The following is a 69908-nucleotide window of genomic DNA, read 5'->3' as shown; positions in this document are numbered from 1 at the left end:
CGCGATGACGGCGACGGGCGCGCACTAGCTATAGCTGCTACCTGCTCCTGCACCTAGTAGTCGCGCGCGTAGTTTCACCTCATCTTCGTTCTGGCGTTGACACTCCACACACACTAGCTGACACCTTATCATCATCGTCCGGTCATGACGAATCGCCCCGAGAGAGCCGTCCGTTTCCTGAAACCGGCCGGCCCCGGAGACACACACACACCTGACTGACTGACCCTTGACTTGCGCGCGCGCAGCAGGGCGCACACGGCACACGGTCACGTACTAGGCACGCACGGCGCGGCCGCGACCCGGGAGCGTAGCGCCACCGGCGTGACGCCGGAGGGGTCGCTGCCACATGCATCGGAGGCTTGGAGCCTAGCTAGAGCGAGCATCTGCCGTGCCTTTGCTCGGAAGGGAAGAATCGCAGGAGAGGACGGAGCCCCGAAAGCGAGAGGTCGTCGCGTCGCCGGCGACGGCGAAGCCGGCCGCTCGTGACGGCAACACTCGCGGATGACGACGTACGAGATGGGACGAAGGTGTGTGGGCGCGGCGCGCGCGCGTGCATGAGAATATGAGATATGAGAGGCCGACCGCGCCGGGCGGCCGACCGGCCGGCGACTGATCGGCGCGGCGGCGTCGCGGCGTGGACGCGCGACGATTCCATCGATGGGGTCCGGTCAAAACCGTGTGGATGCCTGGATGGGGATGGGCTCCGTCCATGGAGGACGACGGATCGCTACTACTTGCGCGTTGGCTAGTGGTCTCCACGGCGCCACCCACCTCCACTACTCACGCTTCCATCGACCGTATATGCGTTGCGCTACACGTAGTACCCGCTAGCTAGCTGCCACTGGGTGGGTAGTATTAGCAAGCGAGAGAGAGAGAGAGAGAGAGAGAGAGGATTAGATAGAGAGGGACCTGCAGGAGCGAGGGAGAGAGAGATTCTCTCTCTTGTCGGGTCTCGTAAACCCGTGCTCGTGAAGGAAAGGATCATCAGGAGAGGTGCACAGTATTTCAGTTTCCTTCTCCCCTCTTGACAAGTAAACAATCCAGATGCGGGGAGAGAGAGAGAGAGAGAGAGAGAATCAAATAAGGCAAAGGACTAGTGTATTTATATTCGGGCGACTACCGGCTGGCCGCCGGGCCACACGGAAAGCAACACGCAATGTTCCAAGCCGGACAGTGCGACGACAACGATCTCAGTCCCCAACTCGTCGCCGCGGTATTCTATGCACAAATCCAACGCATTTCCTATGGCCACTACACATTCCATCGACCCCCTTCCATCCCTTTCCATTCCATGCATATTCCACTGCCACGCCCCTCTCCACACGAACCGAGACAACAACCAAGCCGGTTAATTACATACTCTAATCAATATAATCAACTTGCCCTTATTTTAACAAGGAGCAGCTGGTGCAGTCAGTCACATGACACACAGGCCATGCATGCATGCACAAAGGCATTCCTGATGAGATCGGCTCTGGATCACTGATGACTGGGCGCGGCGTGCGTGGCGGCGCATCCGTCCGGCGAACGCATTTCCGCGTGACGCCGCCGGCATGTCGTCGTCACGCGACATGGCCATGTCCGGCCGGGGCTCTCCTCTGGACGTGCACTGTTCTAGCTAGCTAGGTGTAAGCTAGTTTTACCGCTACCTAGCTATAGCTAGCAGCGTTGGGGTGTATATGTGTGTGTATAGTATGCTTGTACAGGTAGCATCGGTCGGCAAGTACGCCATGTACATCTGGCCGTCGTCGATCGCGCGCCCGGCCGCCGCAACAGTCTCAGCATATAGTGACAGGGACCAGTGCACCCACCCCCCTCCAGCTCTAGCTATGTTTTGGTGGCACTCGCTAGAGGTGTACATGTGTATACGTGGCGCGGCACGGCCACGGACTGTGCGCACAGTAGTGTCCGTAGTGCTTCGTACTCCTGTACGTACTCTCCGCCCTTTACACTATTTTGTTTTACTTGAATGTACGTTTGGTAACTTCTATTAATAAATGTTTTACAGAAGGTACGATGTAAAAACGACATGAAAAATAAAAATACTACTCTCTCCGTCTCAAATTATTAATCGTTCTTTGCATTTATAAGTTCATACCTTTTGATATAGAATTATATATATATATATGTGTCATAGGAAAAAAGTTATGAATTTAGAAATACCAAAATAATTTACAATTTAGAACTAGAACGGAAGGAGCAGCTAATACTAGCTCGAGCTACATGACAGCACCACCGTGATGTCGTAGTATTTGGCCGTAGCCTGTAGGACACCGGAGAAGAGAGGACGAGGAGGGTGAAAAAGACCATTTTGCCCTCAGCTTCACACCTCTTCTTTAAACTGCAAACAAAAGGGAAATAGCTTAATTACGAAGCTGAAGAAAAAGTTTGAAATCAAGACGGGAAAAAGTTTTCAAGCAAGTGGAAGAAAAGGGATCAAGTACGAAAATTTTGTAAGTCAAAGAATGATTTAAGTTCATAAATAAATAAAAGAAATTAAGGTCATAATGGTCCTCTCTACTCCGTTGGCCAACCAATACCACGGTCTTGCAGTGTCTTGGACCTAATTTTTTTAAAGCAAAGACCTGGACCTAATATTGCAAATAATTAAGATTTCCACAACTTAAGAAGTATTTTGAATATATAGTATCCGAAAACTAATGTTCCTTTTCTAGTTTTATTGTTTACCAACTGTTTTTTCCAGCCTGGTCCTATATTACATTATTTGTTTGATTACATGCATGGTTGTAATGATAAAAAATAAAAACGATGTTTTCAAACACTTGGAAAATAGCCACACCCATTGCATGCGTCAAGCCTACAGCAAATTGACCAACAAAATTATTGAGCGGTAACAATTGACGGACAACAGAGAACTGGCTAGATTCCAGGGCGAAACACAATACGCCAACAGCCAAAAGGCAGTGGAAGCTTGTTTCTTTTGAGTTCATCAACATGCTTCTCGATGTTTTTATTTTGACCTGACCATATGATGCATGCATGTTACCAATTCACGACTATATCTAGCTGCCCCCAAACAAATTTCTGTGCTGCTAAGAAAGGGGTCATTCCAGCAGGAAAATATTTTCTATTCCTGGCATATATAGCACAGCACAGTAGGCTAGGTTAGCTAGCTACCTAGCTGATTGCTTGATTATTATTAATTGATTAGGTTGAGGTGTCAAGGCTGTATGTCAGTGCTAATCATGCTCGCCCCAACAGTCCAATCCATGGACTAATCGTCCCAGCTGAGCACTACTGCCATGCCATATCATGATGCCCTGCATAAGGGGCTGCATGTGGATTAGTTCCTCTCCACAAAGCCATCATGGTCAAGGCCCTAATAATTCTCATTAGCCATGATGACGCATCTCCCTCCCTCCCTCTCCTCTCTCTTCTCTTTCCTGTCAACAAGCAAAGATAGTAGCGTCTAGAGAGTGGATTTTTTTTTGACAGGGCAGGGCATGCAGTGGACCATGGCTCCTCGCTCCTCCTGCCGCTGGCCCACTAGTCCATCCACATCCATGGCGAGGCCGGCCGGCATGGAGAGCCATGGACCATGGCCAGCACCCAACAGACAGTCAGTGGCGGTACAGTACCGTGTGGGTAGGGGATCAGCTGCATGTGTCTAGTGATTTCAACACTGGTGCCCCAGTGGACGGAGATCACCCCCACCTCCCAAAGTGCTGCGGCCAGAATGGACCAGTGCATGGGACGGACCACACATGCATGCCCTAGCCTTCTCTCTTCTATTCTCTCTCATCCACCCCTCCTGCTCTCACTCTCACATCGCAGAGGAACCTGTGCCCTGGCCCGCACCCCTGCCATGCTTGTTTCCTTGGAATCTTGGAGTTGGGGCACATGCTGATTGGTCCAGTCAGTGCAACTCAAGCAGAAATGCATTGCTTGTGGAGAGAACCTAGCTACCTGCTATGTCGTTGTTCTAAACACACATATGGATGGAAGATAATGGAATGGAGCGGACATAAGTACCAGTATATAAGACACTGGATTGTGATACTTCATGGAGTTTAGTTTTGGTGATTGTTTCTATTTGCAAATTTCCCACAAACACTTGCCACAGTGGTCCACTCTTAATTTGTACTCCCTCCGTTTCAAATTGTAGGTCATTTTAATTTTTCTAGATTCATAGATATTATTATACATCTAGATATAATATATAATAATATCTATAAACCTAAAAAAACTAAAACAACCTATAATTTAAAACGGAGGGAGTACTATGTAGTATGCAGGCACACCCTACATGTTGTACGACATTGCTGCTATGCACTGCAAATCATTGACTAACCATTGCGGATGTTTGTGTGTATTAGACGCGTTTTCGTGTCACTTAATAATTACTCCGATTCGTACATTCTGAGAAGGCATTTTTTGTGTTCTAGCTGATCAATAATGATCATATATTATCCGTATTCGATATATCGATGAATCTACTTAAATTTGTAACTTACCTGTTGAGCTCTATTTTACATTTCTGCAGCTAAAATGCCATGCAAAAGTCTTTGGGGCTGATCTGAGCTAACTTTGTCTGAAAGCTTCAAAACTAAAAATCATGTTGACAAGAATTAAATGTGTAAATATTTGCATCATATATACTTCCTCTAGTCGCAAATACATACCACTTTTGGGCATTAACATTTTAGAAACATATTATGTTATATATATTTACAATTCAAATGTTAAAGAGAATACTACTACTAGTCAGGGTGTTCAAAAGTTAACTAGCAGTACGTCCAAAACGGCTATTATTTGTGAATGGAGCTAGCATTCTTAATAGGTTAAAACGGCTAGCAGGTGCTTGTTTGTGCATAATGAATAATGAGTTACATGGTAATACACGAATTTCAACAATCGGAATAAAATTTCTTTGTTCCAAACAGTTCAGCCTTGCGAGGCTCGGAAGGTTTCCTCATGGTGTTCTAGTGTCCGCACCTAGCAAGGGTCAATTCCTTGTGACACTTTTTACCCACGCAATCACTTTCAGTGAAAAACAATGTGCCCGAGTGTTTATTTCCAGGTGTGTTTGAGTGTATTTGCATCTTGTTTGTAGTAAGAAAATGACAGAGTTCACCATGCCTGTGTATTTTTCTTATCCTACAAGTGAAGCAACCTCATGTCGATTTGGTAGGCGTGTCCTTTGAATCACATGATGATCGAGGTAAATTCTGAAGTTGAGGTAGGTAAAACGAAATATTAACAGCAGCCAAACTTAATGCCAAAACAACGTCACATGTCACGTGAAACTCATTGCGCGGTTAATTCTGGAGGGTTTAGGTAAATAAAACGAAAGATTAACAGCAGCCCTAACAAGTGTCAAAACAATGTCATGTCTCTTGTGAATTAATGCGCATTTGTGAAGTGAAATGTCGCTTCTTGCAATGTAAAATTTCGTCCCTGGAACCGGAAGCGTTACCCTCTCGTCCCATAGACAAGGCCCGCGTAACGCCAGAACTTCTAGAATAACCAATGGAAGTAATTGGTGCTGGTAGCTTAAGAGGAGGAAGGGGTGAATTAGGCAAACTTCAAATCTTAACTTATGGCTTCCACTACTTTTGCATAAAACATAAACTAGATCATGCTATCAAGATGTGCAACTAAGATTGATCTAGTATGAAACACTCATCCCAAAACAAGTTTTGCAATCTAGAGCTAATCCTAGCAAGATACTACACTAAGAAAGTAAAGGCACACAAATTGCAGGTATGAAATACGGAAACGTAAAGGAGGGGATGGGGGAAGCAAACTCTTGACACGATGATTTATCCTGTGGTTTCGGTTGGCACTAAGCTACCACTAGTCCACGTTGTTGAAGCACTCATACAAAAGTATTGCTTCCCGGTCATCAAGTCTCTCCCGAGACACACCTTAACTTGCCACAAAGGCTCACACCAAGTTCCCCAGTCACCTTGATGCCGTCTCCACTAAGGAGCTTCTCCACTAAGCAAGGGGTTCTCCACATTCCCCGCACACGGTCATCGACGCCGCTCCACACCAAGCTGGAGGGTCGAAGACTTGCCAACGAGCCACTAAGACTCCAAGGCGTCGGCACACCTTGTACAACGGTGGTTCACTCTAGAACCTGATCACAAGGTAGGCACACCTTGCACTCTCTCTTCTCTAAGCCTATCCTAGCACTAATCACTCTCCTAAGCTTGTGTTAAGCCTTTGGTTAATCATTTATGCACTTTTGGTGGTTGTGTTCTTGATGAGTTTTGATCTCCAATGGATTTCTGCACACTCAGCAACTTCAAATGGGCGAGTGAAGGGGTATAAATAGCCCAAGGTATCAAAGAGCCATTGCTCTAATGGCTAGTTAAAGTGTACCATCGGATGTTCCGATGGTCTATTTTGGCATGCATCGGAACATCCGGTGCAACCAGCCGTTGGCCTCCCCGCGCCCAAGTTCTTCACCGACACATCAAAATTTGTTTGATGCTTCATCCGACGCTTCATCCGATGCACCGTCGAAACATCCGGTGCTGAAGAGCTTCTGGCTAGAACCTCTCTGGAACTTCGCAAAATAAATATGTCTCGTCCGACGCTCCCTTTGGCACACCATCGGATCATCTGGTGCTATAGAATTTTTTTGTGTCTTCAATTCTTTCACCCCAGAATTCATCCGATGCTACTAGAAATCCTACCATCGAAACATCCGATGGTCTTGACTCTTTTTTCCTAATTTCCCGTTGTACCAATTGCTCTGATGGACCGTTGGAGCATCCGATGGTACTGAATTCTCTTGTCATTTGGATGCTTGAATACCATAAAATAATTCTAGATACCAAGGCTTGGTCACTTGAATACCATAGCTTGAATACTTGAATACTATGATTTGGACACCAAGAATACCATAGCTTGGATACTTAAATACCATGATTTGCACCTTGCCATGGTTTAATTTGCATACTTGGGATCTAGAAACCTACAAGGCACATGCTTGATAAACCATTAATCCCAATAATTATATTGTCATTCAATCACTAAAATCACAAACTGTGAGCTAATTGGGTCATGTTCGCTACATGCCGTCACTCAGCTGCCCTGCAAAAATCAGGCTTTTGTTTGATGAATTTGTCGTCATTAGATCTCGGCAGATAACAATGCTGTTCAGGAAGCACAAGAGTGGGCACACCATAACGATCTTCGGTGAAATTTTCTGTTTGGTAGTAATAGCTAGCAAAGACACACTTCTTTACTGAAACTTTTCGAAACGATTCTTTACTGAAAATTGAATCACAAATTGCGTACTCGATGCACCACGCCGAGGACCAGCTGCCACCGACGCATGGCCGGCCATTGGCCACGAGTAGAGAGAGATCGGGGAGAGCGCTGTCACTGTGGGACCCAAGGAATGTCAGTGCAGCCTGCCTAACGCAGCGCATAGGCTAGGATTATACAATAGGACCGCCCTTCTTCTCTCTCCACGGCGGCCATGGTGAGGAGGCTGGCCGGGGTAGCATGCGGAGAGACTAAACTAACAATGGCGTGTGGGAGAAGAACAGGTGGATCTTCCTCGCAACCACCCTGCACAAGAATCCTACAAAACATTCTCCCATCAAACTATTACCCTTTATTTATCATTCAGTCTCTCTCTACACTCTACTCTCCCTCTCTATCTCTCTCCTAACGTTCCAATCCAACTCTGACATGAAAAAAAATTCTCTCTCTCCTGGCAGGGAGAGAGATTAGATCAGAGCTTGGGCAGTGTGCATTCGCTGTGAGAAGCAATATACAAAGCCTCGAGCGAGTACCAGTCGACAGCCACAATACTGTACTGCAGCTAAGATTAGGTACGCGTACACATGCTGATGAGAGGAGGCGAGGAGCAGGGTGGGGGGGCTCCTCCATACGCGTGCCATTTGTTTACGGCCGGGATGCGCTGTGCGGATGAGATTGTTTAGCCCGCGCCTGCGTGCAAATTGCCTGCACGGACACCGTTTCTTTAAAGCCCGCCTACGACGGAGGACCGGCGCGGATTCCCAGGGGAATGTCGGTCACTTGTGCTTTGTTTTCTTGCTGTTCCATTCCATCCGCTACGATGGTCACGGCGGGCGAGGGTGAGAGGAATGTTTGTTTGCTCCCCTTTGTTGTCTTTCGGTGGAATTGTGTTTAATTTGTTGGGAACCGATCGCAATCAGCTAGCTCTGTCTGGGGCCATGCCATCACCTGATCGAGATTGGGTGTGATTTTCAAAGGGTTTAACATATGCTGGATGGTTGCCCTTTGGACCAATGCTGGGCCGGGTCACATTGATTTTAAATATCTCTACTCTCTGTGCATCTTCTTTCCTGGATTGATTATAGTTTGTACACATAATGATGTCGTGTTTGTTTGTGAAAAATTGTAGAGTAGCGGGTTTATTTTGAGCATAATGAGCAATGCTATTGGTTTTCTTTTAATTTCTCTAACAGTTTAACTATTAATAGATTTGTTAACACACACACACACACACACACTACCTCCTAGAAACTAGGTACAAAATCCATTGCTTGTTCAATCCCATCCTATAAGTTCTTATTAGATATACATGTATGATTCATCGAAATAAGGTTATAATTCATGTGAATGGGACTAGTAGTCAAGGTTTGAATGGGTCTAACTGTAGAAATATATGCATCAAATTAGCACGTACGGGCAGCTTTACATGTCATGCTAACAATATTCTAACAATTTTCACTCATCAAAGGGCCGTCTTTTGAATAGTGTGGAAAATGGGTCACCCAAAACATTCTTAATGATTTTTTAGTTGAAGCAGTACACTTGTTACAGGACAGCCAAATCTACTACTTGACACAATGCGAGATCGGCTTCATTCTAAAGGGGATGGGAGTACGCGCGTGATGCGTCATCCTCATATTGCAAGGGGGGCAATGTTAAGAATTGGTGGCCCCAGCAAAGGGATTGGTTCTTGCTGCCAAGAATCTCACACGCATCCCTACGCTGCTGCTCATGCAAGCCACACACATTACATATATATAACTGGATGCTCGCATCACATGGAATGCCAACTCCATGGCCTAATGATGGAACAAAGATGCCCTAGAAATGTCAGGGCAGAAATAAAAACAATAAAAAAATAACTAGGGCCACTATACTCAGTGGGCACCAGATCTATATGAGCGGGATGCATGGGCAAATATAATTCATTCGGTTAGGAATTAAAATTGGGGAGGGGGAGGGTGAGAAGCATATGCATGTGTCTAGCTTGTTCTTCTCAGCTGTAGAGAGTGGTTGTTTACTGTTAAGCATAGTGCAAGATTACCTAGATGGCTAGCAAGGTGTGCAGTGTTCTAGGAGTAGTGCTCCAGGCTCCAGACAGAGGGAGAACGAGAGGGCCCTAGCCCCCTCTGGGATTTTGATCTTGACTGCTGTCTGTGGCTTTGCTTCCTGGAGAAGGATGCCCTGTCTGCCAATTATGGGTAGTAGGGTTGCTCTTGCAGCGTCGAGCTGTGTGTGTTTGGTTAAGCATTCCGTTCTTGTCTCCTTGCACTTTCTATCATTGATACATGCGTCATGTGTATAGCTGGACTTTATTCATGGAGAAGGAACTGTGTGGACATGTAAGCTTTAGCTTGCCAAAGCACTATATCCCAAGGAATATAATCACGTGCACTATGCCAGAGGTTCAAAAACTTCAGTACAAAGATTTACTGTTGTATTATCTTCCATGGATCTCTGCATCACTAGAACATGCACATGCTAGTGAGTAGTGACACACTACAATGGCCAGGTTGTATTGTGTGATATCAACTATTAATTCCACAACCCATCATGGCTAAACTAAATCTGATGGAACACAAGCAAGAATAGGAAAGAGGGAAAAAGTGCCTTTAGTAATTAGGTTTGGTGAGTGGCCTCTCAGATTAAGAAAGCCTGACCTTGTCCTCTAGCTGTCGTTCCCAGGTCATACATATAGACAAGTTGCTTGACTCGATATGACCACCAGTTGGTCGCGGTAGATGTGCCATCATCCTAATTCGCATTTCACGCACAATATTTAGGGACGACGCAAATCAAGCCCAGTTCTTTACTTCATTGCAGAGACAAACAAGGTGCATGCTTCATTGGACGAGAGTATACAACCAATGCAAGTGAGATCTGGAAGGGCCTCTTTATCTGTGCATCTCCAGTACAACACTGCTAATGCCTGTATTTAAATCCCTTCTGCTTTGCTTCGAGATTGGAGATCAGAAATAATAGTACAATCCATTCTAGCTACGAGTTTCGATAACAGAGATCGACAGTGGAGGATTAGCCTAACAGCAGCATGCCGATCATGGCCTTAAAAGAAGATAACAATGTTACTTATCCGGCAGCACTGCACTGCTTGCATGCAGTTCTGCAAGTAGCTAGTAGAAGATCGATCAGTGTGTGATCTAATCTTATTCGTGGCGTGTGGAGAGGGGAATCGATCGGGGAGAGAGAGAGGGGGTGAAAAGACGAGAAGGCATCCGATTCCATCGATCCGATCCGATCCGTTGGTTGGGGACTCGAGAAAGGAATGTCGGCCGGCCGCGGCCGGTCGGCGCTACGCCGCGCGCCGAGCCATCGACCTGTCCCCGTCGCGCATCGCTCCGTGTCAGCCTCTCCCCCACACCAGACGTACAGCCGGCGCGCGGCATCCCATGCCATATTGCCATGGCACCGAAGAGCCCCGGCCCATTCACAAAGGAATCTCTTTTTGCGTGCAGGACTAGTGGCTAGGAGCGGCTCATAGCAACTCGGAACCAGAGATTTGTGCCGCTTCTTTTGAAGCACCACGCACTATTTTTTTTTCTTCTTCTTCTTCACAGAAGAGTAGGAGGATCAGGTTTCATACCACCCATGACCCATGTTTCAAGTGATCGTTGAATACTTCTGGTACAAGCAAGAGCAAAGGATCAGTAGTCTCCAGCAGCAATATCGCCGTGACGCCGATAGCCATGGATGTCCTCGCACCAGGACGCGAAATCAAAGCGCTGGTGATAGCACGAGAAGACGACGCAACGTTGATGCTTTAACAAACGGCGATCGATATACGCCTGCGGCAGCCGACACGAACACGCCAAACGCTGACAGGCGACGGCTCTCCAACCGCCGCGGCGCGCGGCGAGGGATCCCATCGCCGCCGTCCGCCGCGCGCCATCGTGCTAGCTACATGCTCTACACCACCGATCCACCCGATCGCTCGGTTAACCGTTGCGATCCATCGTTGACGCCGATCGAAACCACCGCCACGCAGTACCGGTCGATCGATCTCACCGGCGGGTCGACGTCACGAGCCGGTAGCCTGTCCGGGCCCCCGGGGTTTGCTCCACGGGAGACCGAGTCGCTGTCGTCCTCGTCCTGCGTATAGCCGATGATGATAGCTTTGGTTCATCGCATTCGTACCCTGATCGAGTCCCAGACTATGTCCGCGACGACAGCAGCCGGCGCCGCCACGTACTGAACGTTAACTGCCTAGCCTATCACAGCTAGTTGCAGCATGAACACGTCATTAGCAAACCAATTAAGAGACTGGTCATCGATCACTAGGGCTCGTTATTTCGCAATCACTTTGAGTATGAAGAGTCAGCCCAGAGTCACGTATGCAACGTTCTGCCTTGTGGGCAGTGGCGATCTTGCAGTGATCCGACGTACGAAGCGGTGGCGGTGTACAATCTGAGCTGAGCCACCATGGCCCAGAAAAGGTGGACGGCAAGCTAGCTCCGGCCACGGTCAGGCGAGATGGCGCGGCCGCTGGATGTTGCAGCTCCGCTGCGATGTCTATGCGCAGTGGGCAACTGGGCACCATATCATTGCAGCTGCCTCGCCTGTAGGAGGATGGAGTGGATGGTTAAGACTGGTGGCCCGTCGACGTTTGGTGGTGCACGCCGGTGTGGGAGACGACGGGCCAACGACAGACAGAGGATGAAGGTCAACAATTTTCATCCGCAATTCTGCATCAGACGGCTGACTGTTCTTATATGGCGTCAAGTTTGTTGGCCACTTAGGGAAAACTCATATGTGATGATGTCTGAACACCGTAGTGGGTTCATGATGCGGACCATCTGTTTTCTAATGGTTGGTGGGTATATAGTTCTAAGGAATTGAGTGTGATAAGTTACCGTATCGCACAGGTCTTCTGAAAGAAGCCTTGTGTGACGATGTTGTTCAGATGTTCATTCAAGTAAATGTGGTTAGAACCGATGTTCTAGACGAGTTTCTTCCCTAAAGATGAAAGGGTTAAGATGAGCCACACACGGATGACGTTTCTTGCTTAGTATTTCACCCGCTTGAAGCTAGAGCTAACTGGGTTTTTAGTTGTTTCTTCCTTCTTTCCATTCCATGGCATTGCCCCTCCGCATCTACATGATCCTCTCCTCCCTAGCCATCCCCACCACAACTGGTTTTCAGGCTACCTGGGTGTCCATCGCCGCCGCCGATGTTCTCCTCTAATGAGAAGGATGACTGGCCCATGTCTCTATGGAGAAGGAAGACGACACGGACGAGGAAAAGGAAACTATATATGACGACCATGAGGAGGAGCTAGGACAGCGACGATGGCAACTAGTAGAACGAGGAGGAGGTGGCTGGCAATGATGAGGCGGTGGGGTATAGGAGCTGAGAAGGAAGAGGATGTCAATTTCATTTTGCATGGATTTTGATTGTAAACACAAGTATTTCCTAGATGTAATGTATGAAAGGAATTAGAATTTTAGTGAGTAACATAAAAATAAAGAACTTATTATTGTAGATGGTCTGATTAACACCATCCATGATTAAGTATATCATACACCCCCACCCCCACCCCCACCCCTCTCTTCATCTTAGCAATCGACCCGCTGCAAAAATTGCTACACCTGGTGACTGAAAAGAGGGCCCTATCGAAACTAAGAGGAAAAAGTGCTCGGCTACCTCTATCATTATACGCGGATGACACAATAATTTTCATCAATCCGACAGCCGCGGATGTTCGGAACATCAAAGAGCTGCTAGACAAATTTGGCCACATCACCGGACTAAGCACTAACATTCAGAAAAGCTTGGTAGCACCCATACGTTGCAACGGAGTCGACCTAGATTCAACCCTAGCTCCCTTCCTGGCAACTAGAGCAACCTTCCCGGTTAAATACCTGGGACTACCTCTCTCTCTAGGTAGACTTCAAAATGTTCACTGTCAGACACTATCTGACAAAGCGAATGCAAGGTTAGCCAACTGGGCTGGCAAGCTGCTCACCCTAGCGGGAAGAAGAACGCTAGTCAGGACGGTCCTCTCCTCATAGCTAGTTTACTACCTCTCTGCCCTGAACGCCCCAGCGATGGTACTGGAAGAATTGACAGATGACGGAAGTGTTTCCTTTGGAATGGCACAGACCAGATCGTGGGTGGCAAGTGTAAGGTTGCGTGGCACACAGCATGCAAACCAACTAAATTGGATGGCCTAGGAATTTTACATCTAAGAAGTTTGCGCGAGCCCTGAGACTACGCTGGCTATAGCACGAATGGAAGGAACCGCGCAAACCGTGGATCGATATGCCAACACTGTGCAATGAGAAGGACAAAACTTTGTTCGCGTCTGCAACGACCATCACGCTAGGAGATGGGGAGAAGGCCAAATTCTAGGAATCAGCGTGGCTGCAGGGGGAGGCACCAAAAAATATTACGCAGTTGGTGTATAAAATATCAAAAAACAAGAAAAGAACGGTCAAGGACGCCTTAACAAACCATAGGTGGATTTCGGACATAAACATGGCGATCATATCGTCAACAACACATCTTTCAGAATTCACTCTACTTTGGGCTCAAACAAGAACAATTCAGCTAAACCAAGGAACACCAGACTCCATAACCTGAAACCTGACCAAACACAGCGAGTACACAATAGCTTCGGCGTACAGGGCATAGTTCCAATCTTCAACACCCTCTGACATGGAGCGCCTAATCTGGAGAACATGGGCACTACCCAAGTGCAAATTTTTCTCATGTATCACAATCGGCTGTGGATAGCAGATGGCCTAATTACGCGAGGATGGCCCAACCAAAAGGTCTGCATGCTTTGCCACTCACACGACGAAACACTATTACACCTGCTAACGCAATGCTGCTATACTTCTGCGACAAAATATTTGAGTGGACGGCTGCACACGTCTCGCCTAGACGAGATTGGTCTATATTTTCATCCGTCAGGCAATGGTAGACACAAATAGGTTCAACGAGTGAAGCTCCCCTGAAGGGCTTAAGATCACTGATCATTCTCGTGTCATGGGAAATTTGGAAGGAAGGCAATGCTAGAATTTTTCAACACAAGTTCAAAAGTCTTGACCAACTACTTGACAAAATCAAGGAGGAGGCGCGATGCTGGATTTTAGCGGGAGCAAGGCACCTAGGCTCTATCTACCATATGGAGGAGTGATCGCTTTTCGTTTCTTTTTTCACCCTCTCCTTTGTACATTTCAGTTATACCTTTTTTACTTGTTCTCTGGCTTAGGCCTTGTGACTTTCTTCTCTATTAATTAATATAAGCTCGGCAATCTCTGCCGGGTATACAGTTTCAATAATATATGGTCCACCCTGAAAACTATCTATACTATATACTAGTCTTGACTTTTCGACCGCAACAACCCATATTTTCCAACCCTAATGTAAAAGGTCAAGTTTGCCACTCTCTTCCATAATATCCTCATATAACGGTCTCAGCAGTGATGACTCTGGGTCAATGCCAAACTTGAGCTCCTTATCCTCGGTGGCAATAGCAATGGCGCTTGACCTCCTCGTCGTTAGTGTTGACATCAATAGTTCCGACCTTGCCAACTCATCCACAATGGAAATGGCTATATGTCCCGTACCACCCTGTACTTGGTGACGACACAGAACTCTTTGCTTCATCCTTGTCCTTATCAGCGTTGGGAAGCTTGATTGTCTCCCTAGATGTTTTGAACACTATAGCTTTGGCACAAGAGGCCCCGGCTTGTCCTTCATTGTTGGTGCTGGAGGTGTAGGCCTTGTGATTTTTTCAGCTTGCACTACATCCAACCTCATCCTTATTCTGGCTTGCACTTATATCACAAGGGTATTTTACATAGAAACATCTATGCTAGGAGGGTCATCTATAGGGAAGATCAGTGTGTTCATCCAAGGGGGTGAATTAGCTAGGACAATTGAAAACTGAGATAGAGACTCCAAATAAAATTTTCTCAAGATAAACCTAGACGTGTGTGTGTGTGTATAAATGTGCTCAAAGTTTTATCAAGCTAGCGTGGATATTAATCTACCGCACAAGATCTTTTGCAACCTATAACCAATCCTACCAAACTATCATAGAAACTTCTATAGGGAAGTAAAGGGACCAAGGTAGATTGTATCAAAGTCTAAAATGTGGTAAAAGTAAGAGATATGCAAGGGGTGCATAAAATTGGCATTAGAATTTATCCGTGGTATCAGCGTGGGCATACTGGTACCCTTAGTCTATGGTAGAGCTCCACCAAAAATATGATCGGCACCAAGACACACCCGGTCGTGACTCTCAAAATAGCAACACCAAGTTAGGAACCAAGCCGAATGAGCAACTTGCCTCCAAAACAAGTCTCAGTACAAGCTTCTCTTCCGTTCACTTGATATTGTCTTTATTTTGGGGGCTTGAGCTGCAACATCAAGTGCCTCCATGTCCTCGCGCTAGACTATTGTCACCGCTCCACACACCAAGCTCTAGGGTCGACGGTATTAAGCCACTAAGGCTCAAGGTGCCAGCGAGCCCAAAAGGCCCCAAGGTCTCAACGTACACACCAAGATTAAAAGTGTGGATCTTGCAAACACTCTCTCTTAGCCAAATCTAGCACTAATCACTTTGCCACTTTAGTGCCTTCGATATTCTCAAATGTATGTACTTCATTTGGACTCCAGCGCACTTAAATGACCTAGTGGGATGGAATTCATAGCCACAACCATTCAAACTAGTCATTACTCCATCGGTCATAAGAAACAGTGAACGTCGGATGATCTGCCGCTTTGACATTATACTGAACCATCCAATGTGTACAACACATAGCCGGTTGGGCACCCACTAGGCCTCTTCTTAAAACTAGATAGTCCGGTGCTCTACGTCTTCTCAAGGTGAACGCATTTGAATTCCACCAAGCCAAAATTGAGCGTTGTTCACTCTTCGGCACTATCTTCTAGACTTTTCAGCATGCACAAAACTCGGGACCTTCAACTCTAAGTAGGCATATGCATACTAAGTTGATTGCCTGAAATCTCTAGCCTGACAAAAGAAGACTAGAGATTCAAGTCACTCTCTATCTCAACAGTAGAGAACAAATAGAGTAGGCGTTTCAACTATAAAAATCAAAACAAATTCTTGTATCATGTGTGCACAAACATGACGCCGGACCTCTAGGTGAGCACAATCTTCGTTGATATGCACAAACATCAATTCTCATGCATGTAGATATCTTGATCAACAGACCATCTATTGAGTCCAGCATCCATGCCTTATCACTATCAATTCTTTAGCGTTCATAGATTTTCGCCACCTGACCTTCCAACATGTGCAACTCTACACACTTGCTTCAAATTGAATGCTCCGGTGCGTAAGATATTGACAACATCGAAGCGTCTAGTGTTAGCATTTTTCTTGGGACTTGGTCCAATTCAATTGAAACTTTATCCCTGCTTCAGTGGCTCTTCATGTATTGTATTTGCACCCATGAGACAATACATATACTTAACAAACTTGTTAATCCCATTGACCGCCACTCATCATGAAAAACACAATACGTATGCTCTAACTAGAGCCACGTTCACTACATCACCAAAATACTTTTGCAGCAGATGGAGCCTAAATTGCTTGGGATACGGCTCATAAATCATTTTGCAGTGAGTGGTTATGTATTACTTGTATATGTTCTTTTTTTTGAAAAAAAGTATCACATACATGAATGTATAAACAACCCCGTGAACGCGCGTACACACGCACATCTTGCCCTTATGAAGACCTCCAAAAGATGGTGCCTGCTGATTTTCACGCCCGTACTTAGAGTCGAAGATTCAAACCCGCAAAAAAGTTCTATCATAAGAAACCTAATAAAACAAGCTACACTGGGTTCACGCAGTGCTGGAGTGCTAGTGCGTTTTTACCCAAAATATCATCCTAAGATAAAATCATATTAGGAGTTGTGTGACTTCCACTGAAACTAAGGTCCCTTTGGCATGGCTCCGGCTCCTAAAACGTGGAGAAGCCGGATGAGCTAATTTTTTAGCTCCGGCTTCTCAGTAAAAAACAGTTCCGGCTCATCTAGTACTCCACGTGTGGAGCCGTTTTTGACTTTTCTATTTGATAAAGCCCCAGCGGAAGTTACCGGAGAAATCGCGGCCGGAGCACTACCAAAGAAGCTTTAAGTGGATGTTGTTAATTAATAAGCAGAGGCTTAGCCGCCGCGGAGCTCCACCATGACTCCAGCCAACCAAGCAAGCGCCCCACAATCACTCAAAATTAAACTCCACCCGTCCACCAGTAGGCGCTAGCAGCCATGCATCCGCGACGACCAGTTGGCCACCGTACCGCAGGGATACAACGAACGAACAGCCGTAACGGTACGCGTGTCCCCCCAGTTCGTCGATCGATCGTCCAACCCACATGAAACAACCAGCTGCATTACATTGCATAGTACGACGAGACAGTCCAACGCCACTGCACTGACTGCACGCCCCCAGACGGATCGCATGCATCGGCCGCGCCCGCGACGTCAACGACGACAGATCGGTCCATGCGGGCGCGGCGCGCTCTGCATGCATGCATGCAGGCAGGCAGGTAGGTAGGATCGCAGGTGGCAGCGCCCGTACGAGGGGTCCGGCAGACCGGCACATTACCTACGCACGGCCGGCCGGGGGTCCAGCCACGTGACGGCGAGCCACCGACCCCGACCGTCCTGCCAGGCAGGGGCCTCGCCGCGCCTCCTCTCTTAGTCCCCGGGCGATCGGTCGGTCGACGTCGTCGGGGAGGCCCCAGCCGTCGACTGGTACTGTACGGTGCCATCGAAATCAAGAGAAGCAGGGCGGGCAGGCTTGCGTCGCCGCAGGCGTCGTCTCCGCCGCATCGGCTGCAGCTGCTGCTCTGCTCTGCAGCAGCTAGCGAAGAAGAAGAAGGAGAGCTGTAGAGTAGAGGTTGACCCAGCTGCTTGGCCCAGCGAGCTATATACTGTATCGCTGGTGTGGTCACCGCGCGCCGCCTGGCGCCTGGTCCCGTTGGCCGGTCGCGGCCGGCCGTACGACGACGCCCGGTTTCACCACGCGGTTAATTACCGTGCCAGCTAACTGCTACGGTACATTGCATAGAGTCATAGACGACGCCCGGTAGGTAGAATCCAAGGCCGCCGACTTTTTTTCACTGGCGCCACAGCACCAGCACCAGCAACAGCAGCCAGGGATGTGGGTCTTTTGCTCGATCTGTACGCTTGTCGTCGCTACAAGCCTACAACTACAGCAGGGGTGTTTTGGCTTGTACCGAAGACATGAGTACAGGTCAACTCGGTAGGTCGGCGGTCTGATCAGGGCGGTCGTATATCCCGTACGTGCTTCTCTCTTTCTCTGCAGCAACCCTGCCACTCAATAGCAGGGAGTTTGGACTGGTTTCAACGCAAGTCAACTCCAACGGTAAGTCGGTAATCTTGTCAGAGGGGCATGGAGCTGTGCGTGCTTCTGCTGTCACTGTAGCAGAAAGCTTGGGCTGTTTTGAACACAGGTCAGCTAGCTGCCTAGCTCGGCAATCTGTTGTTTTTTTTTTACTTTTCACCGCTCGTTGTTGTTACTACGTCGGCGAGGCGCTGGCCAGCTTTGTAATTGTTCCAGGTCCGAAAGTCCAAGTTTGTACGTGTTTGCTAGAGCTAGGTGGTGTGCCCGACCGATATATAGCTAGGTAGGCCCACCAGTGCAGGTAGGTCGAGCGAGACTCGTTGGTGCCAGTGCCAGCGATTTGGCGCGTACTGGGCTGGGCTGGGGTGAGCCGAAGTTTTTCTTTCTTTTTTTCTCGATTGGCTCGCATTGGGTTGGGGTTGAGACAAACATTCCTTTTCTATGAAAAATATATTACACCCAATTACACTACTCTTTATTGTATGTTTTTCTTCAAAATATGGCAACTACCAGACCCTCGACGTACAGTAGCCCAACCTTTGACACACATATAGGTTATATAATAAGTTGTAAAAGAATTCTAGCTGTTCATTTCAGCAGAGATCTTGCGAAGTGCTCCCTAGCTGTGGCTAGTGCCTGAGATATTGTCTGCACAGAACAGATCAGAGGAATCATGAGATATATGTGACCTGTGAAAGGGAATGTGATAGAATGGATCAAGTGATTACCTGCTCAGAAAAGGGGACAGAACCGTCAACAGCATTGCTTGCAACCTTCCCAACAATGGTGTTTGCATCGGTTTCCAGGATAATGCTGCAATTGTTTCAGTACATGCTCAACAAACGATGGTTTGTGGCTGGGTAACTACTGACTGCAACTTATACTCCATGGAGCTATCTGTAACACAGAATTAAAAGTATTCATGCTATCTTTCTACTCTCTACTGACAAGCTATTGTATTATGTTTGACATAAAGAATAGACAATGTTTCCATCAAGTCAACCATTTTCCTCCTATCAGTAGCGAACTTTCGTGGAGATCAATCGGTAGCGACTATTTTTCCCCCATCCCTATTAATAAAATGGCGTACATCTATCAACAGTAGTTTTGCGAGGTCACCCTGATTATCTTAACTGAGACCTGAGAAATTTGTGGTACATGATCATAGGCATATTTAAGCCAAAGACTTAGCAGATGTCATAGACGATCATAGATGTGCATTTTAATAAGCAGTTCAATAGCTTAAAAGCGTTTCTTCTCCATGTTAAGTTAACAGATGCCATAAAATAGCCAACAGTGAGACCATGCCAGAATCTGTTTTCCAATGTAGTCACACGGACGGTAAAAAAGTAAAGCAGAGCTAATAGGCATGGCAAATCACAGAACCATGTAACATAATACACATACAGCATCATTTTTGAAATAGCACAATGTGAACAACTGATAACCACAAATTAGCGCAGGTCGCGAGATTTTTACCCGCCATCTACAATTTCATCGATGCAGAGAAGTATCAAGTCCAAGTTCTCAAGGGCAGTCTGGCTTCTCGACATCACCCCTAAACCACAGTAATTGGCACTTTAAAACAATCGCATACAAAAACAACTGCTTGTATAGTAATAACAGAAAATAGGCTACCTGAGTAGAAGACCAACAGAATCAGAAAAGGCATGTAGTACACTTGCTAAGACGAGTTCATTCTCATCATCTCCAGTGGTGACGAAAACGTGAAGGTCATGTACAAACTTATAAACAACAATATAACCATCAAATAGTGTTATCTCATCTGCAAAGAACTAAAAACATGCATCAGGGGAGAATTTAATTTTGGACAGCAGACACCTCTGGTACCCAAGTATATCAAGTAGAATCTAAATTCAACGTAGCCATCAACCTAGTATATGAAGTTTGATTCAAAACCATGGAAGGTGCATGGGTAATAAGGCTGCCTCAATGCAACTGATAAGTGATAACATGGTTACCAACAATATAATAGCATGCATTTATGCAGCATACACTGCTTAGTTATTGCCCTTAAATGTTAATTGGATAGCACAAACCGGTAAAGTGATTGAGCAATTGTTAACAAAACCAAATAGCAGGTTTCAGACAAGAAAATTCGGACGTGGTTGAAGATACACCACTAGTTACTTGAACGATAAAGGACCAAAACATAGTGCGAAACAGACTAAATGAAACTAAGGGTATAACTTAGGACTGCGCGACTGGCCAGGCACATGCATGATTACAATTAAATTGAGAAAGATCAATAGTTGAACAAATACTGACATATCAGAAAATTTTTGGGTCAAATCTACACCATGTTGTTGAAATTGGTAAAAGAAAAAACAAAGCTTAAATTTTAAATCTCACTGCCATGATAGTGATGTTTGATTCTGCATGTAACTACTAAAAACGAAAAAATACCTTCTGCCCGTGCATTTGTCTTCAGAGTTTTAGTAAAGACAGATTTTTCATAGGCCAATTTTGATGCATTAGTTGGCCAATCATCTGAGAAATACTTCACAGCAACACGCTTCCCTTGGAATCGAGAAGCAAAATATTCTTCACAGAAGGGCAAGATTCCTGTGTGATAGACAAGTCATTGCATTAGTTCCCTAATAAACGATTGATAGCAAAAGTTTCACAATAAACAAAATTAGTCATTAGAAAAGGAACATGGTAAAGCATGTCAATAATTTTCTGAAAGTGGAAGAAATAAAGGATCAAGGTCATGCGCGTTTTTGATGACCGAGGGAATCCTGCAACATTATCATTCGTCTTCAAGATGGAAACACGTTTTTTGAATGAACCAATGTCAAGATTATAGTTTCTTACAAACTAATAAAGTAAGTTATAATTTTACACCCACAACTGAGCAACTATTCTAACAAATTAATGACTTGGTTCCATTTTCAAATACTAAATATTATGACAAATGGACCGGGATGGACTACCCAGTACAGAGAAGAGCACTTAATATAGAAATGTCATATAATATGCTAACATATATCATCTTTGATTTCCTTACTAAATGGTATTACTTTTTCAGAGTAAGCAATATGGTAATAAACTATTCATATGGCATAACATAGTTAGAAACTTTGTGATACAGGTTGATGGTACTACTAAAAATCCTCAAATGAAAACATTTTTGGAAGGCACTGACAGCAAATCACACTATTTAAGTGAAACATGATTGCATGCATAATCGAATGAGATAACTGGATTACTACAGCATTACAAATAACAAGTTTCAAAAAGCCCCTCGGAAAAGGTGTGATTTGCTAGACAAGTATACCATCTCTGAAGTTTTTTTTCCTCCTATTCTTCGTTTATTTTCAGTTAACATAGAACTGAGTTCACATTATATACGAGAATGTAGTGATGATCCAGTCTGGTGGTTCCCAATCAAATTTAGCTCAGCTGATTAATCAGATCTAAAATAGGCATCACTTGAACTCTACATAGTCCACCGTCTGTACAACAAAAATACAATTCTCTGGTAAAAGCAGAAACGACAGGCATGTACATTGCCTGTAAATGCATTATCTGGTAAAATAATGAGCACAAACAAAAGGAAATGGTAACGATAGTACGAAGTAACAACAGAAAGTAGAAGAATCAGCCTCGCACCTTCGAGAAATCCGCCATGGTGTATTGTCCTCCCCTATTCCACCCTTCACGCAAAAGCAGGAGAGTAAGATCACCAGCTCAAGGCTCACGAGCAGCAGCGGAGAACCACGCAGTAATCAGATCCGCAACAAAATGAACTTATACAAGACAGAATGCGTGGATTTCAGAGTGACAGCAGAAAAGGAACAGAACAAGAAATGCGTTCAAACAAGCTACGGCATCCTCAGGGGCGAATCCAGTATAGTACATGGCGTATCGTATACATGCACATCCGAAATTTTTTTTTTTAAAAAAAACGAAGTTGTGGCATATGCATGTAATTGGGTCAGATCCGAATACAAAGAGCTTGCATTAGGGTTTGCGGTGCTCTGCTACGCGAGGGAAGGGGGCGTACCTGGTGGATGCTCGATGCCGGCGAAGTGCCCGACGAAGACGGCGCCGCTCGCCCAGCCGTCGACGCCAGGGAAGAAGATCGCGAGAGAGGGGAGAGAGGGCACCGGGAAGGCGGGAGGTGAATGGGGAGAAAGAAATAGCCTGCTAGTGCGGAAACCAAATTCAGTAGTACTCCTTTTACGAAGGAAAATCAGTCCATAATAACCACGAAAGATAATCGTTTTTCAAAAGATTTCTATTTTACGAAACACTACAAAAATTGTACATCGAACGTTACTGTCAAATATTCTACGTTCCAGGACATTTTAGTTTTATTCTAAATTAATATTTATGTTTGACTAACGTTATAGAAAATATATTAAAATGTATAATACTAAATAAAGATATAATATTTTATGATAATTTCGATTAAACTAATTTGATGTTATATGTGCTGATTAAAGTTATAAGAGATTGATTTAGATTCGTAGAAACAGGAAACTATTTCCTTTATCTAAAAAAATCAAAATTAAATGTCTTATATTTTAAAACGAAAGTCGTATTCTGCATGTTCTTCTCTCGATTTGACGCTACACTAATACGTATATATTTTCATGCCCTTTGATTATCAATTAAAGTAAGGTGATTTCATAAGGTAGCTCATTGTGTGTTTATGCCCTTTGATTATCAATTATAGTTGAGGCAATGTTGATTTCTCTTTTTTTTATTTCTCTTGTCAAGTTTTAGTTTAACAAATAAATTTTTCTTTTGAAAAATTAACAATAAAATTTGCACGACGATAGATGTTCTATTCATATATTTTGGATGAATTTTTCATACAACGGATTAGGTGCTACCATGTTTGATAGAACTGGATATGTTCCTGATTTTATTTTAATTCTTTCTCATTCGCCACCGATTTGAAATTCCACTTGTGCATCGAATCTTCTGTGGGAGGTTTTTGATTCAGCCTCCAAGTTGAACACCAACGCGTGCAGCAACAATTTTGTAGCGCCCAAAGTGAATGGCCCAATTTTGTAGCGCCCAAAGTGGATGGCCCATGTGAGCGGCAGCGGCTCAAGAGTGCTGCCACATGTTATAGAGTGCTATTTATGACAAATGTTCGCGTTTTCGCGTTGTTTTAGTAAGATGGTATTTTTCCCCGATGTTTATGGGCGTGTTTGTTTCAGCTTCTCTGTGAATCGATTTTCCAAGAAGATTGATGGTACAAGAATTTGCTTCCTCAAGAATCGCTGGCAAGAGAAGCAAAGCGTTTGGCATTGTCGATTTTTTTCACATAGGCTCATCCCCGACGTTTCAGCAGGGGAGCTTCAGCAGAGGAGTTGGGGGCGCGCCGACAACACCGGAGCTGGAGGCCGCGCGAGGGAGTGCCGGCCGGAGCGGGGAGCGGCGACCGGATCTGGGGGGCCGAAGCGGGGAGCGCCGGTCGAAGCTGCGGGCCGCGCGAGGGAGCTGAGGGCCGAAGCGGGGAGCGTCGGCCGGAGCTGGGGGCCGGAGCTGCGGGCCGCGCGAGGGGGCTTGGGGCCGGAGCAGGCGGAGGCGTCGGAGGTTAGTGGGCGCGGAGAGGCCGTCGGCGGGGCCTCCGGCGGCGGCGCGCGAACCGGCCAGGAGGGGCCGGCGGCGGACAAGCGGGATGGTGTGGGGAAGACGGGCGGTCGCGCTCGGGAATCGAGTGGATTTTCCCGCAAGTGCCTCCTCCACCCGATTCTCCCGATTGTGGGTCTCGCGTTATAACCGTCGCTCGGGGGAAAATCAGATTGTTGGAGAATCGAACGAGAATCGAAACGTTTGGAAGGTTAGTTGGATTAAAATGACTAGAATCCTATCTAGAATCCTATACAAACACGGCCACAGACTAATTTTCCCAATTTATGAATGCGTACCTACAAAGGTTCATCAAAATTTTTAGAAGTTCTCCACACATCTAGAATGACAAAACCGCACAAATCACTTCATATGCATTTTGACATGTTCCATTCTGTTTTCACAAGCAAAGCCAAATAACTATTGAAACAAATAATGATCAGGGCCTGTTTGGCAGAGCTCCACATAGCTCCAGATCCTAAAAAATAGCTCTGCTTTCAATTTTTTCAGCCAAACAGTTTTAGCTCCAGCAACTCCACCGCAGAGCTGCTCCACGAAAGTGATGGATCTACCCCCAGATCCATGGATTTGGTGGAGCACCTCAGGGGGCTCCACAAAATCAAATTTGGTGGAGTTGGAGAAAATTACCCACCACTGCCACTCATTAGTGGAAAATGACAGGTTCATTCTATTTTCTTTTCTTCTTCTCCGTGCGACATGCTGCCGTCCTTATCTTCTGTCGTTGTCCGCCCCTGCCTGCGGGAGCGCCGCCCGCCCCTGCTTGCCAGAGCGCCGCCTGCCCCTGCTCGCCCCGCCCGCCATGCTCGCGCCGCCCGCCAGAGCCCCGCTCGCCTCTGCTCGCCCCGCCCGCCAGAGCCCCGCCTGCCCCTGCTCGTCCCTGCCACTGGAGCCCCGCCTGCCCCTGCTGCCGGAGGCCGCCCCGCTAGAGCCCCGCTCGCCCCTGCTGCCGGAGCCCGCCCCGCTGGAGCCCTACCCGCCCCTGCCGTCGGAGCCCGCCCCTGCCGCCGGAGCCCACCCCACTAGAGCCCCGCCCGCCCCTACGCTGGAGCCCCGCCCGCCCTTGCCGCCAGAGCGCAGGAGGGCGGCGGGTCCGTAGGCGCGGTAGGGGAGGCAGCGGAGGCGTGGGGAGGTCACACTCGCCACGAAGAAGATGTTTTTTCTTTTTTTTTTAATTCTGATGCATGGGTCCAAATTGCTAGTGAGACAAAGACAAGAGTGGAGCTATACCAAACGCTTTTTGATATTTCAGATCCACGGTGGAGCAACTCTATGGTGGAGCTAGCTGGATCTATGGATCTGGAGCTGTTTTTTCAGAGATGGAGCTCTGCCAAACAGGCCTATTTCAATGACCTGCATAAGAATATGCAGATCGTTGTTTCAATTCACAAACAGTAGATGGGTAAAAGTACCCAGACAGCTATTACCTAACAACAATTTATCCAAACATGCCATTTCCATCCATATTTTGCATGCTGCTGCAACAGGGAACAAGTTGAAAGGATTTGCCTATGAACCCTGAGTTAATTTTGAACTTTTTGCGACCATCACTTTTACAAATACTGTAACATTTTCGGATATCCAATAACACAACTATATCTAGACAATCCAGATTACTAAGAGTCAATACTTGCAGTTGAGCCATTGACTGCCAGAGATTTGTCAGACTTACATAAGCTATACAACGATAGCACAATGGTTTTGGGAACTACGTGCCAACTATCCTCTGGTGCAATAATGTTACATCATGGACATCCAGTATTATTATGGCTTCAAGAGGGGTTGTCCTCACTCACTATCATCGCTATCATAGTTCTGGCAGAGGGACTGGAGAACATTGGTTTGCATTGCAGGTTCACTCTTTTGTTCTGCTACTGGTGCTTTGCCGTTGTCTTGGACAGCCGTGGATTCAGTCTTCTGTCTCTTAGGATCTGCGCTAGTCGACTTTGGTTTTACTATAAATTTGGGCATCCAGCTCTTGCTCCCTGCAACGCGTGCCCAACAGTAAGATTCACATGAAAATATCTCGCAAAGCTGTATATCAGAGGGGCAAGAGAACAAGAATATGGCATTTGTTTTCAAAAATCAAAAGCTGACTATTTTAACCAGGTAAATGAGAAAAGAATGCAGGTAAATTCATCGCAAAATGCAAAATAAGCAGGTTGTATATTGACAATTTGGAATCATGATTGTCATGGCCAAAACAAGTTGCCTAAGAGCATACTATGACACCACAGGTTTGATTGTAAAACGGTAAGACATGTCGCAGTTCTCAAATATGAAATATGGGATGTTTTTTGCGCTTCATGTAGACTGATGTAGCTATACAGAAAATTAATGATAAATCTACTTGGTGCTTACCTTCTTTATTGGCACCCTCTGATCCATTAGTTTTGCTTAAAACATCTGTTGGCTTTGTCACTGATTCTGAAGATCCGTTGATCTGTAAAAAGTTTTAAAAAAATAGCCAAGCAAGCAAACAATTCAAGAAATTTCACATGAAAAATATATAAAATATATACATTTATGGCAAGACACAAAAGTGACCAACACCCTCTTCACAACTGAAGTGCATAGTATGTTCATATGAAGGATGCTACGGTGATAACTAGTTGGATACTCCACAACACCAATAATTCACTGGTATGCCAATGTTGGCTACAATTCGCAAATTGCGCAATGCTCGACAACAAAACTTTACTCTTATCATCGTATCCATCTTCAAAGGATATTCCCCTTTTTAGCTACGACAGTTTCCTCAACCTAAAGCAAACCAGATATTATAGAAACCTACAGAACAATGTTTGGATTTTCAATTTAACATGATTAGCTGCTACTCCCTCCATCCCAAATTACTATTCGTTTGGGCTTTTCTAGATACATAGCCTTTGCTATGGACCTAGATGTATGCATGTCTAGATAAGTAGCAAAAGTTATGTATATAGAAAAGCCAAAACGAATAGTAATTTGGGACGGAGGGAGTATATGTTTAAAAAATTAAGTGAAAACTGCAAGAAGGGTAATGCGCCATCAATGATAATAGAACATACAACCACACCTTTTGAGGTTACAAATAATTAAGTGTAAATTAATGGTACATAACATGCATTGTCGTTAATTAAGTGTAGATTACTCTAATTGATGAGTTGGGATATAGAACCACAAAACAAAATAGCAACGAAAGCGAAAAATGGGGGATGAATACAATAAATACCTACCTTTATTGTTTTACTCGATTGGCCTGGGACCAAATCGTCATCATCGTCGTCGTCATCATCATCATCTTCTATCCGCTTTACATAAAATCCGGAGTTCTGCATTAAGTAATAGGGTTGCAAGTTAAAAAGAGATGTTATCATTGGAAACACTTCGAAAACTGTAGTTTCAGAAGGTACCACTAACACCCTCCACACACAAATTATACAGAGATAGAGGATTACTCGAAAAGTGATTGACTTGATAAGTTGTTCATCTTCTTCATCCAGCTCTGCAATTGCTTTTTCCTCCTATCATTTAACAAAGAATATCAATGTTAAGAGAGAGAATATGTAGGAAAATGACATTGGGTATATAACCAAATTATTCTAAATAAGTAGATAACAATCAAAAGATGGAATGTTCTATTTCAAACATTTATTAAAATGATAAAGCAAACAATGTTTCTAAGGTCTTACCTTCTCATGAGCTGAACGTTTCAAAATTTCAAGCATCTGGTCGACAGAGACGCCGGCATGTCTAGACTGCAGACAGCACAAGAAAACAACATCAGCATTCAGCAAAGCCCTACTATACAGCAGATTGGCATAGAACTAGATCCAACCTTCATGGACCGCATCTCTTCTAAAGCAGCAAGTATGTCCATATCCTGCTTTGAATCCATTGCTCTATTCTCCAATGCTCTCATTGCATCACCCATCTCCTCAGCATCCCGTTTCCTCTTTTCTTTGTCTGCTGCCTGGACAAAAGAATATGCATCATGGTGATCAAATTAAAGATCATAATTCTTGAAACGTATAAGCTGTCCTTATAATATGCCCCAAAATCACTTACCTCATCCTGTTCACGCCAAGGTTCAAAATTTCGACTAGCCCCCGATTCCACTGTGTAGTCAGAATTCTGAGGGTCTGTTTTGAAAGTGATCTCAGCAGAGCACTTAGTACACTTGAAGTAAAACCTAAATATTTGTATTCCCAAGTATGTCTGCACCCAAAAGAGTGGAATAGCATTAGCACGAGTTAGCATACAAACAGTAACCCGAATACGAACTAGTTGATGCAGACATGAAATTCTGTAGTTCCAGGACAACAGACAACCAAATAAAAGATTATGCTGGGCCATTAAATTGGTTATAAATTCAAAAGCACAAAGATAACACTGCACAACCCTTTATTAAAAAAAACACCACACAACCTAGAAGAGCAGGCACACTTTTAAAGGTATAAGGGCTGACATAAAAAAATATGATATAAACTAGCAATCATAACCTCTTCAAATTACTGCAGAACTGGATCTAGAAGACAGGACTTGGAGATCAATGGCAGTTCGAAACGGATGGAAGCTTTTGATTTTCAGATTTCACATAAGCATGTACATTTGGTGGATGACAAATGCTACAGTGAATACTACAAGCAGAAGGATTGGATACTATAGACTAGATAATCTAATTTGTAACTTTTCTTGTGATTGCCTAGAGCATTTATACAACTAGAATCACTAATCTAGGCTACATCTTCAATTCTTCATAGTACTGCACTTCTGCTACCCTCTCAATTTGACCCCTTTTCTATATGTCATAATTAGTTCGGAGTTAGAATAATGTGGTGTTTCAAATAGCTCTAGCAATAAAATTCTGTGAAGCTAGGAAGTGTTTTACAGCACTTAGGATACATCATCTGCTCTGCTTGCTTCTACAGATAAAGCAAGCAAAAGCATAAGTATCTAGCAGTAATATGCACCAAATCTCTCTTAAGAATATTAGTCCATAACCCATGGAGTATGTAGATTACTAAATACCCTGCTGGTGTGGTCGAATCATCCACAGCTGATGTATGTACCAAAAACCAAACTCCTGTCATCAGTTTTCACAATTACACCTAATTTTTAGGCAACCATTTCATTTCTGTTTTCTGTACAACTAAATCATATAGGTCGCACGACACAAAACATACAGTGGATAAACAGCTAGCGCAATGGCTTCATTCAGAAAAAATAATGATGTCGATATGGTGGGTGGCAAAATATTTGCTTAGCAGACAGCATGGAACTATGAACCACAGAGATATATCACTTATCACATAAGTGTAACAAATGTTAGCATTGCTCTCCCTGGTCCTAAGTCGTAACAAATAGTGGCGGTGGATCCAACAATTTGGGCCTAACGAGAGCACCACCAAGAGCAAAGAGTGATTCCTATTAGCGACAGTGCCAGTGACAAGGAAATGCAGCATGTGGATTTGGAGACGGACCGTATGATGGATAAATCAGCTCTGGAGGGAGCAAATTTCAGCTTGGCACTGACTGGAGGAATCATATTTGATATAAAAAGCTTGATAGCTTAGTTTTTCTAGTTTCTCCTCCTGCTCCTACTGTCTTCGTGAATGTAATAAGGTACCACATGCCCTACTAGCGGCAATGGGCTGTAAGTGCCCGTGTAATTCCGACCTTATTTGGGACGGAGCTTCAGCCGACGTTGCGGACTTGGTGGCCAGCGACATCGCCGTGTCAGTGGTTTAATGGAATTTCATTCCACTCAAAAAAAAAAAACCAACTAGGTCTGGGTGAGTTGCCTACCTCTCCGACAACCTAATAGGGGGAAAAAAAAACAACTAGGTCCGGGTGCGTTGCCTACCTCTCCGACGACATCCTCCTTTCTGGAGTTGAACTTGGTGCCCTTGTAGATGTATGTCCCGCAGGTGGCGCATTGGATGCTCATGGGGAGCATCATGCGCACCTTGATCTGCTGGTTCTTGGGCTGCCGCCGCCGCGGGATCTTCGACGGGTCGAAGTCCGGCGGGTAATACTTGTTCAACACCTTACGCTCACCCATCTTGCCGGAACCCTGACTACCCTAGGCAGCGCCGCCGCGCCAGAGACGGAGAGGGAAGGGGCGAGCGGCGCGTGCGGGAAGACGGCGACCAGGGGCGGGGGGAGCCGCCGTTGGAGAACAAGGTGGGATCGGGTTGGGCCGGTGAATCGGGGGCGCGTCGGGCTCGCCTATTTAGGTGTGTTATCGGGTGATGGGCTCGATGGCGGTTGTCGGCCTCTCGCGAGCCCGGCCGGCAAGTCCAACAAGCCCATGACTCCACCTAACACGCAACAGCCCACGTAAGCATGAGAGGCTGATCCAAAGTCCAAACGCACAGCAAGGTGGACAGGGGCCGTGCGTCCGTGCCCGCCGGCCAAGCGAACACGCCGCCGCCGCCAGCAAGGGAGGGAACTAGGGAAGCCTGTTTCGTCGTGGCCGTCGCTTGCTTGGCCGCGCCGGCCACGCCAATGTCATTCCATGGTGGACGGCTCGGGTTCGCGAGGACGAACACGAACTATCGCTGAATTGATCTCACGCTAGGGCACGAGCGCCAAGGCCAAGCGAGGCGACCCGGCGAGCCGTTTAGCCTAGAGCCCTAGAGCCACGCGGCAGCACGTATGCTGTCGCTGCCGCTCGCCTCAGCTGATTTGCAAACTCATTTGACTTTTGGGCGCTGCTGTTTCGTTTAGACAGATAGATAGATAGATACCCCATAACTTAACTGACGTGACAGATTTTCCGTTCACGCTAGTAGGAGATACATTACATGGGGATCGCAGGCACCAGCAGTGCTCGGGATTAGACGGGGAGGGCTCCCCGGGGACTGTCACAACTCACAACACGGCATGGGATACGTCGGCCGGTGCGCCTCATCTTATCAGGACGAGCACAGGGAGGCCTTCTGCTTCGCCAGCTGCTGGTTCAGCTTGCCGACGAGCTGCCGGTCGCTGCACATGTGCTCCCGGAAGGACGCGCGCAGGCCCCGGAGCGCCGTCACGTCACTGCCGTTGGAGGGCGCGTTCAGCAGCATGGTGAAGAGTTTCCTCCACAGCTCCACGTTCCAGTACCTGCGGTCGAGTCCCATTAATCTACTGCCCCGTTGCTAAGTAACATCGTTCACGCGCGCGAGAGGCGAACAAAAGGATTCGCAGTAATGGTGTGCGCACCTTCTAAACGGCAGCCTCGGCTGGTATTCGTAGCCCCCGCCTGCCCTGGGCACCTTCTGGACGCTCATCTCTGCCCCGTGTAGCATCATGTGCACGATGGCGCAGAGGCCGTATGTGTCGACCTGCACGCAGAAGAGACCAGCGCATCGTATCCGTAGGCATTCAGTAACTTTTAGAGCAGCAGAGGAAAGCACAGGCGGATCCTGAGTCCTGACCTGATACGTCCAGTTTCTATCCTCCTGCATCTCGACGCAGCGGAATCCTGACGTTCCACAGTCCCCGTGGAACTCCGTGCCGGCGCGGAAAAGATTCAGATCAATGCCACGACCCCAGTCAACAAGGCAGAGCCCCTGGATTGCAGATTTCACAAAGCATCAGAAAAAAGGGCTCCAATGCCGTCTAGGGGTGTTTGGGAAACACCTCGTAAACTTTAGGACATGTCACATCGGATGTTTGGATACTAATTAGAAGTATTAAATATAGTCTAATTACAAAACTAATTGCACAGATGGAATCTAATTCGCGAGACGAATCTATTAAGTCTAATTAGTCCATAATTTGACAATGTAGTGCTACAGTAACCAGTTGCTAATGATGGATTAATTAGACTTAATAGATTCGTCTCGCGAATTAGTATAGGGGTTCTGCAGTTAGTTTTATAATTAGCTCATGTTTAGTCCTCCTAATTAGGGTCCGAACGTCCGATGTGACACTCCTAAAGTTTAGTACCTCGTATCCAAACAGCCCAGGCTCTAAGCAAGTTGCGTGCTAGGATGGATATGCTCACCTGATTCTGCTCGTCCCTTGTTTCGCTTCTGAAGGTCTCTTCTGTTATATGTCCACTTTACATACCAAGAGTGAAGAAAGACATTGATTAGTAAAGCAGTTAGAAACAAATCAATTAAAATGACTTGACGAAGGCTACATGTTGAACTGAAACATGGGGGGGGGGGGGGGGTCAAGGAATGGGCTATAGACTTGTTAAAAAGATTTTGTTATGATTTACCTTTGACAAAAGGGATCAAAATCATGTTTCCAAATATAAAGCCTACCTGAACTACAGCCTAGTTTGCTGTTATCTCAATAGAACAACAGATCAGAACATAACCATTCAGCAGATAAGCTACAATAAGAGCATAAGAAATGGGATGCCCATTACTGCTAGGAGGTAATGAATATGCAGTAAACGATTAAGATTCGCCAACCCACCATTCCAGCACTTACGGCGAGCAAATGGAGTGATTATGAACTTTATGCTTTTTTCATGGCCAAACAACTCAAATATTCACATCGATAATTAACTTTCTTAGCTAGAGCTAAGTCTAGCTGACCTACTTGTAGTTGTAGGCATTTCATATGTTTGTGGGACTCATAGCTAAATGTCATCCTAATAACACAAGCACCAGGATTCGCCTAAAACAAGAGTCTTTGAGAACATGAATGGCAACAATGGTCCAACTGTACAGGTATTGTGCTTGGGATTTGCAGTTTGAATCCTTAATACTAGAGAAAATAAATGCATTTTGCATGTGTATTACCGAGTAAACAGATACCACAGGAAAAGGGGGGCAAATAAAGTGGCAACAGCAATGGTATCGTTATTACCTTAGGTAGCAAACAAGCATGTTATCAGGTTTGAAATCACCATGGATTATGCCAACACTATGCAGTGTTTCCAGCATCTTCAGCATCTCGATGGTATAATACATGCACAGGACCTCATCCATGTACCGACCGACTACTAAGTGGGAATTTATAACATCCTGCAAAAGGTTTGAGTTATATCTCATCACGTCTTTGCAACATCAATTGTCTGTAGTTGCATATTCCCTAACATAGATAATCAACACGCAAAAGTTGTTTTGATAGAGCTGATTTCTAAAGGACTTTTTGTATTGTAATTACCAGAAGGGTTCCATACGGCAGGTAATCACAGACTAACACGCTGACATCAGAGAAGATATGGATTTCGTGAGCATATCCGAAGCTTGGTCGCTGGAAGTAAAACAATTTATAGTATAAACATCATTATGATATAATGAAAGAATGTTGAGGTTTCTCTAAACCGAAATTTTGTACCTCAACTTCAGATATACGCATATCAAGTTGGCGATACATGTAAAATTCCCAAGGAAATGGGGGATTCTGAATCTGCAAATATGAATGACGTTTAACAGTGCAACAAACTATGAAAGGCAAGTTTCACTAAGACAATGGAAACATTTTTCACCTTCAAAGCAACCATTTCTTCTGCATTACCATCAACAGTTGCTTTGTATACTTTAGCAAAAGCACCAGTGCCAGGAGATCCTTTGATCTGATACTTTCTGCCACCTTGACACAAAAAAGGGGATTGTAGTTGCATTTTGTAATAACAACAATACAAATGAGCTTGCAAAAGAAGAGGACATATCTGCAAATTCTTATAATGTATTCATTGCAACTTGGAGTATCAATCATCAGTTAGTCAAACTAGGAACGTGATCCAGAATGTATGACATCTTTGTGCAAGAAAGAAACAAAATAATTACAGTTATACCTAACTCAATGACCTTGTTTCTTAAAATATTCAGCGAAGAAGTTAAGGCCACCTTTCCGTAGTAGACCTTGTTACTCTTGTAGTATCCCTGTTAAGGATTTGTGCATCCCATGATGAGAGTTAAGTGACACACAGAAAAACTATACATGCTAGCATCTGAACTTACAGCAAACTTCCTGAGGTCACTGTTAATTTTTTCCAGTAAAGTGTTCCTAGTAGATGCAGACCATGGATCTACCACGCTAGGTTCATTCTTCTGCTTTTTAGATGGCTGAAGACAAGAGAAAACAAAAAACAGAGTGAAGAATGAATATTAATCCACTAGGATGACAGGCTCAAGCAACTATATGCATGAAAATGATGCTATGTGAAGAATGGACGATGATGAAACCTTTAAAAAGAGAATATGTGGGTTAAAGAAAAGAATATAATGATATTTTGAATAAATTATTTCACAGCCTTGTGGAGTGGTATATCTTTACCAAAAAGAAACTCACATGTCCCCCTTTCTTTGTTTATATCCCTAACGCTTGGTACACTAAAGCTATGCAAATTGTATCTTGCCATATAACAAAAATTTCTATAGCAGACACCAGTAAATTCACAATAGAACATATGAACAGTACGAATAAAAGAAAAGTGGATTCTGGAATTCATTCCCAGTTATGACTAATCCTAAACCAACAGTATTTCTCACTCATAATATGATTACCAGTCTAAGCAAGAGAGGTGTGCTAAGCTAGTCCATTTTCTGGTCATACGAATGTATCAATAGACTTGGAAGTAATGTATGGTCATGATTTAAAATATACAATGTAAATTTTTCTGGTTCTACAGCAGTTAAGAACGTTTGCTGGAGAGCGCTGAGAACTCCAGTGGCAATACAGAACTGACAGTCTAATGACCATAGATCAAATGGCAAAGCGTAGCCATGAGATCCTGATATGAAGATTGCAATTGAAATACAAAGTCCATGAGTTATTGGAAATAGGCAGGAATGTGATGCTCAACATACCTATGAGCTATTTCAATGGTCAACATACTCATGGATACAAACAATATGAATTATCGAAACGTTTGATGAATACAAAAGTGTGGTGCTCAACATGCAGGATAGAAACAACTAAATCAGATCACATAGCTACCTCACCTGTGCATCCACATCTTCCTCTTCTACAAAATGCTCCAAATGTTTCAAAAATGTTAAGTGTGTTTTCTTCAAATGATCCAGGGGTTCCGCTTTCCTAGTTAAGCCACAGATGTAATTTACCATCACAACAACATGAGAACATCAGTTGTATGTGCTCAGCAAGAAGTGAACTTCGAGTGGAAAATATTTTCCACTCGCACTAACCTGGAGATACCGGTCGCATACACCTTATCAGCCTCCTGCACTTTCCCCTCAGCACAGAGATGCAATGCATATGATTCATAGAGCAGTGCATGCTCCAAGAACATTCTTTTATCCTCCAGCTGTTTGTAAACCTTGGGGAAGGCCTCAGTTACATCCGCCTAGACAGCAAGAATCATAAAAGGCCCCCAAAAAAAATAAGCAAAAGAACAACCAGTAACCCTGAAGGAATGAGATCAGAGTTGATATTTGAAGTAAAGCAGATTACATAGAGAATCCAGATGTTGAGGAGTCGTGGGTCAGTGGAGTACTGGTACTCATCCCCATATTTTTTAATGCATTCGGTCAAGTAACACTTGAGGCGTTCTAAAGCTGCTGCGTCACACTGTGACCCTGTCCCGAGCTCATCCATGGCCCTGCTGATAGACCTGGAAACAAACCCAGAAACCAACCTTAGCAAACTAGGGACATGTATAGAAGCTCATGCCAACATGGAGCAGTGGCAGAACCAGGAACTAATCAAAAGGAGGCCAGGATGACGTGATCCACATCTTGTAGTATAAACGGTCAAAAATCATGCATATTTACTGTATTTAGCACTAGAATTTTCACAAGTACTTGCGCATAAGTTTATTAAATTAAGTCATAACACAACATAGCAATGCACAGTTCCAAGATACATCAAACAGCAGGTTCTGCCACTGACGGGGAGGCACATCACAGTGATAAGTGATAATCTTACAAATTGCATATGTAGTTGAAAACTATGTATGAGAAGTCGAGAAAACAAAACAAAGAGTGGCATACAATGCGTGTGACTGCGTGAGTTCATATATCCAAATCAGAGACGAAATCAAGCTGCCACAACAATGCAGCCTCACAACATTTGAGTCCGGAGTCGACACAGTTGTGCATCCCGGTGACCCGGTTCAATACCACATGGTACGCATGAGCAACCACAGCCGGAATCGCGGAGCTAGAGCCGCGCAATCCAAACCGCAAATGCTTAAGCAGACAACGGTGGACCCTCAGATACGAGCACACGCGCCCGTAGGCGGAATCTCTCACTGAAACACACTGAGGAAGCAAATTCCACACTGATTCGCACAACACTAAGCGAAATCCAAGTAATGCGGGCAGATCTCGAGGGAGATTCGGGACTACCTGAGGTATGGGAGGATGGGGTCGGAGGGCGGCGAGGCCGTCTCCCGAGGAACCCTAGGCGAGGACCTCCGGAGCGGGCTGGAGGCGCCGCCCGGCGTGCGGGCAAGGATCACCATGACCGTCGACGGAGAGCCTATGGATCGAACCCTGCGGCGATCGCCGGAAGCGAGACGGCGGCGAGCAGCTATCCGCTGGCTCTCGCGCCTGTGAGGTGATGCGGGGAACGGGAACGGCGAGGTGGAGATGCTGGAAGATGGCTGGTAGCTTGGCCAGATGGGGAAATTTTTTGAATCGCCCCGGCCGTTGCTGTGGGCGCGGGCCTGAAGCGCTCCTCACGGGGCCACTTGTCAGAGACAGGCGTACGCGTACTTCGGACCAAGAAACAAGCAAAGGGGCAGGAAGTGTAGTGGGCCTTCTTCACGAGTGAAGAAGAATATCGAGGTGGGCTTCATGGGCCGGGCTCGGCGTCTGTGACGACGTCTAGAAGCGGCGGCGGACGGACGGCGTCGTGGATCGTTTGGAACGGCAGCGTGTCTGGTGACGGTGCCGCCGTCCGTCTGGGTATCGTCGACGGCGGCTTGTGCGCGGGTGTCGAAGCGAGGAGGGAGACGAGAGGAGCTGGGGGAGAGATGGAGGCGCTAAGGAAGCAGGCGAACAAGTTCAAGGAGCAGGTCGCCAAGCAGCAGCAGGTCCGGATCCCACACCCGAACACTCAATTCTTCCTTGCGCCTCGCGGTTCCGTCTTCCGTGTTCCTGCCGGTGCGCGAAGAAAATGGGCGTGATCCTTCTTGGTTTAGTTGCGCAATGTGTTGCGAGGCTGCCGCCAGGCTATGGCGGCGAGATTTGCTGCCGGTTTTAGGGGCCTCGCGCTTGTCCTATGGCTGGATCTCGGGGTTTCGATGCAGATTTGCGGTTCTTGGGCCGCGTGTATCTGCGAGCCGTGCGGTTGGAGCTCGAACCCACGGGCTGCGTTTTTAGGATGAATGGGACTTCTTGTGTTCTGTTGAATCTTGCGAATTTAGAGTGTACTGTGAATTGTAAATTGTAGCACTAGTGTGAAACCACGGTTGCAGTTCATTGATTCCATGGCTGCGGGGGAGGTTAAAAGGCATTTTTGATAAGGTTTTATGTTTCGAGTAGGCACTGGATTCAGCACTTGCAGCTCTAGTGTAAGGCGAGGCATCCCTTCTAATAATCATGCCGCTGTATGGACTAGAAAGTCCTTACCTGATGGAAGCGCTGTAAGGACAGATTGGTTGATTATTTTGTCATGTTGGTTGAAGCATACTATACTGCACTGATTTGACTTCTGCTGTAGGTACGGGAACATGTCCTTTCTGTAAATTAAGATTCAGTACCTCATTATGTTTGGGACTGAGGCGACATGTCTGCATTAGTAATCGGAAACATGTGCCTATTTTGTGAATCTGTATGCATAACCTTCGACTCCTGCCAATGTGGATGTGGCAGTCTGATTGACAGCATATTCACACAAATATACAGGAATGGCATGCCTAGCTTCGCGGGATGATGAATGGCTTTGTTTCCTCCAATTGTTTCTGTATATTGATTGCATAATTGCATTCCTAATAGGCTAGTAGCCATTTTTTATATTGTAAGTTGTCTGCGATACAGTTTTCTCTTGTACTTGGACAATCATGTGTTCTAACAACAGAACTTTTCCTTCTATCTGCACTTACTACCATAATGGTATCAATAGAAAGCTGTCATGCTACTTACAGTTTTTTTTTTGTTTTTGCTGTTTCTTTTTTCAAGTATTTTTTGTTTGTTAATTACAAGAAGCCAGGAGACATAAATGATTCCTGCTATGTTTTTACTTGTTGGTTGTTCCCTAAAGCCATGCTTATAAATCTGAAGCAGACTGACTAAAGTGGGTATTCTATAGTTTGATTATGTGTAGTTTCCTCAGTTCTTCTGTACACGTCCTCAATTGAGTCATCAACTGTCATATCACAAATATGAAACATAGAGAACTCCATAATGACCTCATGTATGGCCTTATATCTGATGCTACTGTTTCGAAACTACAAATTTGTGATGCAATGTTTACTGGTGCTATAAGGTTAATTCTTTTCTTGCTTACATTTTGTGACTTGACATTTTCAGGCTGTTATAAAGCAGTTCAGTACTACTGGTTATGAGCGCTCAGATTCTGTTGTAATTGATGAGGTTGAACTACAGAGACATCAACAGCTCGATAAATTGTATAGCTCTACTCGTTCTGGAAGGGTAAGACTGGGAGATTCTAGAAAGCCATAAGACCTACCTGATGTGAACACATGGACTAAAATTGGTGTTGCATTAGCATTGTTCACTGTAGAATGTGCTAAGCAATAAACTTTAACCATCTGTACTGTAGTGAAATGGAAGTGAAAGTTATATGATTGCAGTATATGCTTTAATGAGTTTCATGATGGTAGTTGCTAAATTTATCTGATATATACACACTAACAGGATTTCCAGAAGGACATTGTTAGAGCTGGTGAAGGTTTGGTATCTATTGGAAACAAGCATATTGAAGTGGGTATGTGGTTCATGTCAGTTATTTTTTGGTTTATTATGTCAGGTTGAGATTCCCTCACAGAATAGGAAAACTGCTATTGCTATTTTTATTGCCTTATTTACATTTTTCTGCATGGTAGAGCCATTAGTTAGGGCTAGAAATAGGATCTCGACCTTTCATAATTTAGCTTAATATGAAGCTATGAACTAGAATGCTAACTTCTGCCTGTAGCTATCTGGGATTATACTGCCTCTATTTCAAAACATAGGGTGTGTTAGGTTTCAAAATTACAAATTTTGAACAACTGTTGTCAAATCTTACACATGTTTAGTACTCCCTCCGTCCCATAAAGAATGTTCATTTAGCCTTCAAAACTTGTCCCACAAAGAGTATTCATATAACTTTCAAACCATCCAACAAAGGCCCTCATAATACCTTATGGCCCAGTTAACAAATCGATCATTTACTCCCACCATCAATGCCAGACTCGCTAAATAAGGAAGGCTAATAGGTTCGACAATTACTGCAAGCGTGCATGCATAATTAATTCTACTCGGTAATCCATCCGATTAAGAAGAGTTATTAGGGATATTTTGGACTTTTAGCATTGCTACCATCTTGTCTAAAATTTTTTAAACGAACAGTCTATGTGGGACGGAGGGAGTATACAAAAGATGAATTGTTAGATTCGTATTTCAAGTATCTGTGAATAAGATTTGTTTTCATATCAATTGACAATATATCATAAGAGATATTAATGGTCAAAGTATACTTGGAAAGACTTCCTTGTATCCTACTATGGCTTTCAAAAAAAGAAATGGATGCCCTTGCTAACTTGAGATTGAGAAGAACCAGTGAACCACTCCTTTTCAAAGTTATCGCCAGTATATTTATAAAAGGTTATTTGTAGCTTAGTTGCTCCAGTTCTGCTTCGGAGCTCGTATGCAAATCCCCTAACTAAACATCTGGTGAAATGGTTTGTGAAACAGTTGCATCTGTTCTTTCATTTGGTCACAGGAACAAAATTTTCAGAGGACTGCTATAGATATGGAGGTGAAAATAGTGCAAGCGATGAGGCCCTTGCAAAAGCAGCATCATTATATGGAGGTGCTTTGAGAAATATTGAGAAAGAGTATGAAGATTTCAACAGAACTTTATCTTCCCAGGTAACTGTTGTGTGTTCTTCGAGTTTATTTCCCACACAGGTCCTCTTTAGTTGGAAGAAATTTTTAGGAATTTAGGCGTAGGGGCTTTTGAAGTCTCTTGTTTGGTTGCCTGTTAGGTGGACAGGAAATATAGGTGGGATGAGGAATGCATATTCGAGGGTATAGCTCTCACAATTTCAAACCTTGGTAGGGTTGCCAATTGAAATGGAATCAAATACCTTTTTGATGGAAGATAGCATCTCAGCCCTTTAAACTGACTTATTTTAGCATGGCTTTACTTTCTGGAAATTCTAGAAATTCCATTAATGGATCCATTTTAAGTTCTTTACTGGAAGTTGCCATTGGCTACCAGAGATTGTACTGACAGCCCAGAATATCGAAAATGTTGGATTTTTTTTTAGAAAAATGTCCGCAAGCCCATGGTGATTCAGTTAGTCCATAGATAGAATTGTCTAGTTTCATCAAAACCGAAATGTGAAAAATCTATATCATTCTATATTATGTAGAACAGCCTTTATCAGTTCAAATTTGAGCTCAGCCTCTGAAAGATATTCCATTTTGATATAAATATAAGAACATCTGTGTGTGTTAGATATTTTGATTTCATGTAGATACATTCTTCCATTTGTTGGCGTTTCAGACTATAGACCCATTGAGGGCAATGTCTATGGGTGCACCCCTGGAAGATGCTCGCGGTCTTGCACAGCGTTATAGCCGGATGAGGCATGAAGCTGAGATCCTTGTATGTACTGTTGACTTGATCCTTGCTTCAGAAGAGTAGCTTTCGATTATTGTTACTTGCATGCACCCTGATCCTTCTTGTTTGTTCAACAGTCTGCTGAAATTGCTAGAAGAAAGGCACGGGTCAGAGAAGCTCCAATTCCGGAGCACACTACAAAGCTTCAACAGTCTGAAGCTAAAATGATAGAGCACAAAGCAAGCATGGCTGTGTTAGGAAAGGAAGCAGCAGCGGCGCTTGCGGCTGTTGAATCTCAGCAGCAACGGGTAACCCTTCAGCGGCTGGTTGGCATGGTGAGATTGCCTGCTTATAATAATGGTCATTCTATTGGCATTGTTTTTTTTCATTCATTTGTTTCTTATCCTTGGCCATTCATCTTGTTGAAGGTAGAAGCAGAAAAATTATTCCATCTGAGGTTAGCTGCAATACTTGATGACGTTGAGGCTGAGGTAGAGGACTTTTCATTTTGATTGGTAAGTTCTGAAAATTCACTTGCATTCCTAATTTTTTTATGAATTCTTTTTTGTAGATGTCCTCTGAGAAGCAGAAGAGAGAATCGGCACCGCCTATTATATCTTCGCATAAGCGTGCTGAGAAAGCCCAATACTTCCTTGCTGAGGTGAAAAATGAGTAACCAGCAGTAAAGAGCAAGTACATGATATTTCCATTTATGTTAACCAATCTTTTTGTTGCTGCAGGCAGTGCATAACTTCAATGGAACGACAGAGAAGGAACTTAGCTTAATTGTTGGTGATTATGTTGTTGTTCGTCAGGTCAGTGTGTTCTTAACAATTTCAGCTGTGGAAGCAATCTATATCCCTCTGTCTTGCAGAACTGTTAACACAATCACAAGTTACTATCATGTCAAAGATTTACCAATTAGTATATGGACACTTGCCCTCCACTCCTGCAGTGAGTCCACAGTGACTGCCTACAGGCTTGATAGGATGAATCAGTCCGTCAGTTACTAAAAAAAGAACCATAACATGGTGGAAGCAAAATAGGGATGAATTAGCCTGTCCAATCAAAAACCATTCAAATCTATTCAACTCATTGACTGTCAATACTATTCTGCTTGCCTGCAACAGATTGCTCCCAATGGTTGGGCCGAAGGAGAATGCCGAGGGAAGGCCGGGTGGTTCCCAGCTGCCTATGTTGAGCGGCGCGAAAATATCCCCCCAAATAAAGTTTTCCCGCAAGCATAAGATGGTAAGCAGGTCGATCTGTTTCCACTGTGCAGTGCTTGCTGGTAGCAAATGGCATTCCATGAAGCTTTGGCATTAGGGGAGCTGTAAGCCTGTATGTAACTTGTGACCGGTTTGATGCTTGTATCTTGTACATCTTATATTCTTGTGGTTGTCTAGACTTTAGATAAGACCTGTCTGCGCACGGGGCCTGCGCGCACACTGAAGATGCGGCTTTGCATATGTATAACTATCATCGATGTATCTATCATGTGCTCGCCGGCAGCATAGGTCGTAGACTCAGCTTGTCCCTTCCTCTGCTACTGACGCCTTTCGAATGTAAAGTGATTCTTGCCCCTTTTTGTTTTGGCTATGCATCAGTAGTTCGTTCTGCTATGTTTTTTCTATTGATACCATCGTGCATCAGGGCTGTGATCCGTTTACTCAACCTGCAGAATTTCAGCTTACCTCAAGTGAGATGTCAGGTGGGCTTCCACCGGATACAGCCATGCTAAACTATTTTTCTTTTTACTCGACTTCAGTAGTTGAGAAATTTAGATCATTGGATGGCCAACAGATAGTCGAGATCGTGGGATGGCAACTGATGGCATATGATATTTGCGGCAATATGGCTGTTATCACAAGGGGATTCAATTCAATTCTTAGGCTTATCAACAGCTGAGTTGGGTTTTGCGCGCTCAAATATCCCAAAAATGCAGTACATGAATATATCATGTTAAACATGAATGCATCTGCAACTCGATGGACATCCCAATGACATAAGAGACGAATTTTCAACTTAGACCTAAGTAGTTAAACACTTTGCACAATTGAACATCACATCACTTGTCCCCCACGGATAACGATTCACGCTTGATTCAAAATCTTATCTCGATTCATAGACAAACGATCACGATTCAGACATCACCTGCAGAAACTATATATATTCACTTATACAGGCTGATAGGAAGATAAGCTAAAAGTAAATCTGTGCGCAATTTGTCAAGCTGTGCTCTATCTACCACAACATTCAAATGGAAGTCACGGCCAAATCTGTGTACACTTCAGTGAATGGGCGAGCAAATCGATATTTATCTCCGCCCAGGTGCCCTTTGCATGTCATAGGCGCCCCAAGCGTGCGTTGCACCAGGTACATACTGGGAGGCAGAATCGGCAGCACTTGCCTGCAATAGAGAAGCCGCTTCAAATGAGGATTAAGGGATTGTGAGGTTCTGCAGAAAATGGAGTAGAAGCCACAAGACGTACTTGATTCATGCTGTACCCAGCGTTATAAGGATTTGGGGCAAAATTGGCCTTGGGATTCCCATAGCTTCCAACATAACCTGCATGGTAGTCGCCATGTTAAGTAGGCACATGCCACATACAGAGATTGAACTTGGGTACAGCTTCACCTATTATGCCAGATTACTAATCAGCTTCACCTATTGCGCCAGGTATTGAACAGACAATACAACATTAAGCACAATTAAGAATATGGTCCGTAGGTTAGATTTTAGCATACATATTTTTTTGCATCTCAAATTCACAATCACTCCGGTGGCATCTTTTAAAACATTATCACAGTTTTATTATCAAGGCCATCCCACCTGATTGTTCAAGTAAGTTGCAGAATTACCATTTGGAACAGAAAAGTTATAGACATGAAAAAGATAGCATCCTAATCAGATCATACCTTGATTGCCTGCAGACATAACAGCCCGTGACCTGCTCTCCGCATTAGCAACCTCAGCTCGAAGTTTTTCCACTTCAGAAGCCACTGAAATCAAATTCTTCTGCATCTCTTGTCCCTGCTCATAACTCTCTGCATATCCTTTCTTCTCAAGCTCAATACCAGATCTGCATGTTGACTCATAAATATCATACAAGTTGAAGAAAGCAAAGGCATTCATTGCAAACCTGCCTCTCTCTATTGCTCAACAGATGATCGAAATTCTATTTAATCTACTTGTTGAACGTATCATTCCAGTTTGGAGTGAGGTGCTCGTTTTGACTAGGCGGAACAGCCAAGGTTAAAGGACTAGGTGAAAGGGAAGAGAAAAATGGCTAAGACAATGTCTACCAGATGGGGAAGAGGTAAGATAAACCAGGGAAGAGCAGATAAAACATTACTCAGTTGTCCAATACTGAAAAACCTTAGACCTATTTTGAAAGAAAGGGAGTAGGTGAAAGATTTAATAGAGACCTACCTCAAATGTTGTGTTTCGTGTTTGATCTCCTGGATCTCAGCTTTTAGCGCAGAGACCTTCTGCAAGTCTTCTGCTGAACGAGCCAAATCCTGTGTGAACCCCTGGACCTGGCCCATAAGTTCCTGCCTCGCTGCACCCAGGTTTTGAATGTCCAGACGAACTTGCGCAAGCTCTGCTCTCATTTCATGTACTGCTCGGAGCTCCGCTTCCATCTTCATTGACCTCTCATAGACCTGTTAAAATAACCATAAATTATTTTTATTTGACACGAGCAGAGCCGCCTTATTCAACTAAGTCGGGCAGGTCATAACGTCATAGATTCAAAGGTACATGAACTTGCATGATAATATAGAATGCAAGTATTTGAAAATATCGCCTGAAAATGGGGTCATACCTTAAGCTAAAACATAAAAATTCCACTTATTCAAGTTATGCAGTTTCAAACCTACAACTAATGCAAAGGTTTGCAATTTCATGCGAAATGCACATAAAAGTGTAATAACTAATAAAAATATAGGATAAATGAACTCGGGTTGGTTCTGCTTCTGCAAGCAGAATACACACAGTGAATCTTGTGGCTTCGAACCAAAGAGTGGATGCACATGATGTTAGACAGGTAGTTGGTAAAAAGAAAATAAGCATGCACATGCTACCATATTTTAAAAAAAACATAAGCAGAGAAACAAAATAGTCTGGCAGAAGTAGTTGAGTTTATATCGAAGCCGTGAATATAGAGCTTGAAAACCTCATATGAACAAAGAATCCAAGTAGGACAACTTCCAGATCTCTCTAGAGGCCGAGGCAGTGCATTATCAGAATCTAACTGATTTATTAGGATATGCCTGGACTGTATAACACACAGCAAATTTGGAAACTGTTGAGTAACAGCAAATATAAGGAAAAAGACCTACATACACATAAGCATGTCCACAGTATCTGGCTTGTTTAATGTATCTGCAAAAATGAGTGGATAAATGTTGTGCAAACTTAGCATCTAAAGGGGAGAAATCTTGGTGGTTTGTACCAAAAGGGCTGCCTTCTCAGCCTTGCTTAAAATTTCCTCCATATTTTTACTAGCTATTCTCTCTCTTCACTTTATCTCCATTATTTACATACAGGAGGAAGGAGACTAAAAAGAAGATGAGCTTAAGGGGTGTGAAGTTCCAATCCAGTGCAAACTGATACACTTTCTACCTCAATTGCGACAATGTCATGGACATGGACATGAAAATAAATACAAATCCAGGGTTCTAATTCTGTAGCTTGTCACTTCCACAATTCTAGAAGGCAGCTGCCAAGCTAGCCAAGGCACTAGGCAGCCCTCCTGTCTAGCACCCAATCGCAACCTAGCTCCCTCATTGCCTTGGCAGCCACCAAACCCACTTAGCCAGCCAAAACCTACTGGACTATGAGGCAAACTTGCCTCCATCAATTATATCTAGTGTTACATGGACATGGGTGCGGGTGTGCAATTCAGCAGTTTGTTTTCTTTTTGTGTGTGGGGGGTGGGGCACAAATATCAAATGGAATCCAACACAGATGTAGGAATTCGACATGGGTGCGGGGTGCTTGATTCGGCAAAAAAAAATTAGGACACATGTGTCCAGGTAGCACTTCTATATGTTCCAGCTGCTGGTACATACAAGCCAAAAAAGGGGAATGCATGCATGCTTTTATCGTTTTGCACGATTTTGGTGGCCTAATGTCATGCACAAATTTGTCATGAAAAGGTTGCAGTTTCCAAATACAAGGCAGGAGTGTCATACAGAACAGAAAATTGATTAATGGCATTACAAGTTCAAAGTTCACATGACCAGTCCCAAATAGATCCACTGCAACACAAAATATACACTGCAACGTCAAATTTAGCACTACATTTGCAAGACTGGGAGCAATTTAGGCACACTAAACAAACATAAGAGAGCCTTCAGGGCTGAAGCCCTACATAGCGTCAATTCTTGGGTCCAATTGAGCATGCTGTTTCCAGATAAGTACGTATTTGCACCCAAATTTGCAATGCATAGAAAAGAAGATACATTCACCACACTGAAGCTCGTGGGGGAGAGCATCCGCACCTCGCGAAGACGTAGGTCGCCCTCCTCCTGAGCGGAGGCGAGCGAGCGCGCGGTGCGGCCGAGCTCGTGCCGCGCGGCGGCGACCTCCTGCACGAGCGCCACGTGCGTCGCGGCCAGCCGCTGGTTCTGCGCTAGCAGCGCGTGCGCCTCGTCGATCTCAGCGCCGAGCCGCTCCTCCAGCGCCGCCACCACGTGCGGCTGGGGCGGCAGGGGGCCGCCGGCGCCACCGACACCGTGGCCGTGGCCCGCGAAATGGCGGAGATGCGGCGGCTGCTCGAGGAAGCTGTCGGGGTGGCCGGGCGGCAGGCGGGACGGGTCGCGGAAGTCATCGGGGTGGTGGTGCGGGGGCAGGCGCGGCGGCTCGCGGTAGTCGTCGATGTGGTGGTGGGGCGGGAGGTGAGGGTGGTGCTGGTGGTGGAGCGGAGGAGGATGCGGGTGGTTGCCAGCGCCGCCGCCGCGGGGGAAGGAGTGGGGGAGTGGGTTGCGGTGGCGGCCGGCCATGGCGAGTCGCCGGAAGCCCGGAACCCTACCGATGGCGTGGTGAGGGTACGACTGTTTTCCCCAGAAACTTGTTTCAGAGCTCAGGAAAGGACGAATTTTGCACGAACCACCTCGGAACTTATTTTGCACGAAAGGATTTATGTTGAACGGTGCAAATCTGAATAACTTGGGCCTGTTTGCCGGATTTTGTGTAGTACATGAATTTTAGAACGTATTTGGAACGGAGGTTTTTCATAGGAAAAGTAAAAGGAATGGATTCCTTTGAAAAGTTTCTTAGTTTTGATGTTTGGAACGGAGGAAAACTGATTCCCATTCCTGAGGAAAGGCTCATGGTCCTTCACAAAACGTAGGAAAAAAAGCATCCAATGAAACCTAAGGAAAAATTTCCTACGGGTGAGCTATCACTGCACTGCAATTTACTGGAGAGTTTATCCTATCTCGCTGCACTCAATGCTTCACGGTTGTGATTTAAAAAATAGTTCATGTATGGTTGTTGCCCATGAGTGACTTCAGAGTAGCAGGTCTCTTGTCACTGCTCAAGTGAATGGCATGCGTGGTAGCTGTAGAGAAACAGAAAATGATGGGGCATTAAGGAAGAAACGAGAGGAGAAAAGAGGAAGGACTAAGATCTTAATCTTATCTTCATGTATCAGCATGAAAACTCAATTTAATTAAAGTGTTTGTTGAAAAATTTAATTAAAGTGGATATGATGGGATTTATCTTCATGTATCAGCATGAAGTGTGTTTATGGGTTGGAGGAGTGAGTGGAGGTGGCACCAATAAATAACCAGATAATAGTACCACAAAGCCCCCTTCGTAATATCAGGCAAGCCCGACTTAAACATAAATTAATGGAAAATTCTCAGAGAGTCTTGTCCAACTACAATAGATTGTAGCACAAACTGCGAACCACATGCATTTTAAGAATGTAGAACAAATTTATTATCACCATTATATGGGGACATTGTCATTTATTTATTTAATATAAGAATATTATAATTATACGTGTATAGCATCCACGCGATCCGAAAAGAAAAAAAATACTCATAAAAACCATTACCAATTCATCCTATCGAGAGGTTTTGGAATACGCTAGCTCATACGACTAGATTACATTCCATGCTCGTTCATACTTGAAAACACCTTAAGAAGAACTTGACGAACGCCTGCCTGAGCCCCAAGCCGACGACCCTCGCGTGATGACGCTTGCACAGCTCGTCCTTGCAGTGGCATGCTAGCCCCAGCACCTCCACGTCACGCTCCTGCACGGCCTCCCCCTCCTTCGCCGCCGACTTCTCGACGACGGTGATGTCACACCGGACGGCGACGCAGTCGTCCCTGAGGTACCCCGAGAACCAGTCCAGCTTTTGCTTGGCGATGAACTTCGCAACGCCTCGCCTGGTCACGGCCTTCGCCCTGTTATAGGTGATCGTGAAGCTCTCGCTGTGCGGCGGCAGCAGCGACGCCGGGGCGCCGGGGCGGCGGACCAGGGAGAACGTGACCTCGGCGCGGACGTCCTTGGCGGGGACGGCCGCGTCGTCGTCGAGGTTGAGGTACAGGGAGACGAAGCCGGCGTTCTCCCTGAAGTCCCCGTTGGGGTAGAAGTGGATCTTCCACGCGTGGCCTGCCACCTGGAATCGGCTGGACTCAAGGAATTTGCCGGTGCAGTGCATGTCCTCGAGGCGCTTGTAGCCCTCGATCTTGAGCATGTGCGTCTCGGTGGCGGACACCGCGGCGGCGACGGTGGACACGGATATCCCCGTCGGCGACATGGCTGCGGCTGGCCGATGGTCTGTGGGTACCGGAACGCGCGACGACGGGTGACGGCGGCGTTTTTAACACGACGGCAGTGTGGAGTTCTTGTATACTAATACAGGAAGCGGTTAGATCATTGGAAAGTTGGGTAAGATTATGTAGATATAGATATATATAATGGCCGGGTACGTAGACGAAGAAGGTTGAGTTGTAATAATACTTATATTCTGTTTGGATGCCAAGTACTTTTAGGCTCTGTTTGGTATGAAGGAATTGGAATCTATTTAATGGAGTAGGCTAATTTATGTTGGAATGTGGCATTCCACAACTTTCCAAAGTTTATATATAAGCCTATCTTAAATTCATGGGGTGAGAGATGGAAATTGATTCTATAGATTATGGTTATTAGAATGGAATTCAATTCTTATAGCACGCTCTTAGACTCGCTTCTCTATAGTAGAAGTGCAGCATATAAGTATCTCTCCCATATCACCAACTATAATATACAACTATATTCCACATACAATTATATTAGCTTAATTAATTTGTGTCTAAATTATAATTATTATGATGGAATTCAATTCCAATGATCCAAACGGGGCCTTAGAGTATTTGTAAGTTACTGCGGTTCTGGACTCTGAAGAATACTTTAGTTTCTGGAAGTTGTTGTGTACTTGGGTGTTTGGATACAACAAATCTTCTAGTTTTTAAAAGCATGGCATTATTAAAATTAGTTTTTCAGAGTTATAAACTTTACCTGAGATTGACTTTTTCACCACAGTGTTGCATGCTTTTGACTAATATACTCCCTCCGTTTCAAATTATAGATCGTTTTAACTTTTTTAGATTTATAGATGTTTGTATACATTTAGACATACACTATATTTATGTGCATAGCAAAAACTATGCACCTAGAAAAGCTAAAACGACCTACAATTTGGAATGGAGGGAGTATAATTCAATATGACCCCATAATCTGCTTCAGTTTCGATGATATCAAATGTATTTGGTTTATACATCTGTTGTTCATGATTTGTTGGTATTACCTATCATCATGTATTGTATGGAGTTCAATGATGGTTGAAAGCTTTTAGATCAATTAAGCGTCATGCATTGAGAGGAGTTGACCATGGTATCAAAATGTCATGACTCATGAGTGAACTAATATAAAATGCACTTCTTTTGGTACTTGGATAAATTGGTTACAACATCGAGGCCCTTTTTCATGTTTTCCTGGCTCCATGGAGTATAGCAGATACTCAAAAGAATCAATTCATATATGTGGTTCTTTAATTTCTTGTGTGGGCAGGAGAAAATCCTACGAGGAGATGCCAATGTGGTGAATGGTTCTATGTGCTTCTAGTGCATGTTACATCAAAATGATTTTGAAGCAACAACTGAGATGTGTATATATAATTGGCTCGCGTTTTTTAAATATTTTGTCTAACTATAAGTCAATATTTATCCCACGAGACTTTTCCAGATTTAAATTTCAGATTTGATTGTGCATGCACAAGATGCTATAAAAAGTGTGGTAGCATTGTTTTTTTGCAATATTTTAGCAAAGCTACACCATGTGAGTGATTGGTTGACATGCTCCAAGCTTGATTGATCGGGGAGGGCTATGGACGTCAACCATCTACTCACGGCTAGTGAACTTTAATCGGCTTTTGAATTTCTTATTTAGTGCACACAAAAAGATGGATTGGACAGCATGGCAGCACCTCCAAACAAATAGTATCATGAAAAGAGTACATTGCAACATAAATTTTGTTTTAAGGCATGCGGTCGAACGCTCTGGCCACGTTGGATAGGGTCCCTTGCCCTCTTGGATCTTGCCAGGTGGTTGGGTTAAGTTGGAAAAGAAATAGGAAATTTATCACTGAAAAATACTAGTGAAACGATTTAAAAGGGCTCTCTTTTTTTCAAATTTTAGGATTTTTATTGTTTTTGTTTTTCATTTTTATGGTTGTCATTTTGGTTCTCACTTTTCCCTAAAATATGATAATGCTCAAAAACAAGCTCCAATAAAACGAGTTTCTCTGTGTTTCATTTTGATTCCTACATATATGAGAGAAAACATTGGTTTGTTTGGACTCAGCTCATTGGAGCTCATAAATTTAGAAGCAAACACAAGCTAGTCTTAATTTCTAGTCTAGCTTGAGATGATATTGCAACGTCGAATTTAACCAATAAACCTAAGTTTTGCTTAGTGGGATAGTTAAATGCTCCAAGTGGATGCCTGGACACAAATTGGAATGTGTATAGATGTGATTTTTATTCGAAAAGTGTATAGATGTGTGATTCTACTCTATAAAAAAAGTTATGATCCCAATGAAGCATCAGAGTTTTTTTTTATCGATTCTTGCACGATTGAGAACCATGGCTTGTTCGCTTCAGCTTATTCAGCCGGCTTATCAGCCACCAAACAGTGTTTTCCTCTCATAACAAATCAGCTGTTTCAGCTTTTCAGCCGACTTATAAGTTGAAACGAACAGACCACATATTCTTGGTTCCAAAAGCCTGAGTATACAAATTTCTGATTGTTTCTCAAATTGATTTCAAATTCAAATCCGTCCCTACCTCCCTACCGAATACCGACATGATAATTTCGAAAAAAATACCGACATGACTAACCGAACCGACCTTACGGCTTTACTTGGCTTTGACAATTTGCACACTGACCCCGCCTATCCACAAAAATTTCCCAATCCCCACTCCCCTTCAGATTCGGGGACCCAAATTCGAGCGACCTTCGCCGCCTCCCCCGGCCTCTCTCGCCGCCACCGTCGCCCGCGCTCTCCCCGCATGCCGCTCGCGCGCCGCCGCATCGCGGCCAAGCCCTAGCCGCCGTCGCCGCTGCAGCAGCAGGGGGTCGCCTCCTACCTCCCCGAGCTGCCGATCCGAGGCGACTCAGTGCTGGTCCCCGACTTCCGAGTCGTCCCCGGCGACCATCACCATGGAGGTAACGGACGCTAAACTGAGTTAGTGCGTGTGCGCTTCGAGGCCGTTTGCGTGCTTGCGCTTACGTTTGAGACGGCTTCCGTGTTTGCTTCGTTTTCGTCGTGCAGGGGAACGGGAACGGGAACGGGGAGGTCGACCTGGACGCGACGATGACCACCCTGGGCCCAGAGGACAACACGGCGCAGGGGCTGATTCTGCCGAGTAAGGTCATGTACCGGCCGCAGACAGGGAAGTCCGTCCTAGGTATGAATCTGGTGCTTGTGCAGTGTGTGGTGTCCGTTTACTGAATGCTTAGGTGCAGTATGACCCATTTTGCTTGGTAGTTTGCTTTGGCCTGATTAATAATGTGCAGGCTTGTGAACTGATTAGTGATTGCAGTCCTGTCGTTGCTGTAGAGTTTCAGTGAACTAACTCTAGGTCTGTGCTCTGGCAGGTCTTGACGACCTCGCCCGCAGGAAGCGGGGATCGGAAGGCAGCAATGTGTTTAAGCCACCCCCTCCCAAGGTAGCTGTTGCGGCTGATTCCGTTGATGAAGATGAGAAGCCAGCACCTGGCGAGAACGATACGACGAGCCTGTCCACAGCAGGTCGCAGTAATTCATCACGACGCTATCGAGGAAGTGGTTCTGATGATAAAACATCTTCGAATGGTGCGTCTTGTTCTTGAATGAAATACTTGAGCTGTATTAATCTAATCACAACTCCTATAGCGTGGCGACCAAAAATGTCCAAACTTTTAGTTGATCACCATCCGTGAGGTTAGTCGTTAGTGGAGGGTGGTTTTCAGGTTTGAGGTTCTGGTGGCTGTGGCCTGTGGAGCTTAGAGGAAGGCTCAAGGCGGCAGCTGCACCGGCAGTGTGCTGCAGTGCTGTGGTGTGGCGAGGTGCCAGAGTCAGCGGTGCTGACTGAAGGGGAATGGTAAAACCGAGTGGTTAGTGAGGGAGGAGTGGTGTGGCGGTGGCAAATCTGGTGGTGGGAACACCGCTGGAGATGGGAGGATGTGGGTGTTTCGGGTGAATCCCTTTCAAGGCTGTCTACTGAAGTCGTATCAGGAAAGAGTAACCTAATGTATAATGCTTCCTTTAGCTGATATATAGACCCTTCTAGTGCTATGTTTTTATGGTAATTCATTTGCACTCATCTGTAAGCTGTAACTAAATCTTTCTCTTCGTTTTTGGAACCAACAGTTGCTGATGAGGATGAAAGGATCCCAACACCCAGCCGTCGGGATGAGGCCCGCCGTCAAGAGGTCAGTATCACATGGAAAATACATTTCTGCCTGTTTGTTTGGAAATTACATCAATAATTTTATTAGTTTTATCTGGGCCTTATTAACAAGTCAAAATTTCTATGTGTGTTGCTTTACAGGCCCACATCTCTAGAAGCTCTCAAGGTTCACGTGCTCATGACACTCCTCGTAGTTATGACTACTATGATGATAGAGGATCCCGTGATAATCGTGGTGACCGTGAGAGATCTGCATCCATTGGCTATAGCAGCAGTGGAAGGCGAAGATACCATGATGATAGGGAATCCCATACTAGGCGTGATGAGCGTGAGAGATCTACGTCCATTGATTACGCTAACAAGAGAAGTCGACATGGGCATGGCTCGAGAAGTTCAAGAACACCTGGTAACTTTCTGGCTTCGCATTCTTTTTTAACTAACTCACTGGCTTGACACTTCACTCATATGAGTATGGTTGTCGTTGCAAATGTTAGCAAGATCTGATTGGGATGATGGACGCTGGGAATGGGAAGATACACCTCGTCGAGATTACCGTGACGATCGACCTGGCTCCCGAAGGCAGCATCCAACACGATCTCCTATGCTTGCTGCTGCATCCCCAGATGCACGCTTGGTGTCTCCTTGGTTAGGAGGGAATACACCACGTTCGGCAGGTAAATTGAGCTCAGCTAGAATATCTTCAAGACTGCTTTGTTTCTAATTATTAAATGAGCCTGCTCGGAAGTGCTTGCTGCAGCTGCAGCTGCAGCTGCTGCAGATAAGCACTCTCTGGCTGTGCATATTTCTTTTTTGAGCTGTGCAGACAAGCACTTCTGAACACACTCAATATATTCTTTACATCGCAGTAACCTGAATGAGCCTACCCCAACTTGCTTGGGACTGAAAGGCTATGTTGTTGTTGTTGTTGCAGTAACCTGAATGAATCACTAAACTAATCATATCGTATTGTTGTGAATGTCCAGCATCCCCGTGGGATAATGTATCCCCTTCACCTGCCCCGATACGTGCTTCTGGTTCCTCAAAAGGGTCTTCTTATTCAGGTTCCGGTGGAAGATCGCACCAGCTCACCTTTTCATCAACAAATGGTTCTACTGTAAGCTATAATTTGATTTTATACAACATACTTTCACTTCATGCTATCACATGTGAATTTGAATTCTATTTTCTACCGCATAATTTAATCAAGTATATGCTTTTGTCCAGCCATACAGCCATCCATTTTTATAGTGTTTTTGACAAGGGTCAGTGGCTACTTCTAGTGTAGAGTCTGTAACGCGAGGGTCTATGCAATTTATTTATTTTGTTTGGCTGAACATGCACACCTCAGTGCCTGTTTTATGCTGGTCCTCTTTCTTTAGGTTGATTCATACTTAAATTTAATTGAACAATGCAGTCATGATCTAGGATTGTCATTGAGTATGTGGTTAATTACTATATAAACAGCTTTATGGTAATCTATGGTTAGGATTTCTTAATTCTCATATTAGGAATCAATCTTTGTTTTATGTATAGTCATTTAGTCAATCAACTTCGTGAATTTTTATTATGTATAGTCAATCAACATACTGATAGCAACCTGGTGAGTTGATGATCTTTGAATTCCATGTTTCTTTAGTTTGCCTTTTAGACTCTTGCAACATTCTCCTTTTATTTCCTCAACATTATCATAAGCTACAAGTCTATAACTGCTACCTTGTTATCCCAGGTCATCGATGCTGATAGAAGCCCCTCAAATCCTGATAGGAACCATGAGCTAACCGAGGAAATGATGCAAGAGATGGATTATAATGCTGATCGTGCATGGTAATTTTCCTTATAAACATTGCTTAGTTTTTTTTACAGAAGGTCAATGTTACAGGTGCTGTATGATCTTTGTTGGCACAAAAGCATATAAGCAAAAGCTTTCCGTTTCTGCATGTTGCAATGTTTGCTTCCAAACTGCTAGTGGCAAAGTATACTTTTTATATAATTATTAGTTTACATATTGAAATCAATTGTGAACATTTTCTATTTGTATTTAGCACACAATCCCAATTTATTGTACCTTAGCGTGCTTTCTTCACTGTTCTAGTGGTCATAGAATACCAAATATAATTAACCACTCCTCTAACCTTTGCAAATTCTTCAGGTATGACTGTGAAGAACACACCACCATGTTTGATGGTGATAATGCTATGTATCATGATGACAGTTCATACAAAAAGAAGGAAGCAGAGATGCCGAAGAAGCTGGTAAGTTCCTTTTTTGTTTACCTATATGGTACTCCCAAGTCTTCATCGTAACCCTCATAGTTCTGGCCCTTTAATCTTTATGAGTCGGGCTTATCACTATAGAACTGTGAAGATGTGAACATTGATGGTAAATAGATAAAGAGAACAGATGCCGTGCTTCTAGCTAGAGTTGGGCCTACTGAAATTGCCCTGTACTTTGGCTTCACATTTCATGTAGCCACCTGATATTCTACTAGCGAAATGCCAGCAAAAACTGATAGTAGCAATAACAATACAATCATCCTAGACACATGCTTTGTTTTCCTTGGTCTTATTCTTCGACTTCCTATCTTCTAGCAACATATTGGGTTTTACCCCTACTGAATTCATGATCCTGATGAGATTGATAGCATATGAGGTGCACCATCACTGGAAATTATATTCATCTTATTGTATGGGTCATAATTTGATATAACTACTTTCAGTGTAGCCAAACTGTGCGTGCAGAAATTGAACGCTAATCCAAGATTTTTTTCCCAATATTTCAATTGTTCCAGTAAAGATTGTAGTTTTGTTGCCTTAACTTTTACGGTATGTGCTATGCACTTGTACTCTGTTTTTGACAGCTATTTCTCTTTGTTGCAGACTCGCAGAGATGGTAGTCTGATGACCCTTGCTCAAAGCAAAAAGATGTCACAGATGACTGCTGATAATGCTCAGTGGGAGGATAGACAATTGTTGAGATCTGGAGCTGTTAAAGGAACAGAAGTCCAGACTGAATTTGATGATGAGGACGAGCGGAAAGTAATACTTCTTGTGCATGGTATGTTATTTGCCTATCAAGGCTTCCTTCTAGTTGTTTGAGATTTGTGATTCAGTAAGCTTCTTAATCACACCACACATGTTACTATGTTAGAAATCATCCCTTGGTTACATGGAAGATTTCATGAATGTAAACAATTCCTGTGAAAAACATTAAGCATGTTGGAAACACATTTTCCAACATGAATGTAAACACATTTTCCAACATGAATGTAAACACATTTTCCAATTTTATGTCAACCGGAAAGTTAATACTATCGTAATCTGGGGCCCTCATGCCATTATCTGTACTACATAAGAAAGAAAGATAAAGTAACATGTGTGTTAACATATTATTCTTTTACTTGTGGACAAGGCTTCCTGCCTATTTACAGTATCCTGATGCAGTTGAAGTTGAGAAGCTAACGACTTAATTTTTGGCAGACACAAAGCCTCCGTTCCTGGATGGACGAGTTGTATTTACAAAACAAGCAGAACCCGTAATGCCGCTGAAGGATCCTACATCCGATATGGCTATTATTTCACGCAAAGGTTCTACTCTGGTTAGGGAAATCCGTGAAAAGCAGAGCATGAATAAATCAAGGCAACGATTTTGGGAGCTTGCTGGATCTAAGCTTGGGAACATCTTGGGTGTTGAGAAAACGGCTGAACAGGTAGCTTATTTCCACATTGTATATGTGTTCTGAAAATACAGTTCCATATCCTTTATCTTACCCACCTTTTAAAATTCAGGTTGATGCAGATACTGCTGTTGTTGGTGACCAAGGAGAGATTAATTTTAAAGAAGAAGCAAAGTTTTCTCAACATATGAAGGAAAAAGTAGAAGCTGTCAGTGATTTTGCCAAATCAAAATCTCTTGCTCAACAAAGACAGTATCTTCCCATATTTACTGTCCGGGATGATCTGCTACAGGTTTGTGCTTGGGTTTGTAAATTTATCACGAGCTTTTTAGTTGTGTTGTGATTTCCATCTTACTTTCGTCTACTTCATGGAATTTAGTGCATCTGAAATCTGTACCATATGTTCTGTATACTGTAAAGGTTCAACATCCAAAAGGATTGAAATTTTGAGCCATGCCTTTGGTGAATGAGGAAACACCAATGCATAAGGAGAAATGACAACTCTGATAATTTTATATTAAACATCCTTTTGGATTCCTTGTGCATATGCCATGCTTGAGGCGAATACTTCAATTTTTATATTTAGTTTCTTTGAAATGTAGTAGCCCAGTTTGTTAATAACCTAGTCTTATTCATGTTATTGGGCAGGTTGTGCGTGAAAATCAAGTAGTTGTGGTTGTTGGTGAAACTGGTTCTGGGAAGACTACTCAACTAACTCAGTATCTGCATGAGGATGGATATACTACCACAGGAGTTGTTGGTTGTACCCAACCAAGGCGTGTGGCTGCCATGAGTGTTGCTAAGCGAGTCAGTGAGGAAATGGAGACTGAGCTGGGAGATAAAGTTGGATACGCCATACGATTTGAGGATGTCACTGGTCCAAACACTATAATAAAGGTAAACTGCTAGTGACTTTCTTTGTTTATAGGCTGAAGTTCAAGCACATTTAGACCTTTGTCCTTCTATCTCAGGGTTTAGTGTTCTTTATTGTTATTACGTGTTTAGGACTTTAGGTACTGCATGTGTTTCTGCTCGAATATAGCCTTGTAGGAGGGCTAATTATAGGTCTTATAGGCAAAGCACTATCATTTGTGATCACATCTGACCACTTGGCTGAAACTTGGGCCTGATTTACATTGTAAATTAAGTCACACTAACTTTGGTCAAGTTTTAGTTGCTTAGTATGTTTTTTTCTGCCTTCCTGACAAATAGCAAAATTAATTGCTGGCTTTGTCATCACATCTGACCACTTGGCTGAAACTTGGGCCAGATTTACATTGTAAATTAAATTACTTCAACTTTGGTCAAGTTTTAGTTGCTTAGTACGGCTTTCCTACCTTCCTGACAAATAACAAAGTTAATTTGTTCGCCCATTTGCAGTATATGACAGATGGAGTGCTGCTCCGTGAAACCTTGAAAGATGCTGACCTTGACAAGTATCGGTATGTTGCTAACTTCTCCCTTCCTTTCTCAGTATTTGATAGAGCATGAGATGTCAGATAGTCTTAATATGACTTGCCATACTAAAGCTTTTTTCCCCCCTCGCCTTTCTTTTGTAGTGTTATCGTCATGGATGAAGCACATGAGAGGTCACTCAACACTGATGTTTTATTTGGTATATTGAAGAAGGTTGTTGCACGCAGACGGGATTTTAAACTAATCGTCACATCTGCAACCCTAAATGCAGACAAGTTCTCCAAGTTCTTTGGAGGGTAAGATAACCTGATAGGTATCTTTATTCCAAGTAAAATCTTTGCCATGCTTACCTGTGCAAGCTTGCTAACTCTCTCCTTTCTTTGCAGCGTGCCGGTATTCCATATCCCAGGCCGGACGTTCCCAGTTAACATTATGTTCAGCAAAACGCCATGCGAGGACTATGTGGAAGGGGCAGTGAAGCAGGCAATGACTATCCACATCACCAGTGGCCCTGGTGATATTCTCATTTTCATGACTGGGCAGGAGGAAATCGAGGCTACCTGCTATGCTCTTGCTGAACGCATGGAGCAGCTGATATCATCGTCCACCAAGACTGTGCCTAAGCTGGAGATTCTGCCGATCTACTCGCAGTTGCCAGCTGACTTGCAAGCCAAGATCTTTCAGAAGGCTGAAGAGGGTGCTCGCAAATGTATAGTTGCTACCAATATTGCTGAGACCTCATTGACAGTGGATGGTATCTTCTACGTCATCGATACTGGATATGGGAAGATGAAGGTGTACAACCCACGGATGGGTATGGATGCCCTCCAGGTTTTCCCTGTCAGTCGGGCAGCTGCTGACCAGCGTGCGGGTCGAGCAGGAAGAACTGGCCCTGGCACCTGCTATAGGCTGTTCACAGAATCAGCCTACCAGAATGAGATGCTCCCTAACCCTGTGCCAGAGATCCAAAGGACCAACCTGGGGAATGTGGTGCTTTTACTGAAATCTCTGAGAGTTGAAAACTTGCTTGATTTTGATTTCATGGACCCTCCTCCCCAGGAGAATATCCTCAACTCCATGTATCAACTCTGGGTATTAGGAGCCTTGAACAATGTTGGTGGCCTTACAGAAATTGGCTGGAAGATGGTGGAGTTCCCATTGGACCCGACTCTAGCAAAGATGCTTCTCATGGGAGAGCAGCTAGGGTGCCTTGATGAGGTGCTGACCATTGTTTCCATGCTATCGGTACCCTCGGTTTTTTTCCGGCCCAAAGATCGAGCAGAGGAGAGTGATGCAGCACGGGAGAAGTTCTTTGTCCCTGAGTCCGACCACCTGACACTCCTGAACGTGTATCTTCAGTGGAAGTCTAACCAATACCGAGGAGACTGGTGCAATGATCACTTCCTCCATGTCAAGGGTCTCCGTAAGGCTCGGGAAGTGAGATCTCAGCTGCTGGACATACTGAAAACCCTGAAGATCCCCCTTACATCATGCCATATGGAATGGGACGTGGTGAGGAAAGCTATCTGCTCTGCTTACTTCCACAACTCTGCCCGATTGAAGGGTGTCGGGGAGTATGTCAACTGCCGGAACGGGATGCCTTGCCATCTGCACCCCAGCAGTGCACTCTACGGCCTCGGCTACACTCCAGACTACGTCGTCTACCACGAGCTTGTCCTGACCACCAAGGAGTACATGCAGTGCGTTACCGCGGTTGACCCGCAATGGCTAGCGGAGATGGGTCCCATGTTTTTCTCAGTGAAGGAGACAGACACTTCCCTTCTGGACCACAAGAAGAGGCAGAAGGAAGAGAAGACGGCAATGGAGGAAGAGATGGAGAAGCTGAGGCAGGAGCAAGCCGAGGCGGCGCGAATCGAGAAGGAGAAGGAGCGGGAGAAGAGAGCTAAGCAGCAGCAGCAGGTTGCTATGCCTGGTCTGAAGAAGGGCGCGACATATCTGAGGCCCAGAAAAATGGGTTTGTAGATAAAACCTCGAGTAAACTACTCCCTCTGTTCTGATTTACATGACGCTGGTTAGCTCAAATTTGAGCTAAGCAACGTCAAATAAAAAAGAACGGAGGGAGTACTAAACTTTAGCAGTGTACTGCGTTGCTAGGCTGAAATCACCTGTACAATAGCCTTGCTAATTCATGAGGTAATGTAGCCTGTACTATGCCGCATGCAAAACACAAGAACACACATGATCGTGAATGTAACAGCTACAGCATCGAGAAGTGAAAAAACAAAAGAAAAAAAAGGGGTGCATCGGACCAGATTTTGCATCAACTGGTTTTAGCAGAGAACTGTTAATGGACGTCGTATATTTGATCTCCGTATTTTGTTAAATCCAGGGTGCAGGTGCTTCAAAAGTTCCTTTTGTCGATGTCTGTACACTGACTGCCGCGATTCGAGCCCACGACATCATAAACATGTAATCTGTCAAAATGCTTTACAACAAAGAAAAAAAAAACCTAACTATGGCTGCTGGGATCCGTGCCCAGGTCTCCACGGCCACATGGAATTCTCACCACTAAGCTACATTGGATGCTTGCTTTCTGGTATCATAATACCAAAAACAATCCTAGTAATCTCTTTGCAAAGTGCAAGTTTACGATTCACTCGAATGTTTTTTTTTTGCGACGACACCCGCATGGATGCTAATAAATATATTGATTAATGTTTACAGAACTAATATTATAATTCTAAAGATATATAATTATATATGAAACTTTAGTGATTTTTTTTGAGTAACCAACTTCAGTGAATTTGATGTCACAAATTTAGGACATAAAAATATACTTGCTTAACCACAGAAAAACTCTCTTTTTATTCTGCAAATACTATTTCCTATTTGTCTTGCTGCAAGCCAGCACATCACTAATTCATAAACGGCACCTCTGGGCAACTTCAGATTCATAATGGGCGCAGAACGGGGGAAAAGAGCAATACGAATGTCAAACATCCGGCTTAACAGGTAACACCATATAACTACAATATACACTGATATCTCTCTATTTTTTTTCTTTTTTTAGAAAGTCCAATCAAGAGCTTCCTGTGAATAGCCTATGACCACCTAAAACATACAGTGGCACATGACAACCACAAAACTGATGGCGATGCCCAAATTATTCTACTCCCGACAGAGACATTCTGGGGCAACTAGGTTAGATGACACATCAGACCACATGAACTGACACCAATTTTGCTCCGCTTATGATGTTGCATGGAGGCGGAATAGATTACATAGCACACACATAATCTTACAATCCCAGGTTAACAGTCTGGATAAAGGTATGCTATTGACAGCAGCTGATCTCTCCTTCCTCGACATCGGCATTCAGGGAGGTTGACAAACTGTCCTCCAGTTCTTGTTCAACCTCTTCCTCAAGATCTTTCTTTATGAACAGGCCAAGTGCCTCCAGTGGGCTCCCTAAGCCCTGTGGCAACTCAATCCCATGGACAAAATCTACGATCAATTTGCTTGGAGGATTCAACTGCCACTTTTGGCACAAGTTCTCCAGGTCCTTCAGAAAGTCACTATTGTCAATATCAACGGTCTTCTTCATCTACAGGCCAAAGAGAACAGCTTGAATAACCATAGTGCCGGATCAAGCATAGAATTATTCTGGTAAGGAAATGGCAAGCAGAAAGTACCATGTGCAGTGCCAGTCGTGCAGCCTTTCTTTCCTTCTCGCGCTTCATCCTCATTTCTTCCTCTAGCTTTAGTTGTGCAGCAGCTTCAGCAGCCTTTACCTGTGCCTCGATTCTTGCTTTCTCTGTCACATGGAAGAAATTTGAAAAATGAAGCCATGCAGGTCAACATTCACAGGACGGGCAAAAGTAGCTAGCATAACATAAGGCTGATAGGCAAATAGTGAAATAAATAAACACGAACAGGAGCGAGAAAGAAAGAAATGCATCTATTACACGGTATGTTTAGAGAGTAGAAATGTAGAATGGCAACAGAGTTTAGAGAGACATAAGCTATGTTTTGCTCTATCCTGGACTTCAGGAAGATGTCAACTTACTCGAGCTCAGAGTTCTGAAGGCATACAGAAGGGTAAAAACATGCTGATCTACACGCAAATTCATGTCGTAAGAAGAATCCATATCAAAATAAGGTCGGCTAATATCATGAGTGATGTCTCGTAATATTGGGTAAAAGCTGAGTCGTGCATGAGTTATGTCCCAAATTGAAAGTTTTTTTAAAATCAATTTGAAAGTTTGGCGTTGTTGGAGTTCTTTTCTTTAGTGAAGTTTGCAGCGTCCAGTGTATAGTTAAGTAGAAATATGATGCAGGTGCAAGACTATTGGCATGAACAGGAAGTGGGCAGGATGGAGAGATATGAAAAATGGCACCGATGGGAATTTTCCTATCGGACGCTCTGTTGCAACACCAAAACAAAACATTTGCAACATTAAAAATCTGTGATTGCAACATTGAAAAATATGCGAAAAATAGCTCAATGTAAACACATATTCAATGGGGAAAAATTCCCACAGCAAAATTAAAACATGTTTCATGCAACATTTCCAAGCAAATCACCATATGTATAGATGTTGCAACAGTTGGCTTTTGCAAGACTATATGGTGAAACACTAAAAACAAACATGGCAAAATGAAAAATCAATAGATAAAACACCAAAAGCCAACTGTTGCAACATCTATACATCTAAAAAATCAATCATGCAACATCGCAAGATGCATTCATTCGCAACACTCGCACACATCTATAGCGCACTTGCAACATCCAAAAACCTCTACTACAACACCATGGGGTATCTAATGCAACATGACCGTCAAGAACTGTCTTCACTGGCACACATCTATAGCACTTGCAACATCCAAAAATCCCTACTGCAAAATCATGGGGTACCTAATGCAACTTGACCATCGAGGAGAACTTTCTTCACCTATCTAGGAACAGGCTTCTCCTGTGCTCCTTCCATGGCCATCGGTGAGCATGAACCAAGGCGGTGGGAGTGCTCAATGCTCAAAATGGCTGAGCAAGACGGCGCACTGCTCTGGGAACCATGGTGCGCGGCCACGGCAGTTTCACCAGCACCTATCGCGTTCGCGTGTGCGAGGTGGATGAGCAAAAGGAGCAGCTCCCTCTTGTGGAAGGAATGAAAGGATATGAATCAATGGGTGAAGGACCAAACATGTGGTGGAGAGGCAGCACATGTTTTTCCGTGTGGACCCGCGTCCAATATTCTCACCACACATCGGACGGCCGGAGCGAAGCATTAACGTATGAAAAAGGCAATTGTTCCTTGCTACCTCCATCAATTATCGATTGTGCTAGTTGTCAAAGCAAATGTTTAGGCTATATCCCTAACCTCCCCCCCCCCCCCCCCCCCCCCCCCATCAGCTCATTGCACTTCACCATCTTCTGTCCCAATTACGAATTTCACAAATGCAGTTACACAGTGTTTGAGGTTATGGAGCTTCAGGACACTTATAAGATGCACCACCATATTAATGTTCTAGGAACACTACCCTCTAGAACAGATACCCAGGCCACCATCATCACCCAGCCTGCGACACAATTACCGAAAGAAATTCTTCATGTCCACCTAAGAATCACTAGAGGGGTAAATGATATGTGGGGCTGGAAGAGGAAGAAGAAGGGGAAATGGATGAAGAAAGGTAGAGGAAAAAGAAGAGAGAAGCACCGCACATGAAGTCAATGCCATGTCATCATCCACATAGCCTGCCCATCAATGAAACCATCTCCTAGTCCACCTTACTCATTTGATATTTAGGTGGATCCTAGTGTCATGCTAATATTGATGGACATGCGAGTCGTTTCAATGCTACCTGTTTTCTACAGCGGCTTTAGAGACGGTTTCTCCAATGCCGCCCATTGTGTGTCCAATGGCACTGGTCATCAGGGCCCACATTTCATCACTTTCTTCTCTCTCCTTCCTTTGGTTAGCAGTAACGCATGCTGGTTCCAGGGAGCTCAGCACAAGTGATCGCATATGGCACGCCACATAGCTTATGGTAACAACCGTGACGCCTATGCATTAATGTCGATAAATGCCAACTCTCCAACCTTTGTAAAAATCATTGATTCTAAGAATATTGAATCGAAAGTCTTAAGTAGGATCGCAACCACATAATCGTAAATATACAAATCATAGAAATGCAGGTTTTATTGACTAGAATCGTAGGATCAAGCCTTTCTAGTTTGATTGTAAAGTTGCATGATACTCAAGTAGTATTGCAAAGGGGAATAAAAAGATGACATGTGGGCCTTAGTGGTTCTTGTTGCAACAGCAAAGAGACTGCTATTGAGCAAAAGGCAACGATATGGTCATACTCTCACTAAAAACATGCAAACAGGTCTTGAAAGGCCCAATAGTGTCATCAAAACATGTCCACCTACTTGTACATAATGGGAGACATTTGCAGGAGCGGAATGAGAACGAGATCCCTTCTACCCTCCCCTCTAGAGCACAACAACAACAAAAGTCCTAATCAATTGTTCAAGGTGCTACGTATGTAGCATCACAATAAGATGTTTCAAACTATAGGGAAACAACCATGCCTTTTAAGGCGTTACCTAGGAGGCTCAACGATTTTTTCAATCGTGGCCTCGTATCCGCCGCGACCTCCTTGCATGTCATCGCCTCACGCAGAAAGGCGCCGCCCAGGTGTCGAAGCAACACAAGCGAAAAAGGCAACTGCATGCACACCTCCTCCTCGTGCGAGACCGTGGCCTTGCCAGCAGAACACCAATTGAGGGGAGGAGAAAGCGAGGTGAGAAGAGAAGGAACTGGCAGCCCGCAGAAAGGGAATTGCGCCCGCAAGGGAAAAAAGCGCAGCGCAATGTGGTACAGCAAAATAACTGGAGCGTTTAACAACAGAGGCGGGGGTAGGATCACGTGCCTACACCTCCCACTATGTTTTACTTGTGCTCATTGCTCAATTGTTACATAGCATGTGCTTAGTGCAATGTCTGCCTCATGCCTATGCTTACTGCTTTTGGTTAGTTTAATTATCTGTGCCTCCATTAAGGACTGTGATTTGTGCTTGGTGTTTTCTGCTGCTTCATCATATGTTAATGTGTATGGTGTCGGCTCGCCTCGTGCTTTAAATGCCTAAGCATCTGGAAGGGGGTGGGTCGCCGGGTCTCATCTTACTGCCTCAAAAACCATGGAAACGACAACCACGAATCTCAATCAAAGTTCGAAGAGCATAGAAGGACCACTTTTCAGAAAAAGAGGCTCAAGAGTTGGAGGTTGTGGTAGCAATAGGGCCTCCCCAAAAGGCGGAAGTGGAATGGACAAAAGGGGTAGGAAAGAAAAGATGAGACCGACTAATCGACAAGAAGTATAAAGCCGGGTCAAAAATGACAAGACAATCATAATTTGTGCCCAATAGTATGAACAAAATATATGAGCTGCATCGCAAGTCTGGGGACAAGATATTACACCAACGACCTACCAAGGATGGTTACCAAGCAAGCTAGAAGCACAACACATTTTTTTTCACAAACTAAGACACATGAGTAAGTCATAGAGGTGGCAACTCTCTTGATGACATGCGACCCATATAGGCAATGCCCCACATGATGCGTGGGTGATATACCACAAGGCATCGAATTGGGGGTGCACCTGACACAACAAAGGTAAAGGGCATCACCCCGTTGAATGTACTGTTTTGGTCCGATTAGGCAAACTTGAATAAATAGGATTCTAGGACTCTTCAGATATATTTTATATTTTAACTTTTAAATTAGGTCTGCAAATTTTAGGTCAATGAAAATAATATAGATATAGAATCTTCATACCACAGATTCAACTAGAGCTACAAAAGATTCCAAACAATAGTCCTAAAGCAAAGAAAAGTCTAGCAACAGCACGGCACATAAGCAAAGTACTCCCTCCGTTAAACTGTCTGCAGCATGCTTGACCATTGAGGTTGAGGATATCCAGAGTGTAGTTATTGCAATGTTTCCAATAGATACACCCGATTAAATGTTTTGAAAGAACAGTCGTGGTTGTATTATGTTATTTAATAGGGGCATGGTCGCTCATTTCACATTGATTGGTTGCTGCACATAGCTTGCTATACAATGAAACGGAGGGAGTATATACAACAGAGCAAGGAAAAAACTGCACTGTTCCCTTCCCCCCCTCTAACCCTTCTCTCACCCTTTTCTACACAATCTTCCAATATGCGAGTCACTTTTCTCTTCATCCTCATGGGAAAACAAAATCTGATTCTCTATTCTTGCATCTCCAGCCATGGAAAAGTTGAGACTCGACAAGAAGAGTCTGGTGTATACGCATCAATACGTAAAATTCTGGACAAGCATACCTATGTAACACTGATTGAATACGGTGCTCACAATGGTACTGGTAAATTTTGCAAATGACGATGTAAATGAAGCTGATGTAATTCACACTAGTCAATGGAGTGAAATGGTAGTGCAACTAGTAGAACCGAACATGGTAGAAATGGTTGGTCTCCAATGGAGATCAAGAGGTACTGCGATACTGATTGATGGGAATGAAAATATTCAGGTTATCCAACCAAAGAAGCACATAGATTCTAGAGGCAGCTGTCAGCCTATCACAGGGTCATTGGCTGTATCTTTTTTTTCTCGAATACGCAGGAGAACTGCGTATCATTGTATTAATAGTAGAGAAAGGAGTCATACAGAGACCCAAACACACCCACACACACACCCACTTACTGATTGAAACTAATCACCTATGACTGAGAAGAAAGACCTGACCAAGGACCCTCCAATCACTGGCTGTATCTAAGGTGTAGCAGCAGCACCAATGAAGCAAGGTGCTGCTACTATCACCAATGGTGACCGAGCAACAAAGAACATTGGAGAAAGAATGGGTGGGAGCAATAGATCTAGGCAACGCCAATAAGGCAGGACGGAGAAGGATTTGAGGTGACAGTAGAGTGGCAACAGCTTTCGGGGCAGGGCGGTTGATAAGAGTTCTAATGTGGGTTCAGGTTACTGTCCAATTGCCCGATGTATACATGCACCAAAGGAACTGAGCCTAGCTCATTTGCTGAAAGGTGCAAGAGTACGCCCCCACCCCACAGGTGTGGAATTTAGGTGACTTTCTTAATGACAATGCCACCTAGTTTCTCCAAGGTTAGTCAAGTTTTTTAACTATATACCAGGCAATAAAAGGCATAAATGCCCTCAAAAATTATTCACTTGTCTAATATACTCAACAAACAGCACCCAAAATTACAACCTAAACCCAGACTGATACTCCAAATTTTTTGCTCGCAATTTAGGAGGAATTTTTGTCACTCATAATACAATATAAACTCCTAGTATTTACAACTGAATACCGATAAAGTTCAAAAGTGGAAGGTTCTACATGCATAACTTCACTAACTGGTAAGCAACTAACTATGTCAATCATGATCAAGTAAAAGCCAATTAAAAATCCTAACAAATTTGCAGTTAACCCAATGATAAAATGTTAAAAGCCAATGAAAACTCCCCAAATCACCTCACCATTTCAGACAGTTCCTAACATGCCATGAGTAAAAAATCTCTAACCAGTTCCTGTTGATAGCCAGTTATTGACAAGAAATTGCTAGAATAATTTGTGAAACTTCAATTGCAAACCAGTCATTGATTAGGCTGATTGCTGCCAGTAGCTAGAGAAAGATGGGTCAAATGCATTTTCAAAATTCTAACCCTCCCAAAGCATATAAGCTACTAAAACATTATTTCCTAAAGCAAGTTCCCCACCATGTCGAATTGTCTACTCTATTTTATATTTTTTCGAGAATGCCGCCACTCGGACTCGAACCGAGACGCAAGAGCACTGCTTTCTACAAGCAGCGTGTCTACCAATTTCACCATGGCAGCTGACTCGAAATAAGAGGTAAATTAATTCTCTTCCTTATGAAAATGGTTAACGTTGAGGAACCATTAGTATTTAAGAACATCATCTTACAGTCTAGATATGCAATGCTCTACAACTTTTATTGCAGCTCATCATATGTTGTCAACGCCCCACTATCCATACATAACTCAAGACTGTTCCAGAATTTTTTTTCCCCAAAATTCAAAATGCTGTAAGATCATTTCTTCAGCTAGCTTCTTTGAACTACTTCACAAATACTAAGATCGTTTCCAAGAATGATTCAATGATCAACAAACTGGCCTCTAATATCCTCACAGAAAAAAATGAAGAAAAAAAATCCAGTCTTAGAATTGACTGGCTTGTTCAAAGGCCCCTCCATCAGCTCCCTACCAACGACAAAATATCATGCATCATGCTACTGTGTGACACGCTTGAGACCATATTAAAACATAGGGCACGCCTGGCGCTTAGGGCCATGTCTGGATAGGGGCGAATTAGATCTAATCACCTCAAATTAGCATAAAAATTGCAATTTCACTCACAATCCAGGAGGAATACCCATCCAAGCAAAAAAGTATGGTGGGAACATTGTTTATGCAGAAATTCTATGTAGCAAGAGATGTAATGCAAAATTTTGGATATTAAGTGGAATAGCAAGTTCACCAACAATCTACTCACGTATATTTTTGTATTAAAAAAAAGGAACAGGACTAGTGAGAGCTCTTCATGAATACTAAGGCACAATTGAATTGACCAAACTTGGTAGAGGTAAAAGAACACATCAAGCACATACAACCATCAGGAGATTGCATACCTTCTAGCTGACTTTTTTCCAGTCTCTCCTTTTCTAACTGCAACTTTGCAAGGTCTACTTCCTTCCCCTAGAAAATCAAAACAGCTCCAGTAAGAGCCGTAGAGAAACATCTTCTGAAAAGTTGTAGTGTACAATGTCCAGTATGTATTCAGAAATATTACATGATCCAGAAGTGCATTTTGTTGTGCCTTCACAATTGTTCCAGCAAAACGACTCTTGAGCATTGCTATACGAAGGGCTTTACTTGGTGACAAAGGTTCAAGGTGTAAATAACTTTCCTCCCCTAGAATTTACATCACAAGATGTACTATATTAGCAAACAATTATACGTAGAAAATAGTGCCACAAGTTCAGGCCGTTATAACAACAACGTAAGAATCCAAAACTAATATACAAGCAGGTGTGACAAATCTATGATAACAACTACCTTGTTCACAGGAAGCAAGAGGTGAAGTAGAATTGCAAGACGGTGACTCATTTCCTACGGTCGCAAGGAAGTTCGTTAGATAACTGATAACATGGTATATAGGTTCATAAATTTTGGTTGAAATCATCAACACACCATTTGATAAAGCGCAGCTCTCATTTGATTGTATTCTTGATATTTTATCATTCCCCTGAAGATAGAAGATATTGTATAAGAGGAAAGATGGACAATCATTCAGCTACTGATGACACTATCAGACATCCAGACAAAGATAGGTACAAGTCCAAATAGAAATAAGGGCAGTCAAGCCAAAAACCTTGGTGCAATCCAGTGAATTATCTATAGAGTGCTCTTGGATACCAGCTGCATGAAAGGATCCCCCCACAAAAAAAAAGCAAACCATTAAAAATCCTCTAGTAGATTATACTATATGATGAGAATCAAAAATTGAGAGAAGATTTGTCAAACCTTTGAGAGAGGTATTCTCACAGCCACGGACAAAAAATTTAATTTTTACCTGTGTGGACAGCAGATAGCAATACATTAAAATGATATTGTCATTAAAAAAGAAATACCATCAAGTGAACAGGTATATAATTATCCTACTTTGGAGGATATTGCATTTATTGATGGTTCCTTTGCCAGTGAATTTGAGCATGTGACCAGCCCTCTAGGAATCAAAGACTTCGATTTCATGGCAGCTTCAGGCTTCGTTGCCTTCATTGGTTTCTGCTCTTGTACTGGGTTTCTGCCATTCCATTTTCTTATCACTGATCGCCATTCCGAGTCAAATATTCTATTTAACTGTTCGGCAACTGCATGGACATCATTTCCTGGAGGATTATACTTCATCGCATTTGCGAATGTAAGTCTCACATCTGCTGC

The 69908-nt window shown here is 44.0% G+C and overlaps 7 protein-coding genes and 1 pseudogene across 7 annotated transcripts in view; 2 read left to right on the top strand and 6 right to left on the bottom strand.

Moving 5' to 3' along the window:
- Positions 1–18973: 18973 nt before the first annotated feature.
- LOC101773435 lies at positions 18974–22780 on the bottom strand (annotated as a pseudogene).
- A 2956-nt stretch (positions 22781–25736) lies between these two features.
- Positions 25737–30430, bottom strand: LOC101773027 (coiled-coil domain-containing protein 94). The gene is made up of 8 exons (XM_004957757.3): positions 30092–30430; positions 28294–28443; positions 28064–28198; positions 27918–27983; positions 27684–27749; positions 27462–27557; positions 26605–26686; positions 25737–26228 (listed from the first exon to the last, which is right to left on the bottom strand). The coding sequence occupies exons 1-8, from the start codon at positions 30287–30289 to the stop codon at positions 26032–26034; spliced, it is 990 nt and encodes a 329-aa protein (XP_004957814.1). The 5' UTR covers positions 30290–30430; the 3' UTR covers positions 25737–26031.
- Positions 30431–30947: 517 nt separating this feature from the next.
- Positions 30948–36755, bottom strand: LOC101772623 (mitotic checkpoint serine/threonine-protein kinase BUB1). Its single transcript, XM_004957756.4, has 14 exons — positions 36489–36755; positions 35593–35752; positions 35328–35485; positions 35124–35217; positions 34140–34244; positions 33974–34061; positions 33665–33768; positions 33514–33585; positions 33340–33429; positions 33040–33197; positions 32222–32276; positions 31650–31784; positions 31435–31556; positions 30948–31335 (listed from the first exon to the last, which is right to left on the bottom strand). Exons 1-14 carry the CDS (start codon positions 36602–36604, stop codon positions 31146–31148), a joined length of 1647 nt encoding a protein of 548 aa, XP_004957813.1. The 5' UTR covers positions 36605–36755; the 3' UTR covers positions 30948–31145.
- Positions 36756–36997: 242 nt separating this feature from the next.
- LOC101772219 (SH3 domain-containing protein 3) lies at positions 36998–42497 on the top strand. The gene is made up of 10 exons (XM_004957755.4): positions 36998–37177; positions 38616–38738; positions 38964–39033; positions 40030–40178; positions 40819–40920; positions 41013–41210; positions 41304–41366; positions 41447–41536; positions 41616–41690; positions 42006–42497. Exons 1-10 carry the CDS (start codon positions 37118–37120, stop codon positions 42120–42122), a joined length of 1047 nt encoding a protein of 348 aa, XP_004957812.1. The 5' UTR covers positions 36998–37117; the 3' UTR covers positions 42123–42497.
- A 379-nt stretch (positions 42498–42876) lies between these two features.
- LOC101771812 (protein FLX-like 1) lies at positions 42877–46983 on the bottom strand. The gene is made up of 5 exons (XM_004957754.2): positions 46384–46983; positions 44309–44541; positions 43795–43958; positions 43368–43444; positions 42877–43285 (listed from the first exon to the last, which is right to left on the bottom strand). Exons 1-5 carry the CDS (start codon positions 46882–46884, stop codon positions 43193–43195), a joined length of 1068 nt encoding a protein of 355 aa, XP_004957811.1. The 5' UTR covers positions 46885–46983; the 3' UTR covers positions 42877–43192.
- Positions 46984–48012: 1029 nt separating this feature from the next.
- LOC101780886 (BTB/POZ and MATH domain-containing protein 2) lies at positions 48013–48657 on the bottom strand. Its single transcript, XM_004959635.1, has one exon. It carries the CDS (start codon positions 48655–48657, stop codon positions 48013–48015), a length of 645 nt encoding a protein of 214 aa, XP_004959692.1.
- A 2680-nt stretch (positions 48658–51337) lies between these two features.
- LOC101771162 (pre-mRNA-splicing factor ATP-dependent RNA helicase DEAH7) lies at positions 51338–60250 on the top strand. The gene is made up of 16 exons (XM_004957753.3): positions 51338–51605; positions 51712–51847; positions 52038–52253; positions 52791–52852; positions 52972–53236; positions 53325–53504; positions 53814–53944; positions 54557–54654; positions 54980–55082; positions 55707–55884; positions 56307–56536; positions 56616–56795; positions 57152–57400; positions 57884–57945; positions 58063–58215; positions 58306–60250. The coding sequence occupies exons 1-16, from the start codon at positions 51600–51602 to the stop codon at positions 59900–59902; spliced, it is 3846 nt and encodes a 1281-aa protein (XP_004957810.2). The 5' UTR covers positions 51338–51599; the 3' UTR covers positions 59903–60250.
- Positions 60251–60849: 599 nt separating this feature from the next.
- The window catches only part of LOC101770778 (transcription factor GTE9), an 11274-nt gene continuing 2215 nt past the window's right edge, over positions 60850–69908 (bottom strand). The window contains exons 2-10 of the mRNA XM_004957751.4: positions 69630–69908; positions 69492–69540; positions 69340–69386; positions 69159–69213; positions 69024–69077; positions 68758–68879; positions 68597–68663; positions 61573–61694; positions 60850–61484 (exon numbers count right to left, since the gene is read on the bottom strand). The exon at positions 69630–69908 is cut by the window's right edge and continues 459 nt beyond it. Of these exons, the coding sequence (XP_004957808.1) occupies positions 61215–61484; positions 61573–61694; positions 68597–68663; positions 68758–68879; positions 69024–69077; positions 69159–69213; positions 69340–69386; positions 69492–69540; positions 69630–69908 (1065 nt within the window). The 3' untranslated portion in view covers positions 60850–61214. The remainder of the gene's footprint in view (positions 61485–61572; positions 61695–68596; positions 68664–68757; positions 68880–69023; positions 69078–69158; positions 69214–69339; positions 69387–69491; positions 69541–69629) is intronic.

Source organism: Setaria italica, chromosome II, assembly GCF_000263155.2.
Source record: "Setaria italica strain Yugu1 chromosome II, Setaria_italica_v2.0, whole genome shotgun sequence".
Taxonomy (NCBI): domain Eukaryota; kingdom Viridiplantae; phylum Streptophyta; class Magnoliopsida; order Poales; family Poaceae; genus Setaria; species Setaria italica.
This window is presented reverse-complemented; position numbering and strand designations above follow the sequence as displayed.

Excerpts from the sequence above, each read along its gene's own strand:
- LOC101773027 (XM_004957757.3), bottom strand. The coding sequence starts at position 30,289 with ATGGGTGAGCGTAAGGTGTTGAACAAGTATTACCCGCCGGACTTCGAC. Across the intron at positions 28,444-30,091 it reads AGGAGGATGTCGTCGGAGAG|ACATACTTGGGAATACAAAT; the intron begins GTAGGCAACGCA and ends TTTTGGGTGCAG. Across the intron at positions 27,984-28,063 it reads AAGAGATGCGGTCCATGAAG|TCTAGACATGCCGGCGTCTC; the intron begins GTTGGATCTAGT and ends TGCTGTCTGCAG.
- LOC101772623 (XM_004957756.4), bottom strand. The coding sequence starts at position 36,604 with ATGGTGATCCTTGCCCGCACGCCGGGCGGCGCCTCCAGCCCGCTCCGG. Across the intron at positions 33,430-33,513 it reads TGCGTATATCTGAAGTTGAG|CGACCAAGCTTCGGATATGC; the intron begins GTACAAAATTTC and ends TTTTACTTCCAG. Across the intron at positions 33,198-33,339 it reads TGCCGTATGGAACCCTTCTG|GATGTTATAAATTCCCACTT; the intron begins GTAATTACAATA and ends AACCTTTTGCAG.
- LOC101772219 (XM_004957755.4), top strand. The coding sequence starts at position 37,118 with ATGGAGGCGCTAAGGAAGCAGGCGAACAAGTTCAAGGAGCAGGTCGCC. Across the intron at positions 37,178-38,615 it reads AGGTCGCCAAGCAGCAGCAG|GCTGTTATAAAGCAGTTCAG; the intron begins GTCCGGATCCCA and ends TGACATTTTCAG. Across the intron at positions 41,691-42,005 it reads ATTATGTTGTTGTTCGTCAG|ATTGCTCCCAATGGTTGGGC; the intron begins GTCAGTGTGTTC and ends TGCCTGCAACAG.
- LOC101771812 (XM_004957754.2), bottom strand. The coding sequence starts at position 46,884 with ATGGCCGGCCGCCACCGCAACCCACTCCCCCACTCCTTCCCCCGCGGC. Across the intron at positions 43,959-44,308 it reads CACGAAACACAACATTTGAG|ATCTGGTATTGAGCTTGAGA; the intron begins GTAGGTCTCTAT and ends GTCAACATGCAG. Across the intron at positions 43,286-43,367 it reads CTGGGTACAGCATGAATCAA|GCAAGTGCTGCCGATTCTGC; the intron begins GTACGTCTTGTG and ends TCTCTATTGCAG.
- LOC101780886 (XM_004959635.1), bottom strand. The coding sequence starts at position 48,657 with ATGTCGCCGACGGGGATATCCGTGTCCACCGTCGCCGCCGCGGTGTCC.
- LOC101771162 (XM_004957753.3), top strand. Across the intron at positions 53,237-53,324 it reads GAGAAGTTCAAGAACACCTG|CAAGATCTGATTGGGATGAT; the intron begins GTAACTTTCTGG and ends TGCAAATGTTAG. Across the intron at positions 57,946-58,062 it reads GCTGACCTTGACAAGTATCG|TGTTATCGTCATGGATGAAG; the intron begins GTATGTTGCTAA and ends TTTCTTTTGTAG.